This window comes from Salvelinus sp. IW2-2015, linkage group LG18 (assembly GCF_002910315.2).
Source record: "Salvelinus sp. IW2-2015 linkage group LG18, ASM291031v2, whole genome shotgun sequence".
In the NCBI taxonomy this organism is placed as follows: Eukaryota; Metazoa; Chordata; class Actinopteri; order Salmoniformes; family Salmonidae; genus Salvelinus; species Salvelinus sp. IW2-2015.
This window is the reverse complement of record NC_036858.1, coordinates 13,995,859-14,067,947: the sequence shown is the minus strand read 5'-3', so window position 1 is coordinate 14,067,947 and position 72,089 is coordinate 13,995,859. Positions and strand designations below refer to the sequence as shown.

General features: G+C 45.2%; 3 protein-coding genes and 1 pseudogene across 5 annotated transcripts; 3 read left to right on the top strand and 1 right to left on the bottom strand.

Annotated features, from left to right (window-relative positions):
• Positions 1–17,813: 17,813 nt before the first annotated feature.
• Positions 17,814–46,992, top strand: LOC111977869 (calpain-15-like). Its single transcript, XM_024007627.2, is given in 13 exon segments — positions 17,814–17,884; positions 17,887–17,978; positions 17,981–19,480; positions 31,266–31,474; positions 34,080–34,263; positions 34,634–34,857; positions 37,182–37,307; positions 37,510–37,662; positions 39,226–39,387; positions 39,524–39,756; positions 40,665–40,828; positions 41,756–41,934; positions 42,948–46,992. Coding segments are annotated over 13 exon segments (3,471 nt in total). The 5' UTR covers positions 17,814–17,817; the 3' UTR covers positions 43,126–46,992.
• Positions 46,993–47,128: 136 nt separating this feature from the next.
• LOC111977350 (putative protein MSS51 homolog, mitochondrial) lies at positions 47,129–63,039 on the top strand. Of its 3 annotated transcripts, XM_024006732.2 has the most exons (7): positions 47,129–47,851; positions 55,009–55,176; positions 55,422–55,571; positions 58,612–58,736; positions 59,083–59,646; positions 62,256–62,349; positions 62,530–63,039. In XM_024006732.2, the coding sequence occupies exons 2-7, from the start codon at positions 55,019–55,021 to the stop codon at positions 62,750–62,752; spliced, it is 1,314 nt and encodes a 437-aa protein (XP_023862500.1). In that variant the 5' UTR covers positions 47,129–47,851; positions 55,009–55,018; the 3' UTR covers positions 62,753–63,039. The 3 variants fall into 3 exon arrangements, with proteins under 3 accessions (XP_023862500.1, XP_023862502.1, XP_023862501.1); XM_024006734.2 differs by lacking the exon at positions 47,129–47,851 and having other exon boundaries at positions 55,081–55,176; positions 55,427–55,571; XM_024006733.2 differs by lacking the exon at positions 47,129–47,851 and having other exon boundaries at positions 55,081–55,176; positions 55,400–55,571.
• A 1,903-nt stretch (positions 63,040–64,942) lies between these two features.
• On the top strand, positions 64,943–69,256 carry LOC111978671 (putative protein MSS51 homolog, mitochondrial). The gene is made up of 6 exons (XM_024008870.2): positions 64,943–65,079; positions 66,122–66,274; positions 66,453–66,577; positions 66,904–67,467; positions 67,691–67,784; positions 68,532–69,256. Exons 1-6 carry the CDS (start codon positions 65,063–65,065, stop codon positions 68,734–68,736), a joined length of 1,158 nt encoding a protein of 385 aa, XP_023864638.1. The 5' UTR covers positions 64,943–65,062; the 3' UTR covers positions 68,737–69,256.
• A 663-nt stretch (positions 69,257–69,919) lies between these two features.
• On the bottom strand, positions 69,920–70,490 carry LOC139029146 (myeloid-associated differentiation marker homolog; annotated as a pseudogene).
• Between the last annotated feature and the right edge of the window lie 1,599 nt (positions 70,491–72,089).

Genomic DNA, 72,089 nt, shown 5'->3' with positions numbered 1-72,089 from the left:
GCTTTAACCCCTGCTTTTATTTGTTCTAGCTGTCAAACTCTTGCTCCTAGGCATTGTAAATAACTTCTTATTTTGCCTTTTATGTCATTGTCCTGCCTCTTCCCTGATTTTACACTTCATACTTGAATATATAAAAATCCCCAACACCAGGATCCTTGCTGTCAGACCTTGCAGTCCCAGCAGTCCCAGCAGTCCCAGCAGTCCCAGCAGTCCCAGCAGTCCCAGCCCCAGTGACAGTCTTGTCCTTAGCGGCCGTGCTGTATGGATTGTAGGGCCGGGACGATACCAGTGTCCCAATACTCATTAGTATGGTGGCACGGAAATAAAACACGAAGCAGATTGAACTTCTTCAGGAAAACCAGGCCTCATGTTGGAAACGAGCATCATTATGTTGTCATCCAGAGTCACCTTTCATTTATTTCCCAAGCTATGCATGACCTATTTTACATACAACAGGTTTTTAAAGGACCAAAGAGTTAGGTCTGCTTTGTGTTTCCATTTTTGCCATGGGAAAAAAATATTGCGATTGTGGTATCGTCACAGCCCTAATGGATTGCCTGAATTATTAACCAGCAGCTAGCCCCCCCAGGGGACTGAGGCTGGGAACAGCACACCACTACATCCACCCAATGATRGGGCCAGGATGCCCTGTAGCCAGCCACAGAGGAACCTATGAGGAAAAGCTTTTAGCGGTGCAGCTAATTATCACCACCACGTATAGGCTATATGGATTAGCATCCTGCATGATTAGCCGACATGTTCATCATTGTCCAGAAATTCCAGACTGCGGTTMCTCTACTGCTTGGCCTAGCTGTTCRTTGTATTCTCAAGTGTCGTCGCAGTAGAAGCCAACGTCGTATTTGATGTGATGTTTTTTTTTGACGACCTTATTATCAAAAGAACTGTCAAGCAGTGCTAGTTAAAGGGAGACGTCCTTGACGTTTATGTGAGAGATGAGTCGCAACAAAGGAGATCCGCGTCGTCTGAAGAGCGACCCCATTAGCGTTGTGTCCTCAGACGAGGGCTCTCTCGGAACAAGCCACTGATTTATGAAACATCCAGCAAGTTTTTTTTAGTTTTTTTTCATCAAGCTTTATTCTTTCATGATAAGCACAAGACTCTGAAYAATGGCTGCCTTGTCTCTGCCCTTTTCCTTCTTCTCTTTGTGTCTGAATTTATTGAATTTTTTTGCAGCCAGTGGAGAGGAGGCTTACAGTGCATTCGGGAAAGTATTCAGACCCCTTCACTTCTTCCACATTTTGTTWCATTACAGCCMTATTCTAAAATGTATTAAATTACTTTTTTACCTCATCWATCTACACACAATACCCCATAATGACAAAGGAAAAACWGAATTTTTGAAATGTTTGCAAAAAAAKTGAAATATTACATTTACYTAAGTATTCTGACCCTTTACTTAGTACTTTGTTGAAGCACCTTTGGCAGGGATTACAACCTCAKATMTTCTTTGGTAAGACGCTACAAGCTTGGAATGKCTGTATTTGGGGAGTTTCTCCCATTCRTCGCTGTAGATCCGCTCAAGCTCTGTCAGGTTGGATGGGGAAAGTCGCTGCACAGCTATTTTCAGATCTCTCCAGATATGTTTGATCGGGTTAAAGTTCGGGCTCTCGCTGGGCTACTCCGGGACATTGAGACTTGTCCCAAATCCTTTTCTGTGTTGTCTTGGCTGTGTGCTTAGGATCGTTGTCCTGTTGGAAGGTGGATCTTCGCCCCAGTCTGAGGTCCTGAGCGCTCTGGAGCAGGTTTTCATCAAGGWTCTCTCTGTACTTTGCTCCGTTCATCTTTCCCTCGATCCTGACTAGTCTCCCAGTCGCTGCCGCTGAAAAACATCCCCACAGCATTGTACTGCCACCACCATGCTTCACCGTAGGGATGGTGCCAGGTTTCCTCTTGACGTGACGCTTGTTGTTGTTTTTGTCGCACTGCTTTGCTTTATCTTGGCCAGGTCGCAGTTGTAAATGAGAACTTGTTCTCGACTGGCCTACCTGGTTAAATAAATGTGAAATAAATTTAAAAGAATCATGCTAAAGGGCTCAATCTTGGTTTCATCAGACCAGAGAATCTTGTTTCTCATGGTCAGAGTCCTTTAGGTGCCTTTTGGCAAACTCCAAGTGGGCTGTCATGTGCATTTTTACTGAGAAGTGGCTTCCGTTTGGCCACTCTACCATAAAGGCCTGATTTGTGGATTGCTGCAGAGATGGTTGTCCACAGAGGAACTATGGAGCTCTGTCAGAGTGACAATCGGGTTCTTGATCACCTCCCTGACCAAGGCCCTTCTCCCCCGATTGCTCAGTTTGGCCAAACTTCTTCCATTTAAGAATGATGGAGGCCACTGTGTTCTTCGGGACCTTCAATGCTGCWGAAATGTTTTGGTACTTTTCCCCAGATCTGTTCCTCAACACAATCCTGTCGCGGAGCTCTACGGACAATTACTTTGACCTCATGGCTTTGTTTTTGCACTGACATGCACTGTCAACTGTGGSACCTTATATAGACAGGTGTGTGCCTTTCCCAAATCATGTCCAAACAATTGAATTGACCACAGGTGGACTCCAATCAAGTCATAGAAACTTCTCAAGGATGATCAATGGAAACAGGATGCACCTGAGTCGCACAGCAAAGGGTCTGAATACTTATGTAAATAAGGAATTTCTTTTTTAATTTTTTTTTTATAAATGTGCAGAAATTTCTAAACTGGTTTTCGCTTTGTCATCATGGGGTATTGTAAGGTAGATTGAGGGGGGATATGTCATCATTTTTAGAATAAGGCTGTAACGTAACAAAATGTGTAAAGTCAAGGGGTCTGAATACTTTACGAATGCACTGTGTATACTGCTGTGCATATTTACTTTGTAATTGCGCCGTGGTTTCCCCATCTTCACAGAATAATGGAGGTTTGGAGAATCCACAGCAAAAACTGATGCTTTATTTGTCTTCCAGAATATGGCTCGTAGGGATGGCTATTTAAGAGGCAGTACATTTAATTTATGTTGCAATCAAAGCATTCTCCCACACCACTTAGATAGATCCTGCTCACTTTCTTTGAGTAATAAAAAAAGGGTGGGGAAAGTATATATTTATTGTACCGAGTTAAAGGAAAATGACCGTCTCCTTTGAACATGTGAATATGCGGACGTTACAAAAAACGGTTACTCTGAATTCTAAGAAGTAAATGTCAAGTAAATAAATATAATAGTCTATCTGCTGAATCACTATTGTTGGAAAGGGGGACATTATATGCTAAATATGTGAGCAATACTGTGCAATRGTTTATCTATTTAGGCCTATGCCTTTTATTCTTACTTGGCAAGGATAGTGTGATTAGGCCAGTCCCTTGGTGTTGGCATTTGTCCCTTTTTAATGTTGTGACGAATAGAAACAAACAAACAGTTCCCCCGGTGGCCAAGGAGGGTAATATTTCTCCACAGGCTGAGGCACTGGGCTGTGGGCCAACCTTGGAAAGGCAGCGCTAATGACTGTCACACAAAGGCCAAATGTCTAACGGCGAGGCGGGGGAAGCCGTTGGCGGCTCGGCTCATTGGCTCTCACACCGACGCTCAGAATGTGGGGCACAGCCAGCCGGCTATGGTGGCATACTCCATCATCGCTGCCTGCAGCACTGACCAGACCGCTTCTAACCTGGCCTTCCGTCCCTTAACCGTTGACCTCTTATCCGGTCCTTCCATTGGAGACTCTATTCTTCTCCCCTCTTTGTTCGTCCCTTTATTCCTAGTGTTCACTACCTTTTCGTGGATATAATCTACCCCACTATTTAACATTCATTCCTCTGTTCACCCTACTCCTAACCACTAACCCTAACCTCACTCCATCTACCTTTCCYTCTCCTCATTACAGGAGGGTGGGTGTTTTGCCCGCTTTTCTAGTTCACTGACATGCTCTGTGATTGGTTCGGGAACCCGGTGTCAGTGATGCATCTAGCGTCCTCTCCTCAGGGCTACAGTGAATGAAGATGAGGAGGAGTATAATGGGCAGCTTGGCTGCAGGGTGGCCGGTGGAAACAAATGTGAARGCAGCAGGGGTTTTGTGCAGGAAAGGAGTCATCTTGCAGTTCTCTCTGCCACTGTGAGCTCTTGGCCCAGAGCCCAGGTCCGCCACACTAAGGAGCTGAAGTGGGCACTTTTAGAACAGCTCCACTAAACACAAGGCCAAGGACAGAAGGGGTGCGCGTGCGTGCGTCACATCAGTGCAAGAAGCGACAGTTTGTACCACAGGCTATGCCAGATCATGATCTCTCCATTAGTTCGATTTAATAATGCTTCACTGCAAAATAATGAGCCACTCCTACTATTATGAATCCCGTAACGGATGACCATTAAAAAAAATGTGATAAAATCAATAGGAATCCCTCAACGGCCGCTACGGACGAGTACCATTTAATGAGTTCATCATCACGTTGCTCCGGTGAGCACCAAATCAATTGATTTGACAGTGGCACTCCTTGGCTGACAGTTTAGCTTTTGGTGATGCAGAAGATCTGACAGTTATTAAAATGGCCAGAGAGGGAATTCTGTCTGACAAAACCTGTGTCCCTTTGTTGTTGTGTTCTGTCATCTCTGCAGCTTCTTCCCTCTCAGTGGGAAGCATACAGGGCTGTGAAGAGCAAGTGTGTGTGCTTGCTGTGTGTGTGTGTGGTCTTGTTGTGTGGTGTGTGTTGTTGTGTGTGTGTGTGTGTGTGTGTGTGTGTGTGTCGGTGGTGTGTGTGTGTTGTGTGTGTGTGGTGTGTGTGTGTGTGTGTGTGTGTGTGTGTGTGTGTGTGTGGTGTGTGGTGTGTGTTGTGTGTGTGTGTGTGTGTGTGAACATGCTCTCACTCCCTAGTATGGGGTTCCTCCACTTAGCCATGTAGAAGCCATACTCAAATGGTGTACCGCGGTCGCTAATATTGAGTTCACCCACTCTTTGCCCTCAGAACAGCCTCAATTCGTTCGGGCACGGACTACAAGGTGCGACAGCGTTCCACAGGGATGCTGGCCGTGTCGACTCCGATGCTTCCGTACAGTTGTCAAGTTAGCTGGATGTCCTTTGGTGGTGGACATTCTTGATACATGATAGCATGAAAAACCCAGCAGCGTTGCAGTTCTTGACACACTCAAACCGGTGCGCCTGGCAACCTGCTGCCATACCCCGTTCAAAGACACATTTTTTATCTTTGCCCATTCACCCTCTGAATGGCACACGGGCACAATCCATGTCCTCATTGTCTCAAGACTGAAAATATACTATTTAACCTGTCTCTTCCCCTTCCTACACTGATTTGAAGTGGAGTTAACAGGTGACATCAATAAGGGATCATAGTTTTCACCTGGATCACCTGGTCAGTCAGTCTGGAAGAGCAGGTGGTCCTAGTGTTTTGTACACTCAGTGTAATATATATCACAGTACCAGTCCAAAGTTTGGACACACCCTACTCATTCAAGGTTTTTCTTTATTTTTACAATTTCTACACTGTAGAATAATTGTGAAGCCCATCAACACTATGAAATAACACATATGGAATCATGTAGTAACCAAAGAATTGTTATATTTATATATTATATGTAATAATGACAATTACAACAAATCTGAATGAACAATGAACACTTTTATTTTAACTTAATATAATGCATCAATAAAATCTATTTAGTCTCAAATAAATAATGAAACATGTTCAATTGGGTTTAAATAATGCAAAAACAAATTGTTGGAGAAGAAAGTAAAAGTGCAATATGTGCCATGTAAAAAAGCTAACGTTTAAGTTCCTTGCTCAGAACATGAGAACATATGAAAGCTGGTGGTTCCTTTTAACATGAGTCTTCAATATTCCCAGGTAGGAAGTTTTAGGTTGTTAGTTATTGTAGGACTATTTCTCTCTATACCATTTGTATTTCATATACCTTTGACTATTGATGTTCTAATAGATTGCCAGCCTTTTCTCGGGATTGAAGTCATAAACAGCGCAATGCTTCAAGCATTGCGAAGAGCTGCTGGCAAGCGCAGTAAAGTGTTTGAATGAATGCTTACGAGCCTGCTGCTGCCTACCACCGCCAGTCAGACCTACCTCAACATTAAACTTTTCTAATATTAATACACACAAAAATACGAGCATTAGGTCATTAATATGGTCAAATCCGGAAACTATAATTTCGAAAACAAACCGTTTTTCTTTCAGTGAAATACGGCACGTTCCGTATTTTATCTAAACGGGTGGCATCCATAAGTCTAAATATTGCGTACATCATGCATGCCAACCTTCAATGTTATGTCATAATTACATAAATTTCTGGCAAATTAGTTCGCAACGAGCCAAGCGGCCCAAACTGTCTGCATATACCCGGACTCTGCGTGCAATGAACGCAAGAGAAGTGACACAATTTCCCTAGTTTTAATATTGCTTGTCGTACACGGAATTTCTTTTAACTAAATATGCAGGTTAAAATATATACTTCTGTGTATTATTTTTAAGAAAGGCATTGATGGTTCGTATGCGGTTAGGTCTGTTGTGGACGTTCGTATGTTACAACGATTGTGCTTTTTTTCGCAAATTGCCGCGTTTGTTGTTCTTGGTTATCAATGGTCCTCGCCCTCTGTTTTGGGCGCGCTGTAGTGTGGAAGTTGGTTTCTGTCTTTGTGGTTATGGGAGGGTTGTTTTAAATAGTTCGGTTCACACAGGTTCCGCCACGGGTAGGCCTTAGGCGCGTTCCAACTGCTTGCGTCATATACTGCTGGACTCTGTTTGCACAGACGTAAGAAGAAGTGACACAATTTCCCTAGTTAAAAGAAATTCATGTTAGCAGGCAATATTAACTAAATATGCAGGTTTAAAAATATATACTTGTGTATTGATTTTAAGAAAGGCGTTGATGTTTATGGTTAGGTACACATTGGTGCAACGACAGTGCTTTTTTCGCGAATGCGCTTGTTAAATCACCCGTTTGGCGAAATAGGCTGTGATTCAATGATAAATTAACAGGCACCGCATCGATTATATGCAACGCAGGACAAGCTAGATAAACTAGTAATATCATCAGCCATGTGTAGTTAACTAGTGATTATGTTAAGATTGATTGTTTTTTTATAAGATACGTTTAATGCTAGCTAGCACCTTTCCTTGGCTCCTTGCTGCACTCGCATAATAGGTAGTCAGCCTGCCACGCYGTCTCCTCGTGGAGTGCAATGTAATCGGCCATGATCGGTGTCCAAAAATGCCGATTACCGATTGTTATGAAACATGAAATCGGCCATTCCGATTAATCGGTCGACCTCTAGTTCCCACATATGCTGAATACTTGTTGGCTGCTTTTCCTTCACTCTGTGGTCCAATTCATCCCAAACCATCTCAATTGGGTTGAGGTCGGGTGATTGTGGAGGCCACGTAATTTGATGCAGCACTACATCACTCTCCTAGTCGAATAGCCCTTACACAGCCTGGAGGTGTGTTTTGGGTCATTGTCCTGTTGAAAAACAAATGATAGTCCCACTAAGCGCTAACCAGATGGGATGGCTTATCACTGCAGAATGCTGTAGTATCCATGCTAGTTAAGTTTGCCTTGCATTCTAAATAAATCACTGACCGTGTCACCAACAAAGCACCCCCACACCATCACACCTCGTCCTCCATGCTTCACGGCGGGAACTACACATGTGGAGGTCAATCTATTCACCATCTGACGCCTCACAAGTCCTCAACTGGCAGCTTCATTAAATAGTACCCGCAAAACACCAGTCTCAACGTCAACAGTGAAGAGGCGACTCCGGGATGCTGGCCTTCTAGGCAGAGTTCCTCTGTGCAGTGTCTGTGTTCTTTTGCCCATCTTTTATTTTTATTGGCCAGTCTGAGATATGGCTTTTTCTTTGCAACTCCGCCTAGAAGGCCAACATCCCGGAGTTGCTCCGGTGTTTTGCGGGTACTATTTAATGAAGCTGCCAGTTTAGGACTTGTGGGGCGTCTGTTTGTCAAACTAGACACACTAATGTACTTGTCCTCTTGCTCAGTTGTGCACCAGGGCCTCCCACTCCTCTTGCTATTCTGGTTAYAGGCAGTTTGCACTGTTCTGTGAAGGGAGTAGTACACAGCGTTGTACTAGATCTTCAGTTTCTTGGCAATTTCTCGCATGGAATAGCCTTCATTTCTCAGAACAAGAATAGACTGACGCGTTTCAGAAGAAAGTTCTTTATTTCTGGCCATTTTGAGCCTGTATTCGAACCCACAAATGCTGATGTTCCAGATACTCAACTAGTCTAAAGAAGGCCAGCTTTATTGCTTCTTTAATCAGAACAACAGTTTTCAGCTGTGCTAACATAATTGGAAAAGGATTTTCTAATGATCAGTTAGCCTTTTAAAATTATAACCTTGGATTAGCTAACACAACGTGCCATTGGAACACAGGAGTGATGGTTGCTGATAATGGGCCTCTGTACGCCTATGTAGATATTTCATAAAAAATCAGCTGTTTCCAGCTACTATAGTCATTTACAACATTAACAATGTCTACACTGTATTTCCTATCAATTTGATGTTATTTTAATGGACAAAAAATGTGATTTTCTTTCAAAAACAAGGACATTTCTAAGTGACCCCAAACTTTTGAATGGTGGTGTATGTATCTACAACTTTATTGGAGTCCACCTGTGGTAAATTAAATTGATTGGACATGATTTGGAAAGGCACACACCTGTTTATATAAAGTCCCACAGTTGACAGTGCATGTCAGAGCAAAAACCAAGCCATGAGGTCGAAGGAATTGTGCATAGAGCTCCAAGACACAGGATTGTGTCGAGTCACAGATCTGGGGAAGGGTACCAAAACAATTCTGCAGCATTGAAGGTCCCCAAGAACACAGTGGCCTCCATCATTCTTAAAAGGAAGAAGTTTGGGACCACCAAGACTCTTCCTAGAGCTGGCCGCCCGGACAAACTGAGCAATCGGGGGAGAAGGGCCTTGGTCAGGGAGGTGACAATGAATCAAATGGTCACTCTGACAGAGCTCCAGAGTTCCTTTTTTGAGATTGGAGAACCTTCCAGAAGGACAACCATCTCTGCAGAACTCCACCAACAGGTCTTTATGGTAGAGTGGCCAGATGGAAGCCACTCCTCACTAAAGGGCACATGGAGTTTGCCAAAGGGTACCTAAAGACTGTCAGACCATGAAAAACAAGATTGTCTGGTCTGATGAAACCAAGATTGATCTCTTTGGCCTGAATGCCAAGTGTGACGTCTGGAGGAAACCTGGCACCATCCCTATGGTGAAGCATGGTGATGGCATAATCGTGCTGTGGGGATGTTGTTCAGAGACAGGGACTATTCGACTAGTCAGTGTCGAGGCAAAGATGAACGGAGCAAAGTACAGAGAGATCCTTCATGAAAACCTGCTCCAGAGCGCTCAGGATCTCCGACTGGTGCGAAGGTTCACCTTCCAWWAGGACAATGACCCTAAGCACACAGCCAAGACAATGCAGGAGTGGCTTCAGGACAAGTCTCTGAATGTCCTTGAGTACCCCAGCCAGAGCCCGAACTTGAACCCGATCAAACGTCTCTGGAGAGACCTGAAAATAGCTGTGCAGCGACGCTCCCCATCCATCCTGACTGAGCTTGATAGGATCTACTGAGAAGAGTGGGAAAAACTACCAAATACAGGAGTGCCAAGCTTGTAGCGTCATACCCAAGAAGACTCCAGGCTGTAATCGCTGCCAAAGGTGCTTCAACAAAGTACTGAGTAAAGGGTCTGAATACTTAGGTAAATGTTATATTTCAGTTTTATTTATAAATTAGCAAACATTTCTAAAAACCTGTTTGTGCTTTGTCATGTGTGTAGATTTATGAGGCGGGAAAAAAACTATTTAACACATTTTAGAATAAGTCTGTAACCTAAAAAAAATTCGAAAAAGTCAAGCGGTCTGAATACTTTCTGACGGCACTGTACATATACACTACATGACCAAAAGTCATGTAAAATGCTCGTCAAACATCTCATTCCAAATTCCAGGGCATTAATATGAGTTGGTCCCCCCTTATCTGCTATTACAGGCTCCACTCTTCTGTGAAGGCTTTCCATTAGATGCTGGAACATTGCTGCAGGGACTTCCATTCAGCCACAAGAGCATTAGTGAGGTCGGCCACTGATGTTGGGCGATTAGGCCTGGCTCGTAGTCCGCGTTCCAATTCATCCCAAAGGTGTTTGCTGGGTTTGATGTCAGGGCTCTGTGCAGGCCAGTCAAGTTCTTCCACACCGATCTCAACAAAGAATTTCTGTATGGACCTCGCTTTGTTCATGGGGGCATTGTCATGCTGAAACAGGAATGGCCTTCCCCAAACTGTTGCCACAAATTTGGAAGCACAGAATCATCTAGAATGTCATTGTATCCCTTCACTGGAACTAAGGGGCTTGGAAAAACAGCCCTAAACCGTTATTCCTCCTCCACCAAACTTTACAGTTGGCACTATGCATTGGGGCAGACAGCGTTCATCCACCATTCCCAGATCTGTCCGTTGGACTGCCAGATGGTGAAGCGTGATTCATCACTCAAGAGAGCGCGTTTCCACTGATCCAGAGTCCAATGGTGGCAAGCTTTACACCACTCCAGTCAACGCTTGGCATTGCGCATGCTGATCTTAGGCTGACGTTGCTTCCAGAGGCAGTTTGGAACTTGATAGTGAGTATTGCATCCAAGGACAGACTATTTTTACATACTACGTGCTTCAGTACTTGGCTGTCCCATACTGTGAGCTTGTGTGGACTACCACTTTGCTCCTTAACATTTCCACTTTACAGTAACAGCACTTACAGTTGACCGGGGAAGCTTTAGCATGGCAGAAATTTGACCTACTAACTTGTTAGGCATCCTATGACGGTGCCACGTTGAAAGTCACTGAGCTCTTCAGCAAGACCAACTTACTGATACATGTTTGTCTATGGAGATTGCATGGCTGTGTGCTCTATTTTATACACCTGTCAGCAACGAGTGTGGCTGAAACAGGCCCCCATTCTCACCGACGGCACTGAAGTGGAGCGGGTTGAGAGTTTCAAGTTCCTTGGTGTCCACATTACGAACAAACTATCATGGTCCAAACACACCAAGACAGTCATGAAGAGGGCACAACAACATCTTTTTCCCCTCAAGAGYCTGAAAAGATTTGGCATAGGTCCCCAGATCCTCAAAAAGTTCTACAGCTGCACCATCGAGAGCATCCTGACCAGTTGCTTGGTGTCCACATTACGAACGAACTATCATGGTCCAAACACACCAAGACAGTCATGAAGAGGGCACAACAACATATTTTTCCCCTCAAGAGACTGAAAAGATTTGGCATGGGTCCCCAGATCCTCAAAAAGTTCTACAGCTGCACCATCGAGAGCATCCTGACCAGTTGCTTGGTATGGCAACTGTTCGGCATCTGACCATAAGGCGCTACAAAGGGTAGTGACATCCTGTATACGAGGTGGTGTCAGAGGAAGGCCCAAAAAATTGTCAAAGACTCCAGTCACCCAAGTCATAGACTGTTCTCTCTGCTACCGCATGGCAAGCGGTACTGGAGCGCCAAGTCTAGCACCAAAAGGCTCCTTCTACCCCAAAGCCAAAAGACTGCTGAACAATTAATCAAATGGACACCTAACCCCGCCCCCTTGTTTTTACACTGCTGCTACTCGCTGTTTAATATCTATGCATATTCACTTTACAAATTACCTCGACTAACGTGTAGTCTTTTTGGACCCGTGAAGACCTCTAATGTGAGGACAGATTAGCATGAATCCAGTTTCTGCTGTCATTGTTTTAGGTGAAAAGTGGCCTTCACCCAGAACTATTTTGGTTAGATGAGTTGGACTCCAATCTGAGTTACCCTAGAGCTTTTAGAGAAGGGCCTATTCCCCAAACCTCTTATCCTCTTTAGTGTTTTAGTAATGTCTACCCCTACATTTTTTAAKTATTTTTGGGGAAAGATGAATGTTTGCACAATGGCCTTCAGGTACTTTCTTCCTGTCAGTTAGTGTCCTTAGGGTTAAGATGACTTAATCAGGCTCTCTTTTACTCTGCTCCAAGGCCAGCGTTTTCCTAACTTCTCTCTGTGTTGGAGGGTTAACTTTCCATTAAATAAAGGTTACAAAAACGAAAAAAGAAATACTTCCCGGATAGTAACTAAGTCCATTCCCTGTTGGTGAGTAGAGTGCTGGCCGGGCCAGTGAGAGCTGATCACTAATGGCGTCTGACACAAAGCGATGTGACTTCCTCCCCATCACGCTGCCCCAGGCTACTAGCGGGGACACACACACAGCACAACAGCAGCATTTGCACTCCACCCTCTTGTCACTCCTCCTCTCCCATGTCCTCCCCAGCTTCAAATGACCCTTCTCTAACCTCTGGGACCCATGGCGAGAACAGGAGTAGAGCGAGAGAGAGCGCGGTCTCTAAAAGGACCTCTCGGGTTTTTAGCTGTGTTCCTGCCTGAAAGGGTTTAATGGAGTTGAACTAAGGGCAATAAGCTGGCCAGGATACATGGTGTTTCAGTGGAGCTGTAGTGCAGCAGAGGGATCTACCCGGGCCAGTCCAATGGCTGTCAATCTGAGAGAGAATGTTTTTCATATTCCCCTATTGCATAAAACACACAGTACAAGGAATATAGACTCGCAATGCTTTTCAAAGGAGTGCACAGAATCGTCTTAAAAGGGACGATACACACCTCTAAGGATATGTAGCCTACAGTCAGTTCTGCTTCATGTGCATTTTACAATGATCATCACAAAGAACCGAATCGGACATACGCTGTTATTTCTGTACCGCCATAGGCTCCGTTTCATTGGAAATGCGAAAGTATGTAGCCTCCAGTCAATTCTACTACACTTTTACACAGACAAAGGGCGAGATAGATGTATTTTCCTACTGTATAACACCACTGGACCGTGCATTGAAAATGTATAACGCTGTAGTGTTGTCACGATACCAACATTTTACAAACGATACGTACCAGGCCAAGTATCATGATACCGAGTAGTATCGCGATTTAACGGTGAACATTAAAAAAAAACTGTGGCTTAGCATCCCGTTCGCCCCTTCGCCCAGACACTTGTTCCTGTTTTCTAAACGTTCTCTAAAAACCTGTCACTGAAATTCACACTTCTACTCAATACAGCACATTGAATTTAACTTCACACTGCATAGAATGGCTGATTTGCTCATATTTGTAAAAAGTTGTTTATCAAACTAATAATTAGCAGCCTGGGATTAGTTTAAAACGGGCCAGGACTTGGTTTGTGAAATTATATAAAATGCGTGTGAATCCCGATAGAGTGGGGGAAAAAGGCATCTCAGGTAATATGGGTGATTTTGTTTTTTAACCGTTAAGGGTAGAGACAAGCTGTTTCCTTTGCTGTAAAGCTCTCTAGCACTTAGAGGCTGCACGACAGTGAACTTGCAAAGTCTACACAAACTGGTCAGTGCCCTTGGTTACAACAGGCGATGAAATTATAGCATATATCAACATTGCTCGCTTTGCGCGCAGCTCCAGTGTAACACATGTACAAATATAACAACAGAAGACTCGTCTGGGTCTACAGCCTCGCTCGCCATTACTGCAAAATTATCTATTTTTTTTAACTGACGGAGGAAAAGATGCACGTGAGGAGCGGACGGAGAGAAGTCGGTGAGTGAGGGCTAGTAGGGGATGCGGAGAGAAGCAGGTGAGCGAGTGAGGGCTAGTGGGGGATGCCGAGAGAAGCAGGTGAGTGAGTGAGGGATAGTAGGGAATGCATAGAGAAGCAGGGGAGTGAGGGCTAGTAGGGGATGCATAGAGAAGCAGGTGAGTGAGGGCTAGTAGGGGATGCGGAGAGAAGCAGGTGAGTGAGGGCTAGTAGGGGATGCGGAGAGAAACAGGTAAGTGACGGCTAGTAGGAGATGCATAGAGAAGCAGGTGAGTGAGGCCTATTAGGGAATGCATAGAGAAGCAGGGGAGTGAGGGCTAGTAGGGGATGCAAAGAGAAGCAGGGGAGTGAGGGCTAGAGGGGTGAGTGAGGGCTAGTAGGGATGCATAGAGAAGCAGTTGAGTGAGGGCTAGTAGGGAGTGCATAAAGAGAGCAGGGGAGTGAGGGCTAGTAGGGGATGAATAGAGAAGCTAGTAGGCTATTAGAGAATGCATTAGAGAAGCAGTGAGTGAGGGCTAGTAGGGAATGCCATAGAGAAGCAGGGGAGGTGAGGGCTAGTAGGGAGTGCATAGAGAAGCAGGGGAGTGGAGGGCTAGTAGGGAGTGCATAGAGAAAGCAGGGATTGAGGGCTAGTAGGGGATGCATAGAGAAGCAGGTGAGTGAGGTTAGTAGGGGATGCATAGAGAAGCAGGGGAGTGAGGGCTAGTAGGGAGTGGCATAGAGAAGGCAGGGAGAGTGGAGGGCTAGTAGGGGATGAAAGAGAAGCAGTGAGAGTGAGGGCTAGTAGGGATGCATAGAGAAAGCAGGTGAGTGAGGGCTAGTAGGGAATGCATAGAGAAGCAGGGGAGTGAGAGCTAGTAGGGGATGCATAGAGAAGCAGGGGGAGTGAGGGCTAGTAGGGGATGCGATAGAGAAGCAGGGGAGTGAGGGCTAGTAGGTGAGATGCATAGCAGAAGCAGGTGAGTGAGGGCTTAGTAGGGGATAGGAAGAGAAGCAGGAAGGGAGGGCTAGTAGGGGATGCATAGAGAAGCAGGTGGGTGAAGTGAGGGCTAGTAGGGGATGCGGAGAGAAGCAGGTTGAGGTGAGGGCAGTAGGGGGATGAGAGAAGCAGGTAAGTGAGGGCTAGTAGGAGGTGCAATAGAGAAGCAGTGATTGGAAGCCTATTGGGGATGCATAGAGAAGACAGGGAGTGAGGGCTAGTAGGGGATGCATAGAGAAGCAGGGGGAGTGAGGGCTATAGGGGATGCATGAGAAAGCGATGAGTGAGGCTAGTAGGGGATGCGAAGAGAAAGCAGGGGATGAGGGCTAGTAGGGGATGCATAGAGGAAGCGAGTGAGTGAGAGAGGGCTAGTAGGGATGCATAGAGAAGCAGGGGATTGAGGGCTAGTAGGGATCTATAGAGAAAGCAGGTGAGTGAGGGCTAGTAGGGGATGCATAGAGAAGGCAGGGGAGTGAGGGCTAGTAGGGGATGCATATGAAGAAGCAGATGAGTGAGGGCTAGTAAGGGGAGTGCGAAGAGAAGCAGGGGAGTGAGGGCTAGTAGGGGATGCATAAGGAAGCGGTGAGTGAGTGAGGGCTAGTACGGGGATGCATAGTGAAGCAGGTAAGATGAGGGCTAGTAGGGGATGCATAGTGGCGGCAGGTAAGTGAGGGCTAGTAGGGATGGCTAGAGAAGCAGGGGAGTGAGGGCTAGTAGGGAGATGCGGAGAGAAGGAGGTATTGAGGGCTAGTAGGGGATGCATAGAGAAGCAGGTGAGTGAGGGCTTAGTAGGGATGCATAGAGAAGCAGGGGATTGAGGGCTAGTAGGAGGCATAGGGAAGCGAGTGGACTGAGAGGGCTAGTAGGGGATGCATAGGGAAGCGAGTGAGTGAAGAGAGGGCTAGTAGGGGATGCATAGAGAAGCAGGGGATTGAGGGCTAGTAGGGGATCTATAGAGAAGCAGGTGAGTGAGGGCTAGTAGGGGATGCATAGAGAAGCAGGTGAGTGAGGGCTAGTAGGAGATGCATAGGGAAGCGAGTGAGTGAGTGAGGGCTAGTAGGGGTTGCGGGGCGAAGCATGTGAGTGAGTGAGGGCTAGTAGGGGACACGGAGAGAAGCAGGTAGTGAGGGCTATTAGAGAATGCATAGAGAAGCAGGCGAGTGAGGGCTAGTAGGGGATGCATAGAGAAGCAAGGGATTGAGGGCTAGTAGGGGGTGCATTGTGAAGCAGGGGAGTGAGGGCTAGTAGGGGATGCATAGAGAAGCAGGGAAGCGAGGGCTAGTAGGGGATGCATAGAGAAGCAGGTGAGTGAGTGAGGGCTAGTAGGGGATGTGGAGAGAAGCAGGTGAGTGAGTGAGGGCTAGTAGGGGATGTGGAGAGAAGCAGGTGAGTGAGTGAGGGCTAGGAGGGATGCATAGAGAAGCAGGTGAGTGAGGGCTAGTAGGGGTTGCATAGAGAAGCAGGTGAATAAGGGCTAGTACGGGATGCGGAGAGAAGCAGGTTTGTTGAGTGCTGGTAGTGGATGCGGCTGGCTGATTACAGCTGCCACACCTGATATGTGCATGAAAGTCAAGTAGATGTTATTGGACCTGCGCATACAAGAGACTTTTGCTTTTGCTTAAATTCAACAAAATGTTTAAACAAAACTGACTTTATAAACATTTTATAACAGGAGCCAGCAGTTTCTTTAGATTGGTAGGGCTGAAAAATATGGTAGTATCATATAAAACGGTACGAAGGTACAGTATTCTAAAATGTTGGTATCATAAGTATTGTGACGTTTCGGTACTGTGATATTCCCATGGTACCAGTATACCGTGCAACACTAAATGCTGTATTATTAATAGTAATAGATGTTCTTGGGCCAGCGAGCGCCGGAGTCGGTCAGATCAGTGGTTCTCAAACCTCTCCTCGGGGACTCCCAGACATTTCACAATTGAGTTGTTGCTTTGAACTAGCTCACCTGATTCAACTAGCCAAAGCCTTAATGATTAGTTGACACATTTAAATATCAGGTTTACCTGCTCTGGAATAGATCAAATGCATGGAACGGCTGGGAGTCCCCGAGGAGAGGTTCGAGAACCACTGGGTCAGCTGATGATATGCTAGCCAATGGGGCAGCCGGGGCAGTCTAGCGTGGTGATAGTGGCATTAGCTCTTAGCACTTCGTCCATTTCTCTCCCTGTTGCAGTGTTCACACATGAGCGCTTTGAGTGACAGTGGCATTTATGGGCCCCGCTCGAACGGCACCCCATGTCGAGTGTCCCCAGGGGCCCCCCAGTCCCTCCATCAGCCTGGGCACAGTCTAGAGGTGGCCAACAGTGCTAGTCCCCTAGGGGACGGGCTGTATGAACACATCTACGTGATTCTAGTTAGGACATGCTATCCTAGTTTGAACACATACTAGTTATTCTAGTTAGGTTTGYGTGGTATCCAGATTTTCAGACATCATACCCTTTCTGTACCATACCGGGGTATACTGTATTACCAGAAGTGCACACAAGGGGTGCTTTTTTTTTATGCACAAAACAATTTAGGCAACAGGGATKTTGATCCAAGAGGATCAACCTGGATCAGAAGTTCGTCTTCACATCAGAAGGCCCAAAYCCCCGATCGTAAACGCTAACACAGAAGCCAGTGCACATTTTAAAATCATTTTTTGCTTTGATTCTAACTCTCGCTCTATTTGGCCCTCCGCTCCTGTCCTCTCCATTAACATTGACCAGAGAGAGGATGATAGGAGGTGCTAGATCAGAAGGTCCCGGRGTTTTTRCATTCCAATAAGTGTCAGTCAGGTGGATGGTTCTGAGTATGTTTGTGAGAGGATTCACTCAGTATTCTCCCGTAGTAGTACCAGCAGCAGCTTCGTCTGTCTGACTGGCTGGCTGTTTGCCTGGCTGTCTGGCTGGCTCCTCTCATCACAGAGGCATTGTGCATGGATTTACTGCCCTCAATTCCCCGAAGAGGGAGATTTTGCATTCCAAACTTGCCACTGGCTAATCTCTCTCTCCCCCCCCCCCCCCCCCCCCCCCCCCCCCCTCTCTTCCATCTTCTCTCCTCACTCCCCCCCCCCCCCCCCCCCCCCCACTTATCCCAAACTTCCCTTTTAACTTCTGCTCCCCATCTCCCACTCGTCCTCTTCTTTCTCTTTCTGTCTTTCTTTCATACAGCCATCTCAGTCCCCGGCTCCATGGCGGCTGCAGTGCAAGGCAGCGAGTGGTCGTGCGGCCGCTGCACCTTCCTGAACGCGGGGGTGGCGCGCGCTGCTCCATCTGCGAGGCGCCGCGCCAGAAACCCGACCTCAACCAGATCCTGAGGCTGAGCAGCACCGAGGAGCAGCAACGCTGGGGCCTGCCCCCGCCTGCACCCTCAACAACCCCCAGGGCTCCGGCGCCTGCACCATCTGTGGCTTTGGACCCTCGCCAAGCACCCCCACACCGACCACAACCATGGCCACCATCGCCAATGGCCTCGTGCCGCCGGAGACTCCCACGCCTGTCATGACTCCCACGGTTCTCCTGGAGCCCCGCGGGCAGCAGCCGGCCAAGGAGGAGGCGCTGAGGAGGTCGGAGAGCAACGGGGAGGTGGGGGGCCTGAGCGGTCTGGGTGGACCCGAGGGGCAGCAGCACCACCACTCAGGCTGGGCGTGCCCACGATGCACGCTTCATAATACTCCTGTTGCATTGTCGTGTTCGGCCTGCGGGGGACCAAGGAAACTGTCGCTGCCCAAGATCCCACCCGAGGCGCTGGTGGTGCCCGAGGTTCGCACGCCCGTGCTAGGSTTTCCCGTCCACGTAGCAGGGGCCTCCGCCCCTCCACTCCTCATTGACTTGACAGACGACTCGCCCCCCGCAGCTGCTCCCTGCGAACCCCAGGAGCCCCCCGACACCAACTTGCCCCCTACGCCACTCTCCTCCCCTTTCACTCCCTTCTCTTCTCTCCAGAACAACCCAGTGCCCCGCAGCAGGAGAGAGGTGCCCCCGCCAGGGCGGCCACCCAACCCTAACCCCAACGCCCCCAGCCCCACTTCGCCCTCCGCGGCCTACGTGCCCCCTCCGCCCTGCCCTCCCCTCCGCCCTGCCAAGCCTAAGCAAGCCCAGCCTCAGGAGCCTTCCTTCCCCAGCAAGCGCCTCAGCATCCTGGAGGAGGAGGACGGCCCCCACCCCCATCACACCTCCCACGCCCCCGTTACATCGGCCCCCACTTGGAAGTGCCCAGGATGCTCCTTGCCCAACCTGAGCGGCTCGTCCAAGTGTGAGGCATGTCGCTCGTCGCGGGCCGGTGCCGACCTCATCGACCTGGTGGGCTGCGAGACGGTGCGCTTTACTCCGGCRAGCCCCTCCAGTCCGGACTTCAGCACCTGGGCCTGCTCCAAATGTACCCTCCGCAACCCCACGGGGGTGGCCAAGTGCTCGGCCTGCGGTTCCTCCAAGCTGCATGGCTTCCAGGAGCCTAGTTCTCGCTGCTGCCCGCAATGCGGTCTCCCCGGCCCCTGCTCCTGCTCCTCAGCCTCCTCCTCATCGTCTTCTGGACACAAGGCCCGAAAACAAGCCCGGGTCTACCCCTCGCCCTCGGCCACCAACACCTCCTCCTCTTCCTCATCGTCCTCSTCSTCCTCTTCCTCGTGCACGCTACTGCAGGAGAAGCAGTGGGGCTGTCCGGCGTGCACGCTGCTCAACGACGTCAAGTCTAAGAACTGCGCGGCATGCCACACGGCCCAGCAGTACCTGACRCTGCGCAAGGTGGCCAAGCCACTGAAGAGGAGGGAGAGCATGCACGTGGAGGCACGGCGGCGCAACGACGAGGGCGAAGCCAAGGAACTCTGGGAGAACATCACCACCTTCTGTCGAGAGGTAAGTCACCCTGGGAACCCGGGGGGGTTGGGGAAATGGATTGTGTTTATGCTTTTCAAAAGCTAATAGTGTCTTTTGTAAAGAGCATGTGTCAAGAGAACTGACATCATACTCGAGCAACTTACATCAGTTTCCAAGAGTTTGCCACTGACATGTCAGCATCACTTTCAGGAGAGATGAATAGTCAACGAGTTTCCCAAAGAGCATATTTCATTGTGCCATGAATAATAAATGCAGTAGGGACGTTTTACATGCGTCACACTGCAACTGTGAACTGCCAAGCGGCACAATACAGCTTTCTAATACTCTGGCTTCTTTACCATGGTTCCAGTGATTAGCAGGCAACTCCGATCTGCCTAATTTTTAAAGACGCTGCCAGGAGACCCTAATAGGCTTTTGTTGTTGTAGTTTCTGTTTGCGCTTCTCTGCTCATTAGTGGATTTTTAATGGGGCACGGGGTGAACGTTTGTCCCTTGATTACACCGGCAGTCCCGAACATCTCTGTTTATCCCAAATAGTAATTCTGAAACCGGGACAATTCTCCCAAGTCGGATGACGTTTTTTCCCCATATCTCATAATGGTTTGTAATTAGTAGTTGTTTGTCCTAAAAATGCTCCGACGTGAAAGGGTTTTGTTTGTCCATGAGTAAGTTACTCGCAAGCCCAGAGTCTGTGTGTATCATATTTATCGTTGCAATATGTGTGGCGCAACAACACAACTTTGAGAGATAGATTGTTATAAAGCCCATAAGGATCTCTCGATCATGTCRGGGCAGGTGTTTTAAGTGAGCTATACACATTTAGGATCAGCTTCCCCTCCCACAATCCTAACCTTAACCATTAGTGGGGGAAATGCTAAACTGACTGAAGATCAGCGTCTAGGGGCAACTTCACGCTACTACACCATGTCGCCCCCGGGAACACTTTCTGATCTGCATAAAGACTTTGTCTCTCTGGCTTTTCTTTCTCTCACACAGACACTACCAGTCTGTTTTCAGTCTTCAGTTCACACAAGGAGACGTGAATCATAATACATTTTTTATTTCGGAGGGGATCAATWGAAACGGTGAAATGTGTGTTTTTACAATGGCGTCAGTCAATGCATACAAATCAACCTCAGTCAGTACAATTACATTTATATTGACATTTTTCAAAGTAAACTTAGAAATAACAATTTGAATAAACTTTTGCAAGATTACAAGAGGGTGGAAAGTTCTGAAATGGCCAAGAAAAGCTTAGGTTCTCTAACCATAATGACGCTGACCCCCTTCAAGAAACAATGAATTTTCATTAACCAGCATAAATGTCAGTCTGGAAGAATTAATCAAGGGTTTTTCTTAATGGAGAAACCCTAATTACCCTTTGTAATTACAAACTAATCTCCAGATTACAACACCTAATGTAGAGTGACGTCCCTTTGCCCCCACCACTCGTGCTCATCTTTAAATACTAAAAGACCCGACGGGTCGTTTTGGTTCAGTACTCTAGCGTAAAGCGTTTTGATTGGTCTGATTTTGATTCGCCTTTGGAGTGGTTGGTCTCGTAGCCAGCTTGATGTAACCAGTGGAAACCGCCTGTTTGGGTGAACAGTGTGTTCCTGAAAACCTGAAGTAGCCAGCGTAATGGAAAACAATTACCTGCTAGGGGGGGTGCGGGGGCATGCCCCCCAGCAAAATGTTTGGCCCGAAAAAATGTATTAGTCAATTAAGTAGCCAGCCACATAAGGGTTAGTAGTCCGCTATTTGTTTGGCAGTGTATAAAACACACTGGGTGAGGGGACATAGGACTAACCCCAGGGAGAGGTAGYGAAGGACGATGCCTCACTTTTTGACTTTTTCAAGTTTGCTTTATCTCGACACCATGGACTCTGGATTTAAAAAAGCCACAGAATTTCATCATGTTTGCCTACGCTATTTGTCATAAGCAAGAAAGTGGGGGGTAAATTTAAACTGATACAGGAACGTTGTCACTCACACGTATACATTTCATTCCATGTGGAGGGTATCGTGTCATTTTTATAATGGTACAACGTTGGCTCTACCATGCATTATTTATGTCAAATGCTGCTCTGCYAGTTGCGGGTTCACCTTTGGGAGCGTGGGTGGGAAGCCGGCTTATACAGGAAGGATGTTGGAGAGCCTCTCCTCTCCTCCTCTTGAACACCTAGACTAAATGTATCCCTTCATCTCTACTCTTTCATCCTTCACTCCCAATATCCCATCCCACCGTCCTCCTCCTCTCTTCCCATTCCCCCCTTCTTTATTCCCCCTCTCTTCTATTCCCTTCTGTCCCCAGTGCTACCGTACTCCCCTTCTCTCTTCCCCCTCTCCTCACTTCTATCCCCCAGGGCACCATACCCCCCCCCCCCCCCCCCCCCCCCCCCCCTCTCCCCCCCCCCCCCCCCCCCCCCCCCCTCCCCTCCCCCCCCTCTTTTTCCCCCCCCCCTCTCCTTCCCCCCTCTCCCCCCGCCCCCCCTCCCCCCCTCCCCCCCCCCCCCCCCCCCCCCTTCCTCCCCCCGGGGCCCCCCCCCCCCCCCCCCCCCCTTTTTCCTTTGCGGCTGTGGTGCTACCCATGTGAACGCTAAGGTGAACACGGGACATTTTATTTTTAGAAACGGGGAAGTAGAGTAGCAGCAATTATCCGCTTCCCTAAAGCAAATGTAATCAGCGGGAGCATCGAGCGGCACAGCTTAGTTTAGGGAGGGTGGAGTCGGCTAAGCACACRCCCCCCCCCCCCCCCGTGCAGTGAATCTATCACCCCCAGGGTACCTCATGACTGCCTCAGCCTCACACGAGGCTGTTGTCACAAAGTGCTATACAGAAAGCCAGTCTAAAACCCCAAAGAGCAAGCGATGCAGATGCAGAAGCACAGCGGCTAGGAAAAACTCCCGAGAAAGGCAAGGAGCTAGGAAGAAACCTAGAGGGGGAACCAGGCTCCGAGGGGTGGCCAGTCCTCTTTTGGCTGTGCCGGGTGGAGATTAGAAGAGTACATGGCCGTTAAAGCCAGATAGTTCTTCAAGACCTTAAACGTTCATAGATGACCAGCAGGYTCAAATAATAACCACAGTGGTTATAGAAGGTGTAGGCTCGTGCTGCCATGTCGCTGGAGAATTTTGTGTTGCAAAACGGTTTGAATGGTCCAGTGGGATTTTGATTGGGTGTTACATTTCAAGAACCCTATCCCCACATGCTTGTAGAAGGTAGACACTTCCACTGTTTTCCGTCCGGGTAGGACATATTTTGAGAGTTGTTGTGTATGTAGCCCAAAGGCTGGCAGATGGCGATATTGAGTCATTTAATTTTTCCGTCCAAAGGGAATGCATGCAGCCGGCCATACATTCGTATTCCCCCATGGACCGGTTTGTACATAAAACGTTCTTCATTTAGGCTGCAAAGGTGTCATTTTCCTCCTTAAAGACATGCTCCGGAACTTTGGTGACTACTAATTATTATTTAAACCTCCCGGTTTGGGCTGGATATGTGAATGTGTAGTTCATACGTTTATAATCTATGAGCAGAATTACCGTCTTACCTCAATTAGCCACGAAATCCCTAGTTTTAAAGCGACCGTTTATCTGGAAGCTGGGCGGCGCCATTTTCTGCACATTTTCCCCCACGTGATCCAGCCCCCGAGCAATTTGAGTTCAACCAATGAGCTTCAGCCACTRGAGTGACAGCTAGCAAAGAGGCACGTCAGAGAGCGAGAGAGGTGCACAAATGTGACGTAGTACGCAATTTTTGGAGAGACCACTTTTGGATCGTGAGCGCTGCTTTCAGAACTACTGGCTAAAAYGTATACAAATGGACCGCAGAATGTCTTTAACTCTATGTAATGGTGAGAAGGCGGAAGAAAACAGGGGAGAATATGTATACATTCTTTATGAAACACCATTTTCCACCACCATGCTAGAGTAGCTAATGCTAGTACCGGATGTTGCGTATCTCGTTGAGCCAATCAGGTTGCAGCAGTCTTTTTTTATTTTGAAACTATCAGACCAGGGTTAAAAGAACAGACTGCTGCAACCTGACTGGCTAAACATGATACGCAACATCCATTTCCCCCCTCTTGCTGCAGCTTTAGCTCATCCTGAAATAACAGAGAAATGCTGAGAACTAGCGTACTGCAATTGTTCTAAAATGTTTTTTTGTCATCCATCTTGTTTTATTGACTTTGGCTCCTATTGACCTTTGGAGCTCCGCCCAAGCAAGGCATTTGATTTGTTTGACATGTTGTGAGGCGTCACAGATTTACACTGGGTTCCGACCCCTCTTTAGCGGATTTATGCCATGGAACTTCCCGGTTTGCGACGAGAGCGCGAGAGAGACAAGGTAGCACGGTGAAACAGGTCAGTGTTTCATAGCCGCAGGCAGAACTGGATCAGCAGCACGACCAGGTGGACTGGGGACAGGGACCACCAGGAGTCGTCAGACCACTCCAAAGAGTGCTTAGATGACCACAACATTGTAGAGGCATATCTCCTAGCCACAGTGGTGTAAAAATAATTTATAAGTAGTTGTTTTGGGTATTTGTACTTTACTTTACTATTTATATTTTTGACTACTTTTACTTTTACTTCACTACATTCCTAAAGAAAATAATGTACTTTTTACTCCATACATTTTCCCTGACACCCAAAAGTACTTGTTACATTTTGAATGCATAGCAGGACAGGAAAATGGTCCAATTTACACACTTGTTTGTAAATGATGTCTGAGTGTTGGACTGTGCCCCTGGCTATCTGTAGATAAATTTWAAAAAAACTAGAATATGGTGCCATCTGGTTTGCTTAATATAAGGAATTTGAAATAATTTATACTTTTACTTTTGCTTTTGAAGTATATTTTAGCAATTACATCTACTTTTGATACTTGAGTATATTTAAAACCAAATACCTTTCGACTTTTACTCAAGTAGGATTTTACTGGGTTACTTTCACTTTTACTTGACTCATTTTCTATGAAGGTATCTTAACTTTTACTCAAGTATGACAATTGCGTACATTTTCCACCACTGCCTAGCCATTATTTCATTAACGAGTTGTCACAGACAAGTAGATCAAGAACGGAAGCTATATGAGAGTGGAGCAAAGATGGTATTTAGACAATATAAGGACAAAGACATCCATCCAGATAGACATTGTCCCATAATCTATTACTTGAGGTTTTAAGCAATACAAATGTCCCAGCCCACTGGGCACACCACGTCTTTTCAACGTGGAGAATTGGGTAGTATTTGTTAAGATACGTTGATCAATGAGATTCCCGCCTATTTTCACCCACTCAAAAAYACAGCCAAAAGTTTGTTGAATTCCCAAATGTGTTATCACGGCGCTTTCAAACATGTTAAAAGCATAATACAGTTCAAAAGGGAATACAATGTCAGACATTTTGTTTCTTTATACAATAACTTCATGCGCTATTACTGTGCTTCGTCTAATAGCACAACCAAATGACCTGGATTGCAGTTGAGATTACTTTTAAAGTACATGGTGCGAGTGATCAATGCCGTTTGAGATTCTGCGCAGGTTATTATAGCAATTGTGAAGGTTTCCACAGACCTGCGACCCTGAACAAGCACGCTTCCTATGATTAAATAGGACATTTTATTGTTACAGTAACCTCAAAATGTGACCATGGATGTGTTGCTCATTTTAAGGTTGAATAAATACTGTTACGTTAGTTTGTAAGGTAGCTTGCACAAGCTATTTGACTGTTTTACAAAAGTAATATTGAYTTGAGTTTGGTTGACAACGAAACCAAATATCAACATTTTAAAGGAGATGTATCTTCCGCMTGGATAGCTCCATCTGTGCCACTGATTTAGTCTGGCTTTAATTCCAGTTTGTATGGAAATTAGTAATTGGTGTGTTGGATTCACGTCTCCATTTCAACCAAAAAAGTCGAAGTTAAAGAATGGGACCGAATCGCATCAAACTTTAAATGCACTTTTAAATACAGTTTGATTTGATTCAATCCTATTCTTTAACTTAGATTTTTAGCTTGACCTGGAGATGTGAATTCAACATATTTGTTATTAACTTGTAGATTCCATTTGAAATCAACCAAAGCTTGAAACCCTAGACATATATGCATTGTCTATTTWTTTTMTTGAATCCTGGGTCGAATTTAAACAATAGCCGTTGTTGACTTCCCAAACACTACATATGCCTAAACAGTATAATTMCTGATATATGAGTGATAAACTATGGTTCCATTACGTTTTCTCTGTTGAAACTACACTTTGGAATGACCTTCAACAGCAGCAGTGAATCTAATAGTGGAGATTTCTCTACGATCATTCTCACCATAGCACATATAGTCAGGGACAAATATCAAAGCTAAGGAGGGCTGGGCTTGGTTAAAACCCTGGATGGGAGACCGAAAGGATAGCTGTAGCGAGATCAACTATCCAGTATAAGGTGCTGCCCAGCCTATAGTTTTTTTCCCCTAATAGTGGATATTACGTTGAAGATCTGACGTTGTTTCCCAGGTACAAATTCCAACATATTTTCTATATGTTGAAAATGTATTACCATGATGACATTATCATGTGGTTTGAAATTTTACCCTCAACCCCCCCGTGTAGATTCCACGTCACAATATGTTGACAAATTACGTTGAAGCCACGTTCATTTAACTAGTTTTTGCCCAGTGGGAAGTGTGCTGGTCCACTGTAGCATTTCAGACAGGTTATACAACGTGCTAGCATGCTAGCATTTGTTCTTTCTGACCTGTGAAGCCCTGTCTGGTGGAAACATTGTAATTAACTCTCTTTTCGGAGCATGCCGAGTACACTAAACATATTGCTTATGTTCCCTCTGTTGACGACAATTATGTTCCCTCTGTTGACGTCATATGTTCCATTCTACTTTTCATTGAATAGCCAAGGCTGAACGACAGCACGATTCAAACAGTAGGCATACAGGTGGATTTTAACCGAAAGCTTCCAGCGCCAGGCGCCAGGCGCCACTTTCTTCTGGGACAAATTTCAACCGCCACATGTTTCAATGGGCCCTATTGGCAATAAACCAGTGTACAATAAACCAGTGTAAAAGTTATCGCCGCTGTTTCTATGTAATGGCAGTTCAATAAGTGGCAATAGATGGCTATTGAGCCAACATGACAGTGGCACACTGTCATGTTGGCTCAATAGCCATCTATTGCCACGATCAGTAGGTTGACTGTAGCGTCGCACTTGGTTGCAGTGAGTGCCAGTCACTCCCTCTCCGCATTCAAAATGTCCCCGTATTGATTCAGGTTTCTATAGAGACTCAGACAGCTGGAGTGCTGTGTGTTTTGTTAGCCGGACTAGCCTAGCCATGAACTGTGACTGCGAATGCAGTAGAGTGCTCTCAGGCATTGGCATTGGCCCAGCCTTGAGAATTACCCAACACGGTTCCATCGGAGACAGTCAGGCAGTCAGACCAGCACTGTGTTGCAATGTCGCCGTCACAACAGGCCTCAAACAGCTGGCCCTGGCGAGAATAGCTGAAGGGACACTAACGCTGCGTGGGACTGTTTGTGTCTTGTCTGTCTCGCCGTGGCAGTCTGTCCTGTTTCTACACGTGTCACGATGAGTCATCTGCTTCGTCCTCCGTTTGCCTTTGATTTCCACATGTGCTGAAAGTGGATACGCGCCACATACACTGTGCATGTTTATCCCATTTCTTATACGCTGCCGTCTCCGAGGTCCTGTGTTGTCGGCGAGTGGCTTTTGGAACTCAAGTTAAAAGAGGCCTCTCTGTTTGCAGGTCAGTCGACGCTGAAAGCCCTCCCAACTGCTGTGAAGCAAAGGAAAATGTTATCGGTTGCTGGCTAAACCCCGACAACAAACAGGGGGCGGTGTAAACCTCTGAACTGCAGAGCCACTGAGCCAGTGAGCCACCGATGGACCCCGGGGGGGCTAAATCTTCTGGGGCATGATGGGAAACGGGGGCAGGGGCCAATGTGCCGCTGTCTGCCACGGTGTCGAGGGCAACAGGAGTGGCTTTTTGGTTAGGGTGACGAATCAATTTGTCTCCATTGACTGTGCACTGCCGGGGTGCTTTCAGTACTTTCCACTGGTTCAGGATGCAGGATCCCATCACTACCAACAGTGCACAGAGGAAATAGCACAGGCTAGTCTTTGTATGAGTTCCCTCAAGGTTTGTTGAGCAGGGTTTTGACAGAGTGATAGTGTCAGGTCATTATTGTAAGTTGGTTAGCCTCAATTCAAACTGTTTTGTTGAACAGTGATCACTTACATTTGGAATTGAAGTAGAAATTCTGAACAGATTATTTCAATTGCACATTTCAAAGAAGCACGATTTAGCTTGAAAGTGCTTCACGGGGTGCACAAGTCGGTGTGTTTTAGAAGCATCGCTGTGTGATTCAGCGTGCCGTCTTCTTGATCTCGGAATATGCGTTTTGATGTGTCTTGGCACCTTCCATGCTGCGTGTGCATCTTAATGTTTTAACAGCAGGGAGAGGGCTCCTTTAGCCACATGAATACTCGCTGCCAATGTTTTTCCTGGTACACGACTCAGCGTTCTGTGGCTCCTACGGCGGCCTGCAGGCCTCCGAATTAATCATTATCCTTTTAACACAGACGTCAGACAGAAAACATGTAGGCTAGGGACTATAGTGGTTTATAGTCCTAACCTTAGATCTCTGATAGTTGCATGTTTAGGCTACTCTGGCATGTTTAGGATATTTGACATGTGTTGTTAGTTTACGCATACTATATTTACACTAGGGAAGAGTGGGGTATGTTGAGCCATTTTTTACATTCGGCATCACTACGTTAAGGGAAATATAGTGTTCTTTCTAAGACAGATGCCGACATATATTGCAGGATGACGCGTATCCCAGGAAATAATCAGTATTCATGTAAACATTACAGTTTTCAAAAGGTCGCTTGTCCAAAAAAGTGGTCTCTTGGGTTAAGTTGAGCGTAGGGACAGTGTACGTTGAGCCGCTTTGGGGTAAGTCTGTGAGGGTGTCCCGTGAGGGTGCTGGTAGGTGAAAGTTTATTTAATGGAATGGGGGTGTGGTATATTGTACATCTTAAATGTATGCCTTCATTCAGATAACGATCTCTCTGTTCAATATCACTTACACATCCATTTCTCGACCAGTTGTCCGGGATAGGGGAGGATGTGCCAATTTTGTAGGCAATTTCTCTGCATTTGAGGCTTCTAAGCCCATGAAACTGGTCTGCGAGATTCTTTATGAGTTTAGCAAGCTCAGACTCCATGTCAACAGATAAGACCTTGTGTGCCTCTGCTACTCTTTCAGAGTCTCTCACGCGGGTACATGTTCGTTTAAAAAATTTTTGTCAGTGTACCTCTACAGTGTCATTCAGTCAATTTTTTTTCTTCATCCCTTGATGTTGCTCGAAGGGACTCTCGAGAGCTCTCTCGAGCACCTGAAGAGGGGCCAGACCCCTGCTTGTTTTAGGTTTGTAACACGGGGCATGATGATGTCTGCTCTGTAACAATACAAATGCACATCTCGWGTTCATTCTGTTGAAGTCGGAAGTTTACATACACCTCAGCCAAATACATTTCAACTCCGTTTTTCACATTTCCTGACATTTAATSCTCATAAAAAATTCCCTGTCTTAGGTCAGTTAGGATCACCACTTTATTTTAAGAATGTGAAATGTCAGAATAATAGCAGAGATAATTATTTCTTTCAGCTTTTATTTCTTTCATCACATTCCCAGTGGGTCAGAAGTTTACATACACTCAATTAGTATTTGGTAGCATTGCCTTTAAATTGTTTAACTTGGGTCAAATGTTTCGGGTAGCCTTCCACAAGCTCCCACAATAAGTTGGGTGAATTTTGGCCCATTCCTCCTGACAGAGTGTGTAACTGAGTCAGGTTTGTAGGCCTCCTTGCTCGCACATGCTTTTTCATTCTGCCCACAAATTTTCTATAGGATTGAGGTCAGGGCTTGTGATGGCACCCAAACTTGACTTTGTTGCCCTTAGGCCATTTGCCACCTTTGGAGTATGCTTGGGTCATTGTCCATTGAAGACCATTTGCGACAAGTTTTAACTTCCTGACTCATGTCTTGATGTTTTTTCAATATATCCACATCATTTTCCTTCTTCGTGATGCCATGGTGGTGTTCTTAGGCTTGCAAGCCTCCCCCTTTTCCTCCAAACATAACGATGGTCATTATGGCCAAACAGTTCTATTTTTGTTTCATCAGACCAGAGGACATTTCTCCAAAAAGTACGATCTTTGTTCCCATGTGCAGTTGCAAACCGTAAGTCTGGCTTTTTTATGGCGGTTTTGGAGCAGTGGCTTCTTCCTTGCTGAGCGGCCTTTCAGGTTATGTCGATATAGGACTCGTTTTACTGTGGATATAGATACTTTTGTAGCTGTTTCCTCCAGCATCTTCACAAGGTCCTTTGCTGTTGTTCTGGGATTGATTTGCACTTATCGCACCAAAGTACGTTCATCTCTAGGAGACAGAACGCGTCTCCTTCCTGAGCGGTATGATGGCTGCGGGATCCCATGGTGTTTATACTTGCGTACTATTGTTTGTACAGATGAACATGGTACCTTCAGGCATTTGGAAATTGCTCCCAAGGATGAACCAGACTTGTGGAGGTCTAAAAATGTTTTCTGAGGTCTTGGCTGATTTTCTTTTGATTTTCCCATGATGTCAAGCAGAGGCACTGAGTTTGTAGGTAGCCCTTGAAATACATCCACAGGTACTCCTCCAATTGACTCAAATTATGTAAATTAGCCTGATCAGAAGCTTCTAAAGCCATGAAACCATTTTCTGTTTTTTTCAAAGCTGTTTAAAGGCACAGTCAACTTAGTGTATGTAAACTTCTTGACCCACGGATTGTTAAACAGTGAATTATAAGTGAAATAATCTGTCTGTAAACAATTGTTGGAAAAATTACTTGTGTCATGCACACAGTAAATGTCTTAACTGACTTTCCAAAACTATAGTTTGTTTACAAGAKATTTGTGGAGTGGTTGAAAAACGAGTTTTAATGACTCCAACCTWAGTGTATGTAAACTTCCGACTTCAACTGTATCTATAACACATTACACACAAAAAAACATAAAACGGACTAAATGTTATAGTCATTTGTATGGGGTATGGTGGCCATTGGCTCAACTTACCCCATTGCCTTTGGCTTACCCCAAGGCAAACTTTTGGACCGTATTAGCCCAAAGGATGCACTTTCYTCCTAGGTTTAGAACCTCATGTTGTAGCTTATAGAGACCCCAACTAATATTTAAAACAATGTTAAAACGAGCTACTTTGGTTTAGATACAAGCATCATGAAACCTATAACAATAAATTAATTTGACTTTGTGTAAATCCGTTTTTTGGAGCTAACTTGCTTACCACTTTTTCTATGTGGTTTCTTCCTTCACAGACTCCATGAAATTATGACCTCTTCCTAAATATGTGGTCACATGACACATTTTGTGTCTGGTTTCCTAGAAACTAAGGAGTGGCTCATTTAACCCTTTRGCTCAACTTACCCCACTCTCCCCTATATTGTGGGATTTCCAGACTGCAGCCAACATACAGTACATGTTTTCTCTGTGTGGTGACTTAGTCTTGTTTTGACTAGTCTCGATGCCAGTATGATAATGCACTTGTTCAGCCTTTCTAATCTCCAAGCAAATGACTCACGCTTGTACCCAGGCCACTGACRTACATCATCAGACTCTACTGATCTGTGTGTGGTTTCTCAGCTGGACTGTTGTGATACCTCCGTCTCTTCTGGAGGTTAAGGGTCATGTTTTATATCTCTCTGTCATTTTAGAACGTGGTGAACTTTGTGGACGACAGCTTCCCTCCCAGCCCCCAATCCGTGGGCTTCCCCGAGGGCGACAGCGTCCAGCAGCGAATCAAAAAGTGGCTCCGCCCTCACGAGATCAACTGCAACAACTTTAAGGACCGGGGCGTCAAATGGTCTGTCTTCCGCACCCCTCGGCCCTCGGACATCCTGCAAGGCCTGCTGGGAAACTGRTGGTGAGTTGRGTTCACTGTGTGCGGCGTCGTAGTGTGTGTGGGTGTGCGGGTACCTTCCTCAAACAGTGTGTGGGCATGATTGTGTGTCGACGTGTATACACGTGGCCTGCGTGTTCGGTGTGCCTGCTGTGCTTGTTAGAAACAGTGTTTGCCTCTGCCCTCCCTGGTCTGTTTACTAAGGTGTTTCTGAATGAATAAACCAACTCCACTCTGCATGTGAGAGGTGATCTCTCATCGCTCGTCTTAAAGGTCAGTGGGAGAGAATAAACAAACACACTGGTGGTCCGTGTAGTTTATCACTGAAAAAATGAATATAGATGTACTCCCTGGGCCTAAAGCAGAGAGAAATAGAGAAAGGGAGGGAGAGAGTGTGGGGGGGTGCTAAAGAGAGAGGGAGGAGGAGGAAGAGGGAGGGCGCGAGTGGAAAAGGGGGGGAGAGCGAGCGAGGGAGAGAGAGATAAATAAATAGATAGAAAGAGCTTGGGAAAGAGAGAGAGGAAGAGAGAGGAGGGGTGAGGCAGCCAGATGTACTGATACAGCACCTGACTGTAGGATTATTCAGAGGAATGTAGGTCTGGACACATAGGGTTTATCTCCACGCCCTTGTTTTGGGTGTCCTTGGGGCCTGTGTAGTCACTCCTACAAACACACACACACTCTTATTCACTCATCATCTCTCTCTCACACACACACACACACACACACTCATTCTCATACGCTTTTTACTCTCAAATACACACACACACACACATACACAGCCGCTTATCAAAAATAACCCTCCCCAGGCACCCCTCCACTCTCTCTCTCTCTCTCTCACACTACAGGAAGTAACCCAATTCCCATTCTGAATCACACCCCTAGTCACATTTACAGTCCATGTTAAACATCCCCAGCCAGGCAACCACATGTCAAATCGCATACCGTCACATCAACCCACGCTTGAGCGGCCGGAGAGGCTCGAAACGCGACCCGTCATAGTCCAGCGTTCTCGTCGCTACGCCCAAAGTAATTGGATTTTGATTCGCTTCTTCTTCTTCTTTTTTTTATCTGATTTGCATTGATTGGATTTGCATGGGTTTGAATGGCCAGATCGGCCACGCTTGTCTAGCACTGTAACCCGGAGCAGACGGGGAGATGGAGTTGCCATTGAAAAATGTCTCGTTGAGATGATACGGAAAAAATATCATGCAGAAGGCCCCTCTTGAGACCGATTCTCTCGCTTCGAGGTCACATGTACGCGTGCTCACACAGACACACACACACACACACACACACACACAGGGAGTGCTTGCTGGGTAAAGCCTCAAACGAAGGGGCTCAGCTCTAGGAAGGGTAGATTAGCAGGGAAGATCTCCCGCGTTCCATAACCTCGCTCTAGTCTGCTTCCTCTCAATGTTCTCCTCCTACGTCTGGCTTCTTCCGCCTTGCTCTTTTAGGGGTTTAGGTTGGTGGCAAGTCGACCCGTCGATTGAGAACGGTGCAGATGCAGAGCTACAAAATGGCGTATCATACGCTGCAGTTGGGAGGAAACATGGGGAAGTTATGCTGCTTTGAAATGTGCTTAAACGTGTTATCCCACTTTGGAGACACGTAGGAGGGAAATACCTTGAATGTTCTTTGCACTTCTATAGAGACCTCTTCTTTGTTTACGCCTTACTCAGAATRGCTCACACCGCCTTAAGCCTCACCCTTCTCTTTTAAGAATTTGCGTGTAACCGGCCGGGTGAGCACGGCATTGTGCTCCAGAAGGTAGTCTCCTTTATCCCTCCATTATCTTAGCCAATCATGGGTCCTATCTTTCTCCCACCATTGCTCAGTGATTTTTTTTGTTGCCTTAGCTAAACTCGGGTCGTCATTAAAAAAAAAAAAAAAAAAATGTTTTTATTCATATTTACGGATCCCGTTCAAGTTGGTCATTAAGGTATCAAATCAATTCAAAATCAAATCCAATTTTATTGGTCACATACATGTGTTCAGCAGATGTTATTGCGGGGGTTTTGGCGAAATGRTTGCATGTGAAAGTTCACATGTTCAGGGAGGCATTTCGGCCCTACTGTGAAGTAGGAAATAACAAAGAACCCACACAATCCTGAATCTGGTCATAAATGTGAAGAATAAGTTATWTTGTCTGACTTATACTAACTTARATACGTATAACCTTCTTGTCTGCRTGCCTTCGTCTCGGAAACACASTGACTAGGATCTGGTTTCAATGATGGACTCTTGGCATAGAGGAACTATGTGATTACTTTATCCTCTTGAATAACATCCCGAATCGTAGCTCGCAAGATGGTAGAAAACAGAAGTTYTTTTTAATGAGTGCATTTCYCAAGTGGCTAGTTTGTATCGACTGCCTGAACTAAAACCACTGCAAAGGTTGTGCCTGTAAACCTTGGTTTTGAATCGCGGAGTTCTGGCATGTCTGCATTGTGATTTGTTGGGATAGTCCCCAGGATAGTTTTTTTTCTCTCCCCTTATCGACGTAGGCAGTGCCAAAAGAGTCCATAGTTGAAACCAGACCCTAGTCACTGTTGCCCAGGGTCGGGTTTTTGACGCTATGCCTGCCCGACTTGCTGACTGACTATCTCGTTGCTGCCCCCTGTAGGTTCCTGAGTGCGTTGGCGGTGCTGGCGGAGCGTCCGGAGCTGGTGGAGAGGGTGATGATCACCAGGGSGATCTGCCAGGAGGGGGCCTACCAGGTCAGGCTTTGTAAGGATGGTACCTGGATCACCGTGCTGGTGGACGACATGCTTCCCTGCGATGAGCACGGATACCTGCTCTTCTCCCAGGTAAGGGCTGGGACACCACACGCACTCACGCGTGGTCCTTCACTGCTTCTGTGAACTCTGAACGTTGTCTTCCCTGTATGTTCATTGCGTTGCACGGTTCATTCACTGCTCATTCATTTTACCTCCTCGCTCTCTCTCTCTCTCTCTCCATTCTTCCTTCTCTCTACCCTTCTCTCTCCCTCTCTCTTGTTCTCTCTCTCTCTGTGTCTCGCTCCCTTTCTCCATCATACACTTCCCTKTATCCCCTTCACTACCTTTCTCCGTCCTTCCTACTTCACCACCGCTATCCCCCTCTGCCTTTCACGATCCCTCTTTTCTTCTCTCTCCTTCCTCCCTTCCTCCATCCTCCTTCCTCTCTCTCCCTCGCCAGGCTCAGCGTAAGCAGCTCTGGGTGGCCCTGATAGAGAAGGCCCTGGCCAAGCTCCATGGCTCCTACTTCGCCCTGCAGGCGGGGCGCGCCATCGAGGGCTTGGCCACGCTGACGGGGGCGCCGTGTGACTCCCTGATGCTGCAGGTCAGCTCCACCAACCCCCGCGAGGAGCCCATCGACACGGACCTCATCTGGGCCAAGATGCTGAGCTCCAAAGAGGCCGGGTAAGGGGGATAGAGGGGGGGGGTTTGCTCAAGCTGTGTATATGTATCATGATGTGCACAGATGGCACGAGGTATGAAGTAGTTACTCGAGAGTCTAGGTCAAGAACAAGTCCATTCATTTGAGAAGTCATGAAGAGGCCTATTGAATGGACCCTGATTATGTCTACTCCTTGACTAACAAGCATGTTCAATGGAGAATGCTTTTTAGTCCATTGAGTAGGCTTATATCTGGATCTGTTTTGGCAACCGCCCCCAAGAGTTTTTAGGTGACACGTGATCAATGTTCCCTCTAARTTTTCCTAGACACTGAGCAAACTTCAGGTCTGCTGAYCGCAAAAATTCRGTGCAACTTCCAGCGCACGTTTACTGTGAACACTTGAGACTTTTGAAAAACAATATGCAGGGCTTGACAAGAACCTGATTATCCACATGTCCTTCAGACACGTTGTTGTGTTGTTTGGTGCAAGAAACCACTTTACAAAATATAATGCAGTATTATTCCCTTACCATTATTACAGAGAATCAGACAAATMATGCTTCCCGCTGCCTATTGGCTACTTAGCTTATTCATGCATGTCTCAAAATACAACACTGTCCCTTTAAGACAGAAAAAAGCCCATTACCTGACTTGCTTTTCAAAGATGTCTAGAAATGTACACGTTGTGTGCTCTTGTAGGAAGCAATCACTCCCCTATTGCTGACTACAAATGATCAATGACTCCCTAACTAGCAAAGGATATGAACAAAATGTGTACACGCGGTTACATGCAGCTGTCGCTTTAATCTCAAAACAAGCGTATCTACTTACGACCACAGCTGTAAACACGGTCCAGTTCAAAGTAAATGGCACAGATCCATATAAGGCAATGGACTATTTGCATATAAGCCTACTGCAGCTCTGATTTGTTCATTCCACAGCGGTCTGTGTAGAGTACGTGCTGAGTAGTGCGTGTCAATGCAGTGGAATCCTACTCCGATGCGTTCTGCCTCCCAACAAAATCRCTTGCCMACTTCGTTTTGTTTCGGTATGTTGCGTTGTAAGTGGCTAATATTGCGTTGATTCGATCACAYTTGCCACAGTAAAGGGAAACGTTGACAGTGTTAACTGGGGAAACTCGAGAACTGTGGTCACCAATCTTGTCTGAGTCAAGATCACTTTGAGTCAAAATGCAAGCCGAGATCTATCGCTCAGATYAAWWWWWTTAGCARGACTTAAAAAATGTACGCCTATGCAACATMAACCAATTAAAAACAGTACTGTAGCAATGAGGTTTGTGCAGTAAGGTATAGGCCCAATACATGATCACTGTATATTGCCTTTGCTCGAATTGTTTCGCCCATTTACATAAAAAATGTTGGTACGCMCCATGATCGCACCGGTAATAGATCTGTTGTTGTATTACTTGTGAAGTACAGCTGAGTGAGCATACATTTAAATCATTGGCTTTTTATTTTACTGGGCTGATGGTACCTGCATCTCATGGTCAGTCTCAGCAGAGGGAGAGAGCAGCAGACTGAGGGTCCGCCTCTCAACATCCCTCCGCTCTCCCTTTCCTCCACTGACACTGACTGAAAAAGGGACACCGTCTTCCAGCTGATGGCGAAAGTCGAGWCGCACCGCATTATTTCTGCCTCCTGCACAAATTCATGTTGTTAATCCTATGAACAGAGAAAGTTCAATATTCCTCAATATTAAAAAAGACCCAAGCCGCTAATAATAACAACAATGCAAGCCGATAGATACAGTACACATTCCTACTAATTCATTACTGCTGCAGTGCTTGTTGCAGCGCCGAGTGGAAATAGGTAGAACGAGCATTTTATMGCTTATAAAAGTGTTGAATACAAAGTGTTGAAAACAACATCTCTTTGCTGTATTCGTTGAGTCTCTCTCAAGTCATGGTTTTAAACGTTTTGATATCTCACAGTATCAGCTTTGCTTTTARGCCTGCTACGTTACTGCAAACACGGTCATCAGAGCCATCCYATTGGCCAGCGGTAGGCCTGTAGTGCACTTGATTTGCTCTCTGGGCCCGCCGGGAAGGCAGAGTTTGTACCTTCAGARACATGAAATGGTTCAAAATGGCAACAGGTCGCCTACCCTACCGCCAACAGACAAAAAAGAACACACAAAAAAAGAACACAAGGCTTTATCMTACAGAAATGTTTGGCGATCAACTAGGAATGCCTTMGAGAACGYCCMGTTGGTGACKAGTGCTCTAGAAAGTTGTGTGAAGTTCAATCTCGTGCTTCTCTCTGTGGGCTGATATTGCTGCACGGCAGTCTGAAGGCTTCTCTGTCTYTGTTCTGTGTGTGGTGGGTAGGTTTCTAATGGGGGCGTCATGCGGAGGAGGGAACATGAAGGTGGATGATGTGACGTACGAGTCGTTGGGCCTCCGCCCTCGCCACGCCTACTCTATCCTGGACGTACGGGACGTACAGGGCTACAGGTGAGAGCCGATTGGGTTACTAGTGGGGTTTGGCTAATTGGTTACAAATGATAAGGGGGTGGGGRTTTAAGTTATTGGTGAGAAGGGCCATGTCTCTTTTTCAGATTCCTGTCATTGTGTCCTTTATTCCCGAACCCTGATAAGTGTCCTTCAGTTTTTCAGTCCCAATTGCGTTGTTTTTCTCTCTCTCTCTGCCGCTCAGACTACTGCGGTTGAGGAACCCGTGGGGTCGCTTCTCGTGGAACGGCAGCTGGTCAGACGAGTGGCCTGATTGGCCGCAACACCTCCGCCATGAGCTCATGGCCCACGGCAGCAGCGAGGGTGTCTTCTGGATAGAATATGGAGACTTCATCAAGTAGGTCCCGTCTCAATGCGTCTCAATGTGTCTGTCTGTTAGTGTTGCCCGGTATACCGAAACGTCTGTACTTTTTCGAGCCTAGAACATGAATAACGGTTCGGGACTAGAATTTMTATTACTTTAGGTACTTCTGTTATAGCACTGGGCCTGCTCGACTTTGTCTGCACTGGGAGTCTGGGCAGCATCATGTTTGCTCCCTGCTCGTGCTGCACAGAAGTAAACACACTTGAATATTGCAAACAATGTCCATACAGGCCAGAACACTGTATTTCGACTGTCCGGACTGCTGAAAAAAATCATATTGTTTGAATAGTGAAATCATTTCAAATGCCCATCCCTAGTAAAGGGTGCTTGACAAACAGATACATGATGTTAAGTCATCACAGCGTTTTAACAAGTGTAGCCTAGTAGAAGAACTACGAACACCACAGTAGTCCTTCACTCTGGCTTCAGAGCTTTTTTTTTATGTCTTCCATCTCCTTCCTCTTATCCCCCTCTCTTCTTTTGGGAAGACAAAAGAGGGGAGCAGACAGATGACAAAGCAGAAGGGTGGGGGGAGGGTGGGGGGGTGATAAAACGGTGAAAAACAGACTGAGAGGAAAAGAGGTGAGTCAGTCACTGGGTCTCTGGGGGCGGTCGCTTTGAAGCAGAGCCATTTTTATTAGCAAGCCAAACTGGGGGGGTGGGGGGGTGGAGAGGTAGGTAAAAGTGTTGGCTTTGATCTGTATAAATACATTTGAAACGCGTGTGCGTGTGAACGACTGGAATGTCAGGTCAGAGGGTGGTCTTCAGACTTGGGTTTTGGTCAAAGTTGTCAGGAAAACATCAACTTGTAAGAGAGGGAGAGGAAAAGGATGTCAAGATAGCTCATGCCTTAAGAAGTCAAATGAAGGAGCTGTCTTCCACAAGACTTTGTGCTGATCAAAGATGGGGCTTATTGGAGTACTGCCGTGAGGGTGTGCGCGTGTGCATGCATCTATGTGCTCTTTTGATACAGTATAGCCTTCACGTAAAGTTACCGTGTAGGAAGGGAGTCCTGTCATGGCATGCAGCAGCCGTGTGCGTGACTGTTTGTGCGTGCGCGTTTGTGGGCTGATGTRAACAGATGCTGCAGAGGCGCATCACACCTTGGATTTCTAATTGGGCCTAACACAACTCCTTGTGGTGCACCACACTGCTATTTTTTGGAAATCACACACTGCTATTAACCCTGTCAAGGGACTATGGTTTTATTGTTGGCCCAGAACAGCAAAATTGACAATCTTTACAGATTTAATTTAATGGTGTCAGCACGTGATGTATCGACATTCGTAGAACAGATATTGTATGTTTATTTTCTGGGCAGCTTTTCTTTGCCTTTTGTGTCTGCGCAGTTGAAGCAGTGGTGAAACTGGCTGGGTAGTGAAGCGGCTAGTGGTTATCAGTGACATCACAATTGGCTCTGAGCGTCGAGTGTTATTGTACATCAGGCTGTAAGATCACATCCCGGTCAGGATGGAACCGACTGTTACACCGTCAGCGACTCTAACTCTGTCTGTGTATTTTTTTGTCTTTCCACAGGTACTTTGACTCGGTGGACATCTGTAAGATCCATTCAGACTGGCAGGAGGTGCGGTTGCAGGGCTATTTCCCCAGTAGAGCCTGTGGTCCGGTTACGGTTACCGCTCTGACCATGCTGGAGAGGACCGCGCTGGAGTTCGCCCTCTTCCAGGAGGGCAGCAGGTACTTTCTGTCTTTCTTTCTCTCTCGCGCGCGCTCAACAGCCACCTGTTGGAATGAAAAAGAATCATTTAGACCGTGTAAATAAACAATCCAACTTTTTAAACTGCTGAATCTTMATTCCCCTTCCTCCTCCTAGGCGGTCGGACACGGCAGACGGCCACCTTTTGGACCTGTGTATCATGGTGTTCAGAGCATCGTTTGGCAGTGGCAACAAGCTGACCTTGGGCAGGCTGATGGCCCACAGCAAGCGGGCCGTCAAGAAGTTTGTGGGCTGCGACGTGATGTTGGAGCCGGGCGAGTACGCCGTGGTGTGCTGCGCCTTTAACCACTGGCAGATGAACGTCGGCGGAGTGGGGCCGCCCACACCAGGTACACACACACACACAGTATATATACAGTATATCCCTCTACAGATTGGAATGAATGGATGGTAGATGAGTACCGCCCAAACACAACTGACATATTTCATGGTATGCATGTGTCAGCTCATAGTGTGAACGTGTCAGCTGTGTTTGAATGTGTGTGTGAGCAGCCGGTAAAGCATTTAATAAGCAGAATGTGCTTATGGGCTGAATCATCTATAATAGACTCACATGGTAGCGGTCTCCATGGGTCCAAAAAGTTGGACCRGTTCCGAAATGGACCTGGGGCTTTCCCACCCGGACCCGGTATGCATAAATAGCGTTTTTAAATATAGAGACRCGCTCCGAACAGACCCGAGGACAACTGTTCCGTCGAGACCTGGTGGGATCCGGGCTCGGTCCGATCCGAGTGAGGGAAGCAGGAGAAAAGTCTGTTTTTTAAGCTACTTTATTAACCGAGGCTGATAAAGCGTTAGAGGAAGGAGAGGGAGAGGTGCCGCTCTAGCAGGGAGAGACGGCATCCAACCAAGCCGACTTTGCCGCTTTGATGACTTTCTGGAATATCCCTCTGTAGGGATTTGGAACTTTCTGGAATATCCCTCTGTAGGGATTTGGAACTTTCTGGAATATCCCTCTGTAGGGATTTGGAACTTTCTGGAATATCCCTCTGTAGGGATTTGGAACTTTATGGAATATCCCCCTGCCAGCTTGTGGATTGAACCTTGTCTTTCAAATGAGGGAACAAACAACAAAATGGAAGCGAAGAGTAAATTCAGCAACTTGGAGGGCAGTGGAAGTTGACCCTAGCCACTTCTTTATTGTTAAAACCAATGTTTTGGCCCTTAGCCTTCATCGGGGTTTTATTACGGTCGACCAATCACAGTGGGAATAAAATGGAGTCTTGTCTTCTCTCAGTGGCYAGCCCCACCAGTGCACGGCGTCCCAACCAGGACTTCCCAGGGCACATCCTGGCCATCTACAGCTCCCGTCAGGTGATGGTGGAGCAGGTGGAGGCTACCGCTACCACGCTGGCCGACGCCATCATCCTACTGACCGAGAACAAGGGGGAGAGACACGAGGTGAGGGGCATGGACACACACACACTCACAATGAGAGACACACACTCAGAGACACACACATTGCAGTCCTCCTGATCGGCAACAAGGGAGAGGGGTGAGCCGCACACACACACACTCTCACACACACACTCCCAAAGAACCAACCGTTTTTCATCCTTAACCAAGAACAAAAGACTGTGTGTTGGAGTTTATGTACGTCCCACACACACAGTGGACAGTGGAGACTGGCACACACACACACACACACACACACACACACACACACACACACTCACAGACACACACCAAAGAAGGCTAGAGTAAGTAAGAGAATGTGGGTGAATGTGAATTGGATGCACAAATGAAGTATCCGCTCCACATTCACACACTTGCGCCTGTCTGAAAGGGTCTGTCACGTTTCCAGGTATTTCAGGGGGACGGCGGGGCTATGAAATGTAAGCGATGCTCTGTTGAATGATTCKGTTTTCCAACTCTGAACCTACTAGCCAGCGAAGGTGACCCAACACCTTTGGAAACGTTCGTGGCAGCATGAATGCTCCGCTGCTGGAGTGAAAACCTGGGTTACACTTCCTGCTATATGTGGAGCGTTTCTCAAAAGTAGCACACACGGGGGGGATATTCCTAGAGACTGGTTCGTTAAACTATTGTGTAACCCTGTCATATTAGGTATATATTATGATGTAGTAACAGGCTGTCTGTGTGTCTTACTTACTTATTGACTTTATTGTCCCCATGGGGGAATTTTGTTGCAGTGTCATGTACACGTTTAAAGTGGCGTTTAAATACAAAACAACATTGACAAAACAACTTTCATAACAGTTACATACCAATAAAACATTAAAAAATAAAATAAAAAGACTAGCCTGCTGGCCTTACTGGTCTGTCTGTCTGTCTGTGTGTCTGTCTGCCTCTTATCTGTGTATGTAGGGTCGCGAGGGCATGACGTGCTACTACCTGACCCACGGCTGGGCGGGGCTGATCGTGGTGGTGGAGAACCGCCACCCCAAGTACTACCTCCACGTGTCATGTGACTGTACGGACAGCTTCAACGTGGTGTCCACCCGCGGCAGCCTTAAGACCATCGACAGTGTACCGCCTCTGCACAGGTACTGTACACCACACAGTACATTGTTTTCATGGCCTGTTTAGAAAGTACACTCACACACCGTAACTGGCTACCAGGTGCATGGAGGAGAAAGTGTACTAAATACAAATACAAGAAACTAGAGCACATTTAATTTGTATATAGGCCTATATACCACTGTTGAAGACTGTCTTTTTTTAGGTGTTTACTTGCAGTCTTATACTTCGTTGTTATATACAATTCTATTAAAAACTGCAAACATTCCTCTCCACCCTATGGCATAATGTGTAGAATTGCACAACATTAACTATAAAACATGTTTTTTAAATGATATGGATGTGGGTACCCAGGACTGTGGCCTTTCATGACGAGTTCATTTATTGTGGCCCCCACCCTGATCAACGTTGCCCTTTCCCTGATCTACACCGAGTGTATAAAACATTAGGAACACCTTCCTAATGTTGAGTTGCATCCCCTTTTGCCCTCAGAACAGTCTCAATTCGTCGAGGGCACGGACTACAAGGTATCGAAAGCGTTCCACAGGGATACCGGTTCATGTTGACGCCAATGCTTCCCACAGCTGTGTCAAGTTGGCTGGATGTCCTTTGGGTGGTGGACTATTGATACACACGGGAAACTGTTGGGCGTTTTTTGTTTTAAACAGCAGCGGTGCAGTTCTTTACACAAACCGGTGCGCCTACCACCATACCCCGTTCAAAGGCACTTCAATCTTTTGTCTTGCCCATTCACCCTCTGAATGACGCACACACACAATCCATGTCTCAAGACTGGAAAATCCCTCTTTAACCTGTCTCCTCCCCTTCATCTACACTGATGGAAGGGAATTTAACAAGTGACATCAGTAAGGGACCATAGCTTTCACCTGGATTCACCTGGTCAGTCGTGGAAAGAGCAGGTGTCCTTAATGTTTRGTGCACTCGGTGTGTGTACCACATCGTTCTGCTGGGGACAGTGTTGCATGAATGCGTGACCATGTTTCCTGACTGTGTTTTCTGACTTTTTCTCCCCCTGCAGGCAGGTGCTGGTGGTGCTATCCCAGCTCGAGGGCAACGCAGGCTTTTCCATCACCCACCGGCTGGCCCACCGTAAGGCCGCCCAGGCCTCCCTAGGGGACTGGACCCCCACCAAGGCCACGCACAGCCCCCAGCTCACCCCCGACATCGACGGCCTGCACCGGCCACGGCCCCTATGACCACGGCCCCCCTTCACGCACACACACACACACACAAGCTGATGATTCTCACGTTGACACACGCGTACGTGAACACATTRGTGCGGAAAGCGGGGGGCTGTGTGACGCTGGAGTAAACACATATGGATAGAGGGAGGGGGTGGATTGTGGAGACATCCGTGGGAAGGATGACTGGACGGAGTACTGGCGGTTTTCTTCCTCTTCCTCTTCTTCCTCCTCAATCCATGAATGATGGGGACTCGATCCTGCCAAACCACCTGGATCCAGTTGGGAAGGAGGAGAGGAGAGTGGGTGGATGTGCCATTTTGGATGAGATGGGAGATGAGGGAGCCCTCCRAGGTGACGTCAGTGTTTCTAGAGGGGTCCTGAGCCTGAGACCCTCCAACCTCCAACCAACCAGGAAGGATTCTAGACCTAGCCTCGTCAACTACAACACTGTACTGTTTGTCTGTCTGTGGACCAGGGATATTACCCAGACAGACACCCTGACCAGAACAGACCAGRGCCCGTTCTTTCTCTAACCCCCAACAGATGTCAACGAACGCCCAGGAACACTGACTGTTGACCCCACATCCCAAAGGCTAAAGGTCATTCAGAGGCCAGGGTGGAGTGCTGTAACTGCTGAGCCACCTGGTGGCTGTTTCCCCACAGAGCCAATCAACCACGCTGACCTGACCCCACTGTTCTTGGTCTATGGACCCACCCCACCATACTCGAGGTAGAAGTTGCCTTGAGCTGGTCTAGGATRAGCTTCCCCTCCTCAAAGCCTCACTCCCAATAGGCGCTGCTGTGAGAGGTTTAGTTTGGGAGGGGGAGGGTTAGGTGCTCTCTCCCCCAAGCCCCCTGTCCTGCCTCCTGTACCCTGCACCTTTGGAGCTGTCAACTATCAACAGGATTGGGAGGGGGGGGGGGTACAATACTCTACACCATGGTACTATGTGAGCCAAACCCGACTAGCGATTTTACCACAGTCATTTACATTTTTTAAGAAGTTTTATTGTCTTTCTTTGGTCTGTATTTTGTACGGTGCTTGAATCGTTTCAGAAGTCGTCTAGGTTACCGTCTCCACCCGTCTCTCCACCCGTCTCCTCTGTCTTTCTGTCGGTCAACTGTCCAAGCCCTCCCCTGTTTCTCTGCTGTTGAAATGCTGTGTTATTATTTCTCCAACGCAAGTCAAAGCCTATCCACCTCAAATATACGCTGGACTTTGACTCTGTTTCGAAGATAATGTCAAATCAATGTGTGTCATAGACAGCTGTACCGTACGGGACAAATAGCATAGCTGGAATCTTCAAGTTGCCGCACCTCGCTGTTTTGACTCGACTTGCTGTCGTTCGTTATCCATGCGGTCCACATCGGTGTCGTCATCAGCCATTTTTTTTTTTTTTTTTTTTGAAACACAGTTGTCTCTTCCAGCATATCTGGTCAATATTATCTGGGTGTCGAGAAAGAGGAAATGTAACCTCTTGCCCTCTATTTTCTCTCTCTGTCTTCCTCTTACTTTCTCCCCTCAGTTCAGCGATCAATGCCGAAGGAGGCAAGAGATCTTCTTTTTTRCCCCTGCTCTGTCTCCCTGAGGTTGATTGACTGCACATTAAGTCAAGCCTGTCTGCTCACATTTGGTATATCAAGTCTCGCTCCAGCATCAGCATCAACTCTTCAGCTATACAAAGCTGGTTGAAGTCCCGTTGGGGGAAAATACAACAGTGGAGGTCAATGGATCGTTGGCGTATTCAAAGTCTCCATTGTAGGTCTACCTGAATTGTTGGTCTGTCGTCTCCTTGAAGTGGAGACTTCTAAGTAAGGGAATACTTGAGGAAGCCATGATTGTTTGGATAGTGAGTTTAGTTTACAGTTCATTTGATGTTGTAGACCTGTGTCGTATTCATTATTCACCAGATGGAAGAAAATGGACTGAAACGGGGAGGGACTACCTGGACTTGTCCAATAAGAAACGGTCATTTCCATTCAAGACGTTTTTCATTGCTTGCCCGAATGAACAGGATTTTGAAACGGCCCAAAAGCACATTAGGGAACAAATTCTGCTTTTTAATAARGAATGAGAGATTTTATTGGACACAGAAACACACACACACACACAAACGCACACACACAATTGCTCTCTCACACACACACACACATACACTGAAGAGGCACCTGAGAAATGTAGATGTGAGGGCAGAATGTAGCGTTTTCTTCCTTCTCCGGCAATCTTGGAGCACTGTCATATTTCCCAGGATGCACAGGGAGCAGTGAGGGATGTGAGTGATGTCACAACTGTTGGTCATGTTTTACGCCAGATCCATCAGACTTCTAGCCTGGTTGACAATGCGGTGAGTGTTCAGTCTGATTTAACCAGACTTCACCAAGACAACACAAATCCCTCATTTTAAGCTGAAACAATTCACTCGCTCCATCRCCCGTCAGAGGAGAAAATCCTTAAACGCGATACCGTCTTAGTTCGCCGAGGTTTGGGAGATTTCTTGGGAGTTAAGTGGAAGAACTTAAGATGTAACTTAAGTCTAAGTTAAGGCAGAACTAGAAATCTTTCTTTTATGTAATAAAATGAATTGGGAAAACTTGGGAGAAWWWTWWWMTTTGGGGGTGCACTCGAAGGATGATTTGTTTAGGCTATTTGGATGTATTGATTTGCATAAATACATTCACCTTCCTTTGCATGTGTTCGAATGTACTGTAGTGTCCCCCCAAAATAATGGAAGAAAGACCTTGAGCTGACGATGATGTCACACATATGACCGTTTTGACACCACTCATGACAAATATATAGCCTGGCAACGTCATGATACGTGCTGTCTCGTGCAATACAACAACTTCTAACTTGTTGGATAGCCAACTAGTAGCATATTTCATGYCGGTGTCATCAAGTACTGTATGTATTATGACCATAATGTAGTTCAAGTTGTCCACTGTTATAGTCAATGTTTAACATGTACCGGAACACTTTCAGGAGAATGACTATTTGCTCTCTATGATTGCAGCCAAGTAGCTGTCTATTCTGTGTGTTAATTCATTTATTATTCKKKKAAAAAAWAATGATTTGATCAAAGCACAAGAGAACCTGCTCTTCTTATCGCAAATGTAAAATMTGTGCGAGAAGGTTGGGATACATACAGTATGTATGCATGTGTGAACTGTGGATGTGATGAGTACTGCCTGAGTGAACCATCCATTTGATTGATAGGTGACAGAAAAAATCAATGTTTATATGTTTTAGCCCAGTGGGGCTGTCGTTTCTTGGAAACTGAAACCTGCACTGAAAAATACCTGAAATCAAAGGCACCTCAAATGTCAGCATCATGAGGCTCTGTGACTTCACTTTACATGTCGTGTGCTTACATTTAGTTTTTTTGTTGTTGTTGTTGATATATCTGTTTTTATTCATGTTGTCATTTCGCTCTCTCTCTCTCTCTCTTCATGTCGTTCCTGTGGATAATTCTATTCGTCTCGTGTTGAGTTGTGGCGGTGACTCTTCCTGGCAGTAGGGGTTGGCCCGTGGTGTTCACAAGAGGCTGTGGCCATTCACAGTCCATAGCCAACAGCCTCTTAACTATCTGGTTCTGTCTTTGTAAACTGTACAGACTCCAGTGCTATAATCCACCCCAACCGACACAGTGAACCAACTGTTTTACCTTGTACAAAAATCTAATCAAATCCAACATAATGCTGTAACAGAAAATTGATCTCTTATTTGGGCAGGAATGTGATATATAGAGTATTTTATTGATTTTGGGGGAGGGGGGAAATATATGGGTATATGTATAAAAACCTATGTATGTTTAATTTTCAATCTCAGGTTCCAATGGACCAAATAAAGTTTTTTTTTTAAATAAAACATTACAACGGTTAGMTTCTTAATATGCCCTCCACTTATGTATCTGCTTTCTCTTCTAACTCATCTACTGTTCAATCAGAGAGTACAGGTAGTCAACATGTCTCATTGCGTTGTCATCTGGCTACGGTAGGTTTATAGCATATGGACAGTTCTTGACAACCTTATGTCAATGGTATTCTCTGTTTTTATTGGCTGCAGCTGGAAGAAATGTGAACTCTGCTCTTCAGTGTCAGTTTCCCTACTCGTCTTCACTGGTGCTCTGTCCTTACTTCCTCTGTCCAGCAGAGAGCAACTCCGCATGTGGGGCTGATGCAGGGTAGAGGAACGTGCCCTGATAATCAAGAAGCGTATGTCAGACTCCCTGTGAAATCACCCAGAACCCCTTCCCAAACCAACTAACCCCTTCACAACCCCCCTACCGTCGACCCCTTTCAACCMGTATTTCACTTGACCTCCTTTTGTTTTTAAAGCATCTTTGAGATTCTACTTGAAATGGAAAAGCGCTATATAAAATAAATAAATTATTATTATTAACCGCCGCTGTTTATCACTTAACCTCCACCCCTCTCTCCTCCATCCCCTCAAACCTTTTGCCCCCCCCTCCCCGAATCTCCCCCTCAACCTCGGATGCCAGGAATCGTACAGAGCTCAGGCATCAGCACTTTGCCTTGCCCCCCAGCTCAGGCCAGCTCGTAGGGGGATAGCTTTTCACTGCATTGCACAACCACCACCCAACCTGGGGAGTTGTCAATCACCCTCACCATCCCTCACCAGGCAGTCTGGAGTGAGGGAYAGACTAGAAAGAGAGACCCAGTGAAGAACCAGGAATCTGGGAAAGTCTAGACCACATTCCTCTGAACTGGGCCAGACAAGGTATTGTGAAGTTATTTTGGTTTACCTGTGTGAGTCAATAGAAAAAACAYGTTGACATGTTTACCGGTGTTGCTGTAATTTGTCTGTGTGGTGGTTCAGTGTGGTGATTTAGAATGATTTAGAATATACAGCCTGTCTGTAGTGAATGTTGACAGTATGGTGCACTGAGTGATTGGACCTCTTGGTCAGAAACATCTGTCGAGAAATTAAACTTTTCCTCGTGGGAAATCTATTAATTCTATGCTTTGCCCTACTTGTGCCCTTTAGATATGAAACATACTAATATACTGCAGTTCTTTCAATTTGGCCCCTTGAAGATAACTTTTTTTTTCTGTCTGGAAAATGTATTWAAAAAAATATTATAAAATGTATTTTTATGCCTTGCACATACAGTATGCAATATTTCTGACGAAGAGAAATGTCCACTTTCACACTTTTCTTGGAAACTTTCTGTACAGTTCCAGTATGGAACTTCTGTACCTCTATACAATTTTAAAGTTACACAAACCTACACAGTATAGTCAGTGTGTGGGTATATGTATACGCCAGAAAATGTTAGGAATTTGTCTGCAAAGGTCATTTTATCTTTAGTGAATTTCTGTAGTGCTTTTGGAGCCAGCCTTTTCAAGGATAGAGTTTCAAGACATCCAGTGTCTCTGAGTTTTACCCTCTCCCTGTTCACCAAGCTTCGACAAGRCTCATATCACACACTCTTTGAAGAGAGAAATGTATGTTAACAATATACACTACCGTTCAAAAGTTTGGGGTCACTTAGAAATGCCCTTGTTTTTGAAAGAAAAGCCATTTTTTTGTCCATTGAAAATAACATCAAATTGATCAGAAATACCTTGTATACATTGTTAATGTTGTAAATGACTATTGTAGCTGGAAACAGCATATTTTTTATGGAATATCTACATAGGCGTACAGAGGCGTCTCGACCCATTTCAGTTTGCCTATCAGCCTAGCAGAGGAGTTGATGATGCCATTCTTACTCTCCTTAACATGGTCTATAGACATCTAGAGGGTGCCAAATCCCATGTTAGGGTTCTGTTTGATGAATTTTCTTCTGCCTTCAACACAATCCAGCCTTACATTCTGTCACAGAGACTCATTCTGGACTTCTCCTTAGATGGGGGGCTGGTTTTGTGGCTGTTGGACTTCCTGAGCCAACGCTCACAGCGAGTCAAAATAGGTCCCCACGTGTCGGCCATACGCAATACCAACACAGGCTCTCCTCCCGGATGTGGTTTGTCCCCACTCCTGTACATCTTGTACACTAATAGTTGTACTTGTTCCCATCCTGACAAACACCTCGTTAAGTTCGCTGATGACACTGCCTTGATCAGCCTGTTGCATGACGATGAGGAACATCATGGCCCGGTCCTAGATGACTTTGTAGAGTGGTGTGAGGAATCACACTTAGTCCTCAATACCAACAAGACCAAAGAGATGTGCATAGACTTCAGGAAGTGTACAACACCCATCTATCAGAGGTCAGAACATAGAGATTGTAGAGGAATACAAATACCTGGGTGTCCTCTTGGACAATAAACTTCAGTGGAGTAAATGTACAGACCTGATCTACAAAAAGAGCCAACAGAGACTGTACTTTCTCAAAAAACGTGGATCTTTTAATGTAGACTGTACTATACTGACTCTGTTTTACAAATCTTCCATTGAGAGTGTTTTAACTTTTTGTATTGTTTGTTGGTTTGGCAATGCCACTGTCAGCCAGAGAAATATGCTGAGAAGGATTATCACCACAGCAAGCAAGGTACTTGGAGTCAAACAGACAGGCCTGGATGAGATCTTTAAGGTCAGGGCCCTCCGCAAGGCTCACAAAATCATTTTAGACCCAAGCCACCCCCTGTYCCCGGACTTTGAACTACTCCCCTCTGGGCGCAGGTATAGGGCACCCCTCAGCAGGAAAAACAGAACTAGACAGTCATTTGTGCCAGGTGTGATATCCCTCCTAAAAAGCTTGGGCTGATGTTCCTATCGAATCAGTAAGGCCAGCAGGCTAGTCATTTAAAAAATAAATGTTTTATTGYTATGTAACTGTCATGAAAATTGTATTGTCAATTTTGTTTTGTATTTATACGCCACTTTAAWCGTGTACATGACACTGCAACAAAATTTCCCCATGGGGACAATAAAGTCAGTAAGTATGTAAGTAAGAGGCCCATTATCAGCAACCATCACTCCTGTGTTCCAATGGCACGTTGTGTTAGCTAATCCAAGGTTATCATTTTAAAAGGCTTATTGATCATTAGAAAACCCTTTTGCGATGATGTTAGCACAGCTGAAAACTGTTGTGTTGATTAAAGAAGCAATAAAACTGGCCTTCTTTAGACTAGTTGAGTATCTGGAGCATCAGCATTTGTGGGTTCGATTACAGGCTCAAAATTACCCGAAACAAAGCACTTTCTTCTGAAACGCGTCAGTCTATTCTTGTTCTGAGAAATGAAGGCTATTCCATGTGAGAAATTGCCAAGAAACTGAAGATCTCGTACAGCGGTGTGTACTACTCTTCACAGAACAGCACAAACTGGCTTTAACCAGAATAGAAAGAGGAGTGGGAGGCCACGGTGCACAATGAGCAGAGGACAAGTACATTAGAGTGTCTAGTTTGAGAAACAGACGCCTCACAAGTCCTCAACTGGCAGCTTCATTAAATAGTACCCGCAACACACCAGTCTCAACGTCAACAGTGAAGAGGCAACTCCAGGTTGCTGGCAATTCTAGGCAGAGTTCCTCTGTGCAGTGTCTGTGTTCTTTTGCCTATCTCAATCTTTTATTTTTATTGGCCAGTCTGAGATATGGATTTTTCTTTGCAACTCTGCCTAGAAGGCCAGCATCCCGGAGTCGCCTGTTCACTGTTGACGTTYAGACTGGTATTTTTMGTATCCCTATATTTCCCTGTGTACATCCCTGTATATAGATTGTTATACAACCTGTTAATTTACAGTCATGTAAACRCTGGCAGGTGGGGGCTACAGACTGTCAATACACCCTGTGTGTTMATACTGACAATACACACGCTGTGGGATGATACACACACTTATGCAAGTGGCCATGAGGGGATTGATTCACTGTGGCAGTTGGGATTTGGCGTCGAGGGCAACAGGCTGGTCGCCTCATTTCTGACGTATCTCCTGACCTTCCCTAATGGAGCTCTATTCTCCAGGTTTTCCGTTACCAGAGTATTACCATCCTGTTAGGGGGACTCTGACATCAGTGCATCAGGCCACAATAGGATAAGGGAGACCCAGTTACCCATTTTCAGCTTACATTCATGTGTCGGTGACTTTAGTGTATTGCTGGCAACCGTAGTGGAAGATGTGGAAGGTGTCTATATTATTGAACCTTTATTTAACTAGGCAAGTCAGTTAAGAACAAATTCTTATTTACAATGACGGCCTAACCCGGCTAAACCCGGACGACGCTGGGCCAATTGTGCGCCGCCCTATGGGACTCCCAATCATGGCCGGATGTGATACACCCTGGATTCGAACCAGGGACTGTAGTGATGCCTCTTGCACTGAGATGCAGTGCCTTAGACTGCTGCACCACTCTGGTACCACAGTATGAGTCATAATACCCATAAAACATAGCGGTCAAACAAGGAAATGGTTCCAACCGTTTTTCCACCATTCATTTTCCCCCATAGGGGATTTTAGAAACACTTAAAATAAGGGATGTGTTTCATGTAGGCTTACCCTAGTGTGACTTTTCGATAACTGTGTAAATATCTGTAGGACAAGGTGACACCAATATATTTGCCTGTATTTAGCCCCCAAAAATGAAATGCTAATTAGCTGCTAATGTGGCTATCATAAAGAACTACAAACGCCATGATGATCTGGACGAGACTGCCGAGGAAAAAGTAAGAATCTCTGAATTAACTATGTTAGCTAAATTTAGTAATGAATAAATTGGCAAAATGTCTTTTAAATTGACAATTCAGAGAGTTCAGTAATATGTTTCACCTCAAAGAAAAGTGGCATGTTTAAATATGAGATGAGGGCAAGCAGTTCAACACAGGTAGGTCACATTCACCATTTTGGGCTGTATATTATGGTCTATTATGACATCACATCCACATAAGTGTGTGAGATTCTAGAAGTCTCATTATATGTGAACCAATTATGATGTCACAACTGATCAATAAATTCCAAATGTTCTGTTTGAACATTCTGGTGTCTGATTACTGAACATAGTTCAGTTCAGTATTCAAGACYATCTAGCAGATTCCTCCTGAGATATAGTTAAGACAGTAGATCACCATKAAATATAGAAAGTGCTACAAGACAAACTTAGTTGCAGAACGAGGTTAGAAGAATGCCACTGTCAATCTCCTTGATGAGGAGGAGATTCTTGCAGTCGCTACAGGAAGATAATGCTTTAACAGGGAACCTTGGAGCTGCCAGTAGCAATTCCGTTCAGCCTGCACTGCCACCTCAACCCAAGGCCACTGAGAAGCTTCCAGCACTCAAACAAAACAGTTTTAACACCTCCAGAATCCCAGTACTGGAGTTGACTGAAGAAAGAAAGGGTGCTCTGCAGCGACTTGCCAGTTTGAAGGCCGTGGAAAAGAAACCACATCCTCCCTCCAGAATCCCAGTACTGCAGAAGAAGAGGTCCATCTGCAATGGGAAGAGTCAAGGACTGCATGTAGCTCCAACATCTCAGCAGTCAGGGAAGGCTACTGTTCCTCCCATCCGGATCCCACTGCAACCCATCCGGACCAAGAGGGATCAAACCTGCGTGGTGAAAGACATCTACCTCCATAGTGCCAAGCCATTGAAGGCAGTCCATGGAGCCAAAATGGTCACCAAGATGCCACTGCCTCCCATTAGAGCCAGAGTCACTGTGCCAAACAATGATGCCAAGAAGGAGCCATTCCAGCCAGTCAGACCAGAGGGCAGCCCTCGTCCTGCTGCTTCAAAGTACAGAAGGCAGGTTGTGAAGAAACACGTTCAGTTCAAGACTCAGACCCTAACTGTACAGGATCTACCGCCATGCCCCGATGAGATGGTATGGGACGTCTTCAACTCAGAGGCTGAGCAGGTGATGGCATGTATGAAGGCCAAGCTGATCAGTGTCACCCAAGAATTGAAACTGATTAAGAGTGGGGCCAAGATGGATGCTCAGGCTTTGGAGGAGAAAAACGCAAAGGAACAGTTCAGAAAAAAGGTGGAGAAGTTCATCCAGGAGATCTGCCTGATGAAGGTGGATTCTGACCTATGGGAYATGATAAGAGACAACGAAGAAGAGGAAGAAAGGAGTAGAGAGGTGAGGAGAAATGGAGAAGAAAGCAGTGTGGCAAATATGCCAAAGCAGACAGCCATGAGATACACTGTGAGTAAGCCAAAGGAAATCAAGAAGGGTTTGAACATGGAAGAGACAAAGGAGGACAGACAGGTAAAGTAGCTTGACATTCCAAAGCCATGCTAACTGTTGATCTAGTGTAGTGTTGGTGATCACGTGCATTTGTATCAGAGGAGGCTGATGGGAGGGGCTATAGGAGGATAGGCWCGTTGTAATGCCTGGAATTAAATTAATTGATCGGAATCAAACGTTGTTTCCATATGATAGATGTGTGTGATACCGTTCCCTTCATTCCATTATAGCCATTACATTGAGCCCATCCTCCTATAGCTCCTCCCACCAGCCTCCTCTGGTTTGTACATGTTGTATATCTTGTGTCTGTTGCCCAGCTGCCCATTATTTGGCCCATCTGATAACATCCATTCATTCAGGTGGTGRTGAAACGTCGATTTGGGATGAGTGCAGCCAACTCCAAGCTGAAGCAGTGTGAGCACTGCGGCCGGTGCTTTGATCCTAGTCGCCTGGAGAAACACAGCGAGATCTGTGCCAAGCTCTCCTCCAAGAGCTCTAGACGGGGGGTCTATGACTCCACCAAGCACCGGCTCAAAGGCACTGTACTGACTGGCTACGTGACGCGATCCGTGGTGTGATGCACCAAGGGACCTGAGTCTGTCGCTCTTTTTTTGTATTTTGTATTGAACAGACAGACATACAGTGACTGCTAAACCACCTGCTGCCCAAATGAAGACTTCTACCTTGAAATCTGTGAGGGTTCCAATAAGAGGCAGTACTACWAGGAGGCAGTATTGTCTCCAGAACCGTCTAAATCAACACTATTCAGCAGTTCCTCAAAGCTACAGAAACACCTGTATAAAACACCTCAATTAAATAAAATCCAAATACTCATCTAATGTCTGGCTTTCATTTCGAGGAATGTTTCTTAACTGAATTAAACTCCACATTTTCAYTGTTTTACTCATCATAGGATGTAATAACACCAGTAGAATCATGCAAATKAAATCAGATTTTATTGGTCACATATTTAGCAGATGTTGTTGTGGGCGTAGCGAAACGTTTAAGTAAAAAAAAAAAAATGTGCGAAATAATACATGTGCACTTTCTAACTAAGTCATACTTAATTCCTTAAATCATTCTGAATTGAGTGAGATTAGTGGACATAACATAAGGTTATGACTTCCTCGTGGATGTGTTATACATTTTGATCTGTAACTGAATATATATATATKTWRTTRTTTTTTMWAAGTGGGATATCCTAGTGGTCTGTCCTTCTGACCTCCCCACTATCCCACCCCACCCTCCCCAAGTACTTGTCTGTCTGAGATCGCATTACTCTCCCACCCCACCCTCCCCAATTACTTGTCTGTCTGAGATCGCATTACTATCCCTGCTCCTTGTCAGTGTCAATCTGGGCTCTTGGGGCATAACAGTGTTCCATTATTTACCCCAAGAGTTTCTGGGTTCTACCTGTCAATCAAGTTTAAAGTGACTTCGTGAACCTCTGTGGCTTAGGCCACATGCTAGGAATATTTACTGCTCTAGACAATTGGCTGGCAAATAGAATAGTCCTTGTAAGTCGCCGTGGTGTGCCAGTTCTAAAACATACCATAGACAAGCTGTCTATAGGACATATTTTGGTTGACCAGGTGTCTTGACGAAGCCGCAGAGTTGCAGTTGCTTGATCATCGTCTGTCTGTCTGTCTGTCTGTCTGTCTGTCTGTCTGTCTGTCTGTCTGTCTGTCTGTCTGTCTGTCTGTCTGTCTGTCTGTCTGTCTGTGTCTGTGTCCCCTTGTAACAACATTCAGACACATCAAAATGTCTGGACAAATCCCAGCTCTCCCAGAATCCTTTGCTCCAGGAATAGACGGCGTGTTCTCAGACCGCATTGGCTTCTACTCTCTGGACTCCAACGTCCCTGGCCTGTCCAAGGTCATTCTCAACAAACTCAACATGAAGGATTATGGGGAATACAGGTAAATATAGGCTGACATGTAATCTGACAAACTCAATTACCAAGCAAGCACCAAACCAATAGCCCCATTTCACCAACCCCAAACGTGTGCGCGCTGTCACTACATTTTAAAAGCTACTTTGACCCTTAGGGCCACCATACCAAGCCTGTAATATTTTCTAGTTACACGATTTTACATCAATATACAACATACTATTTGATTATTATTCTTTGTGTGGAAGCAGTTGTGTGTCTGTCTCACCCCAGGGCAGCTATTGAAGGAAAGACTAAGGGAGGGGCGTTCCGTAACTACAAGGAGATGTTCCAGAAAATGGAGGAGACGTTTAAATTCTGTGCCAGCTGCAACAAGCTTCCAGAGCACCTGTCAGAGGGCCAGACACTCAAGCGTTGTGTGAAGTGAGTCAAAACATTGAGGASTTGCAGGTCAATGAATGAAATGTGACCACAAAGTAGGGTTAGTGCCAACATTCACCATAACATAAACCCATTTCATGATAGTTATTAAAGTTGATAAATGTTTACTTGTATAGTTTCATTGCTTATGAAGGACTTGTCAACAGTGAGTGTACYAAACATTAGGAACACCTGCTCTTGTGGATGTCGAATAAGGCAGCCCTCCGCACCACTCTGATGCYGAAGACYCATTCAGTTGTACAACTGACTAGGTATCCCCCTTTCCTTTTCCCTTTCTATCCATGACAGACTGGCCAGGTGAATCCAGGTGAAAGCTATGATCCCTAATTGATGTCACCTGTTAAATACACTTCAATCAGTGTGGATGAAGGGAAGGAGACAGGTTAAAGAAGGATTTCTAAGCCTTGAGACAATTGAGACATTCAGAGGGAGAATGGGAAAGACAAAAGATTTARAGGAAGTTCCTTTGAACGTGGTATGGTAGTAGGTGCCAGGCGCACCGGTTTGAGTGTGTCAAGAACTGCAACGCTACTGGGTTTTTCACGCTCAACAGTTTCCCGTGTGTATAAAGAATGGTCCACCACCTAAAGGACATCCAGCCAACTTCACACAACTGTGGGAAGCATTGGAGTCAAAATGGGCCAGCATCCCTGTGGAATGCTTTCGACACCTTGTAGTRCGTGCCCCAACGAATTGAGGCTGTTCTAAGGGCCAAATCAAATGTTATTTGTCACATGCTCCAAATACAACAGGTGAAATGGTTACTTACAAGCCCTTAACCAACAATGCAGTTTTAAGAAAAATACCTACAAAAATAAGAAATTAAAGTAACAAATAATTAAAGAGCAGCAGTAAAATAACAATAGCGAGGCTATATACAGGGTATATATATACGGTACAGAGTTAATGTGTGGGGGCACCGGTTAATCGAGGTAATTGAGGTAATATGTACATGTAGGTAGAGTTATTAAAGTGACTATGCATAGATAATAAACAGAGAGTAGCAGCAGCGTAAAAGGGGGGAGCAGCAATGCAATAGTCTGGGTAGCCATTTGATTAGATGTTCAGGAGTCTTATGGCTTGGGGGTAGAAGCTGTTTAGAAGCCTCTTGGACCTAGACTTGGAGCTCCGGTACCGCTTGCCGTGCGGTAGCAGAGAGAACKGTCTATGACTTGGGTGGCTGGATTCTTTGACAATTTTTAGGGCCTTCCTCTGACAKCGCTTGGTATAGAGTCTCCTGAGGGGGAATAGGTTTTGTCGGGCCCTCTTCACTGCTGTCTTGGGCATGTTAGTTTGTTGGTGATGTGGACACCTAGGAACTTGAAACTCTCAACTACAGCCCCGTCGATGAGAACGCGGGGGCGTGCWCGGTCCTCCTTTTCCTGTAGTCCACAATCATCTCCTTTGTCTTGATCACGTTGAGGGAGAGGTTGTTGTCCTGGCACCACACAAAAAGAGGTGCAACTTAATATTAAGAAGGTGTTCCAAATGTTTTGTACACTCAATGTATATAGAAGGTTTCTAACTATTTGCTTATCAAAAAAGCGAAACTTTGAAAACTTTGACATTTGCCTGCCAACCCCTCGATGCACTCTCTACAACATGACATCATTCTATGGTCAGCAATGTCACAACYCAGAAGGGAAAGGTATTTTGATCTATTCCCCAATAGCTGTCATGTGATAAGCAGGTTGACCAGTGCCGTCCACACCACYCATTCATGTGCAGCTCATTTCTTCAACAACATGATGATAGGACAGTTAGGTGCAGACAGAACGGCAGACTCTCTGGGTCCTAGCCAAGGGAACATTTAGCCAGGGGTTCTGACTCTCTCYGCAACTCTATGACTTTGTCCAGTTGGAGAAGAAACCTGCAGTTTCTAATGACATGTCAACGCTGTCATATTTTAATATAAGAGTATTATTGACTGTAGTGGTGAGCAATTTCTAGCTACAAAAACAAACTTCTCCGTGACAGACTTTCGTCATTCAGTTCCGTTCCAGCCAGAAAGCTTCATAGCTGTGACTTGTTCAAAGTTAATACACAAACAGTATAGACACATCAAACSTGGGTTCAAATAACATTTGGTTTCTTTCAAACACTTTGAGCATTTGATTGCGCAAGGTGTGCATTTTTGAAGCTCAGGAGGAAAGTACAAGCGATTCCTGGGGACACAAGACAGAGCTGTTGACATTGTTGCAATGTTGACTATGGGTGGCAGGGTCTTTGGKATATAGGATTATCACCTATAAACCCTTGGGAAAACTTCTTCACTGGTGGGTTGTGGCTTATGACTGGAAAAAACGCTTTCGTCAGAATTTGGTATTTCACAAATTAATGTCAATAGCTTTAGGTATAGTTCAGACTAAAGGAAAGTTTTGTAACCTCTGCACTAGACAATAGTTTGAAAACACTTCACTACTGTTAATTCAGAGACTCGCTGCCCAGAAAGTGGATAAGCTACTTTGTCCAGTCTGGATCACSTCATCAGCACTGAGGAAATGTGAAAGGGGCTCTGGACAAGGGCGACTGATAATTGAATACATGTAAATCTAAATGTAACCAGGTCTGGGGCTTAAAGTGGTGGATGCTGGGTTATGGTATTATGATTTCAGAGAGTAGCCAGGCAGCCACCCCGCCGACAGCATTATCTCTACCACCTAAACCATGCGGCCAGGCACAAGACCCGTGGTCGTATAATCAGCAGTAAATTTCCACCTAGATTCTGTCCTTTACCGCAGCTATTTAATACCGGCTGCTCTTGAAAACAGGACAGACTCCAACAGTCTTAAATGTGTCAAAATGCCTCTGTTGATAGCTAAGGTCAGAGTTTGAACCTGGCCGTGGCATGACTCTACACACCAATGTGATATGGCTACTATTGATATACCAAGACAAATTGGCCACTAATCTCACAAGAAGCAAGCCTGCGATGTGATTCCAAAGACGCACTCTATGTGCATGTTCAACATAAWTGTCATCCTCCTCTTTGCCCTACTTTCCTCTTTTCTCACACACGCAGGTGTCTGAATGTATACTACTGCACAAAGGAGTGTCAGAAGAAGGACTGGCCCCAGCATAAGATGTTCTGTAAGATGCTGCGTCTAGTGGCAGTTGATCGGCTGGTGGAGTGGCTTATGTTCACAGGTGAGGTGTAGAAAGGTGTGGGAGAGAGGTGATCTTGTAACACATTGCTTGACCATTTCTTTTGTATTTATAATCCCACACACTCAGCTTTTTCGAAGTGCAACAAATGCATATATCAGTTCATTGCAATACAATATTGAAATACAAAAAAATCCTAGTTCACAGTGTCTGCAACTTTTAAATGGTGTACAACAAGGTTCCATATTAGGACCATTATTTTTTATATTTTTTCATAATTGTTTTGTATGATCTTCCAGAGTATAACTAGGTTTTCTGTACTACTAAATAAGACAAACAGTCATCAAGGATCCATATTTCATACTACTTCTCTTTGRCACCCAATCAGGAGATCTCCCATTCACCACAGAGAAGTGGTCCCTGCCAGCAGCAGAGGTGAAGGGCTGGGACAACTGGCTTGCCATGCAAGGCGACCTAACCCCCCGTTTAGACGCCATCTTGTCTAGCACAAATATGGGAGCGCTTTGGAAAAATGTCTCTAGGCCACAACCAGAAGATGCTGACCTGAGAGAGTCTGTATGGCGAGTTGAGAGCGAGTTCCTGTCTCGGGCCCTTTCTGTTGGCATGGCGATAATACTCTTTGGCCTAGATCCTTACTTCAAACCACTCACCATCCATCTAGCAGGGGCTGGCCTAAATGAGACGATGGGAGCCCGATTGACAGACTTTGATGAACTGGACAAAATGTTTCCTGGACACAAGGGTCTGGAGGTGYTCATGGTGGGGCCAGAGGTGGTGGACGGGCCAATCATGCGGCCCCCTCTGACGAATTTTGGCCCCAAGACGAAGACCTTCATCAGTGCCTACAAGGGCCTCTACCACCAGTTCTATGAGGAGCTTGTGGAGACAGAGAAAGCAGCTAAGCCAGATCTGGTGGTTGGATTCCATCCAGGTAAACATTTCCTTGTTTTAAATTCAGTCCAAATTAAAAGAGGGTTAGGGTTGAAAGAATGGTAGTTGGCATAATGAGTTGAATGCCCTCTTCAGAGTTCTGAGGAGTCTGTTTTTGTTTGAAACGTGTTATTGCCAGATTTGCCACTTCAAGCTATTTTAAGGGTCTAATCTCGTCATCCAGAACCAAATCTCGCGTGTGTCCTGGCCATCTGGTAACAGTCTGTCCTGAGATATTAACCAGAGTCAAATAAAAGTGGTCAGCTGTCTTTGAGAGGGAAATAGTCTGCTTCAGAACCAGGATGATGGGGGAGGAGGAGAGTTACTCACRAAATTAGAAAGATGTGTTTAGGCCAGACTTTTACTGGGCGTCTTGGTGATTCATGGCGACAGCTGGGCCGGACCTGGCACCTGATTGCTGGACTCTGGAGTTTACTTAACAGGCAGCCCCCAACTTGGGGTGGCAGGTAGCCTAGTGGTTAGAGCGTTGGGCCAGTAACCAAAAGGTTGCTGGATCGAATCCCCGAGCTGACAAGGTAAAWCTCTGTCGTTCTGCCCCTGAACAAGGCAGTTAACCCACTGTTCCCCGGTAGGCCATCATTGTAAATAAGAATTTGTTCTTAACTGTCAAAAAGGTTAAATATATATATATATTTTTTAAACCGTTAACACCCCTGGCAGTGTCCTTTTCCCATCCAAACCCAGGCAACCCTATCCCATAGTCAAGCCCCGTCTCTGTAGATACTAATGAAAGCTGAGAACTACTTAGAGGGTGGAGGTAATAAAGTGTTTTCATTCTAATGCCACATGTAAAGGTGGTCCAAGCAAAGCTGTTTACAGTGCATTGACAACAGTGACGCATCCAACTTCAAAACATGCACTTATTTTATCTGTTACTCTTTTAACAGTAACTTGACTTACTGATACAGACTAGTATCTCCTCTGGTTGAAACTGGCTAATCTCTACAATGTTTCAAACAATCCAGAATGGTTACATGACAAAAATGTTTGACTCTCCAACTGGAAACTCATCAAAGACAGCTGATGGAGGAGTAATTGGTGACATCTTCACAGCAYAGATAGAGCCTGAAGCAGAGACGCCATATAAAACCCAAATAAAACACATGCAAGTCCAACTTTTTGAAAGCCATATTACACTGCCTTTTCTCCTCCTTACAATGTTAAACTACCCTCATAGCAGAAGTATAACGAATCCAGATAATAGTCATAATTATGGTATATTTAGAATCTTTGTCCCACATTCAAAATGGCGCCCGGCCCTGTAGCCGGTGGTAATTGCGACCATTAACAGTCATGATGTGGTGTCTCTCTGTCACCTTATCTCCTAGAGGGATAAACGCTGCTTAGCCCGTGTTAAATGTTTTAGCGCCATTTAAATTGTAACCTTGGGTGTACATTTCATAACATGCATTATTCACCCACAAATCCTCTCCTTCTTAGGTGTGTGTTCTCTCACGAGGCACGGCGGGGCATAAGATCGTGTTTCATTTGATACCCTAGATGAGTCAACYTTAGAGGCTTTACACTGTCCCTGTAATAAGCTCCCTCGGGACGCCTTTTCTGAACATGCACTCGATTGTTGCTGACGTTCCTGTATGCAATACCGTAGCTTCTTTAATGTGCCCTCTCTATATCCATATTTTGAATGAGGTATGGACGCTTTCTGTGTGCAAAACAGTGTATGCACAACACGATTAGATTGTATTCTCTTTTTTTCAGATTCAAGTTGAGACTCATTCAATGTATTGTCCTTACTTCAAATCAAATGTTATTTGTCACATACACATGGTTAGCAGATGTTAATGCGAGTGTAGCGAAATGCTTGTGCTTCTAGTTCCGACAATGCAMTAATAACCAACGAGTAATCTAACCTAACAAMTCCACAACTACTACCTTATACACACAAGTGTAAAGGGATAAAGAATATGTACATAAAGATATATGAATGAGTGATGGTACAGAACGGCATAGGCAAGATGCAGTAGATGGTATAGAGTNATAGGCAAGATGCAGTAGATGGTATAGAGTACAGTATATACATATGAGATGAGTAATGTAGGGTATATGAACATAAAGTGGCATAGTTAAAAGTGGCTAGTGATACATGTATTACATAAAGATGGCAAGATGCAGTAGATGATATAGAGTACAGTATATACATATACATATGAGATGAGTAATGTAGGGTATGTAAACATTATATTAAGTGGCATTGTTTAAAGTGGCTAGTGATACATTTTTCCATACATTTCCATCAATTCCCATTATTAAAGTGGCTGGAGTTGAGTCAGTATGTTGGCAGCAGCCACTAAATGCTAGTGGTGGCTGTTTAACAGTCTGATGGCCTTGAGAAAGAAGCTGTTTTTCAGTCTCTCGGTCCCTGCTTTGATGCACCTGTACTGACCTCGCCTTCTGGATGATAGCGGGGTGAACAGGCAGTGGCTCGGGTGGTTGTTGTCCTTGATGATCTTTATGGCCTTCCTGTGACATCGGGTGGTGTAGGTGTCCTGGAGGGCAGGTAGTTTGCCCCCGGTGATGCGTTGTACTTAAGGAGATTCATTCGTGTGTGTCTTTCTCTTTGTGTCCAAGGGTTTCATGCCACACAGGGTCTGGGAGAAGGCTGGCTGCCCAGCCTCCTCCTCCTCAGAGACTTCAACATCCCCTCATTCTTCACCATGTTCAAGTAAGTCACCTCACCTCTATGCTTTAAGACAGTGGTGTTCAGAAGTGGCGTTCAGGGGGGGGTAAGTTATAACTGGGTTGTAACTGGTCAGGTCAACTGGCAAGGCTTTGCCCAAAGCTAGGATTGTTGTTGACTTAAATAGGGTTGAGATATCATATGTGTGTTTCTGTCTGTCCACAGTGAGATGGAACTGAACTATTCCCTGCAAATTCTGTCYGAGTTGGAAATGCATATCAAGGGCAGTGGCCCCAACCCCTTTTCATCCCAGAAGCCAGAGCAGGTCCAGGCCTGTCCCAACAAACCACCTTCATACTGCAACTCCCACTTCCTCTATTTTCAGGGCCTACTGGAGCAAGAAGAGCTTGAGCAACCGGACAATTCTAGAACTTATTGGAAGMTTTAAAAAGTATAAAATGAATAGCCTCTAGTCTAGGGTTTGCCACATTAGCATCCTATATTGTTCAAATGGATGCTTTTAGTGTTGCTTATATGCATAAGAATAATGCATTATGGTGTTGCTCTCCTTTGTATTTCTTGTGTATGATGAAGCTATATACATTTATGCTGCCTGTGAATCATTCACTTAGTTTGCTTAAGCCTACATGTTATGTGTGCACACAATTGCATGCAGGCCTACCAGCTGAATAGTGAAACTGAAAAGTAATTTGGTTAATAAATACAATAACAATATGTTATTTATTTTATTTTATTTCACCTTTATTTAACCAGGTAAGCTAGTTGAGAACAAGTTCTCATTTACAACTGCGACCTGGCCYAGATAAAGCAAAGCAGTGRGACAGAAACAACAACACAGAGTTACACATGGAATAAACAAGRGTACAGTCAATAACACAATAGAAAAAAAAGAAAGTCTATATACAGTGTGTGCAAATGGCGTGAGGAGGTATGGCAATAAATAGGCCATAGTAGCGAAGTAATTACAATTTAGCAGATTAACACTGGAGTGATAGATGAGCAGATGATGATGAGCAGACGATGGTGTGTAAGTAGTGATACTGGTGTGCAAAAGAGCAGCAAAGTAAGTAAAAACAATATGGGGATGAGGTAGGTAGATTGGGTGGGCTATTTACAGATGGACTACGTACAGCTGCAYCGATCGGTTAGCTGCTCAGATAGCTGATGTTTAAAGTTAGTGGGYGAAATGTAAGTCTCCTCTTACACAAATAAGTGGACGTTRCAGAAGTGTGAAAATTGTCCATCAATATGTTAAGTTGAATTATGAATCATTTGGTGTCGAAACCGAGTGCAATCCATTCCATCCCATTGACTCAATCCAAACCATATCAATAGATGCTTATGCGCCAGTCTTGAATAGATCTCCATCTAGTGGATTAAAATCGTAAATGCACTCCTGAATACAATCAAATGCCCTATCTGTGATAAAAGTGCAATTTTAGAAGCCTGATAGGCTGATATATAAGCATACACATTCAGGTATTTAGGCCTAGGTATACTGAACAACAATCCAAATAGAACATGCAACAATGTCATTGATTTTACTGAGTTACAGTTCATATGAGGAAATCAGTCAATTTAAGTGAATTCATTAGGCCCTAATCTATGGATTTCACATAACTGGGAATACAGATATMAATCTGTTGGTCACAGATACCTTAACAAAAATGGGCCTCAAAATGGGCCTTAGGATCTRGTCACTGTATTTTTGTGCATTCAAATTGCCATCGATAAAATCCAATTGGGTTTGTTGTCCGTAGCTTATGCCTGCCCATAACATGACACCACCGCCATCATGGGTCACTCTGTTCACAATGTTGACATCAGCAAACCACTCGTGCACACGACGCCATACACGTGGTCTGCGGTTGTGAGGCCGGTTGGACGTACCGCCAAATTCTTTAAAACGAGGTTGGAGGCGGCTTATGGTAGAGAAATGAACATTCAATTCTCTGGCAACAGTTCTGGTGGACATTCCTGCAGTCAGCATGCCAATTTCATTCTCCCTCAAAACTTGAGACATGTGGGACAAAACTGCACATTTTAGAGTGGCCTTTTATTGTCCCCAGCACGAGGTGCACCTGTCTAATGATAATGCAGTTTAATCAGCTTCTTGGTATGCCACACCTGTCAGGTGGATGGATTATCTTGGCAAATGAGAAATGCTCACTAACAGGAATGTAAACAAATTTGTGCACAACATTTGAGAGAAATACGCTTTTTGTGCGTATGGAACATTTCTGGGTACTTTTATTTCAGCTCATAAAACATGGGACACTTAACATGTTGCATTTTTATTTTTGTTCAGTGTATTTATTTAGGCCTATATATATATATATATATATACACACACACACAGTATATTGAATCTAAACTGGAGATTCTTCAAAGCTTATGAAAATCTATATTACAACAGCCTACTACTGAACAGTATACAGCCTTTAGCATAGCCCACTGTAGGCAGGTAGGAATACCCTCCAATATTTTCTATTTATTACAACTCGTAAAAAATATATATATATATATATATATATTGGCCTACCAGTGGAATGAGTTTAGAGAAAGTTTATATGAAAGAAGTGAGACCACCTGAAGAGACGGGAAGGCTCTAGAGATTTCAGACAGTTCTGGAAGGGGGAGCACAGGTGGTATAAGTGGCTGGCGCAGCCACCGCTGCGAATCAAGCAAGCTCCGCGAGAGGACTCATTCAGCAACGTGCGTTACTTCAAGAGTTCCAATGACAGATAACAAGAGGTAAGCAAGCGGCTTTATTGATTGAGAATTACCAGGTAGGCTAARGTGTGCATGGTCTCTCCCCTGCCTCGTGTTATGCCACAATGTAGACACTGAATGTCCCCYTGTGTTTTACAATGTCTATTGTGGGACTGGACACGCTATGGCAATCAAATATGCACTGAGGAGTTACTGAGGGAAGAGAATAGGAGCATAGGCCTACATTCAGATGTGGTCAAGGCCATGATGGTTTTATGTGTCTCATAACTCTATTGTCACAGTCAATATGATGTTCAATTTCTAGGTAGTATTTCCTCTACTAAAGGAATTTGTCATTCTATTCTGTGCAGGCTTTAAAAACATTATTATCTGGATCTGGGTCCAACAACGCAACGTATCGAACACAACCTAATTTTTTTATACTGATAATTCAAGCCTTTATTATAATAATATTGCAATGTGTGTTTCATGTGCCATGTTCTCGAACCCCCCCACCCTGCCCTCTCCCTCAACCCTCTCCATATATGGCAGGCCAAATACTCCATTCTAAAAATAATGGACATGTGCTTCACATTGGTCAGTAGTGGTCCTTATGATTGGGTAGCACACCAACGAAAAAATAGCTGCAAGACAGGTCATGATTTGGCCCGATTGGATGTGAGTTGGGGTCTGATCCCTGGCTAATACATTTGCCTTTCATGTATCAACATAAATGTTTGTGTGATGTGGGATTCCTTTTTAACCCCTCCATGACCAACCCCACCGGCCACCCACACACTCACCTTATTATAGAAATCCCCTCATTGAGCATAGGGTGTTGTGTTTCTATTGCATGCATTTCTGTGGTTCTCATTGTAAAAACATTTTTTACACACATTTTACAAACTATCTTGCCGTTGAAGTGTGTTAGACACGAAGGCCTACTTTTTATTGTCCCTGTCAAGTTTGAATTCAAAAAAGCTTTATTGGCAATGGCATTGCAGAATGTGGTACAACAGCATTATTGAAGAGGATGATGTTTTTAAATTAAAAAMAATTATTGTCTACATCGACCACTCTTTAGTGCCCCAGCACCAGGGGGTAAGGCCAAAGCCATGGCCTTCAAGTCTCAGAAAGAGATGTTTCAGAAGATGGAGGAATCGTTCACATTCTGCGCCAGTTGCAGAAAGCAGCCTGGTCAGGTTGCAGATGCACAAACGCTCAAACGCTGTGTGAGGTAATTATGAGAAACACGGAATAAAAAATGTACTTGAACATGAAACTTGCACTCCATTATGTATTGTACCGGTTACATGATCCAAAAGAGTTATCTGGTTGGAAGTAGGTGCACTGTCCTCACAGGTTCTTTCCTTCCCCTTCCATCCTCTCCCTCGTCCTCCTCCTGACTATCACAGGTGTCTGAATGTCTACTACTGCAGTAAAGAGTGCCAGAAGGCTGATTGGCCTCAGCACAAGAAGGTCTGCTCGGAGTTGCGTCTAGTAGCCATTGACCGACTGGTGGAATGGCTCGTGTTCAAAGGTAAGAGAAGGCAGATAAAAGAGGAACGAGCCATGACATTGGGCCAATTGCTGCATGATTGCTGTGGCTTAGATTWACAACGTGCACTGAGGGTCCTGACCTCGACACTAGGAAGAGCCATCGTCCTCTGTTATTTGTCATGATGAATTCAAAAGGTGTTCTACAGGGTTTGATTCTAGGACCATTTCCTTTTAGTTTTTTTATGACAGTTATTCTCTGAACAGTGTATTCAAATAAATAAAAAGAGACAACACCCGGAGGATAGCACCAACTTCTGGATAGCCCAGACTGATTTTTCATACTCCCCCTTCCTCTTATCCAATCAGGAGACCTCCCATTCTCTACAGGGAAGTGGACCCGGCCTCAAGGGGAGGTGAAGGGCTGGGATGACTGGCTTGCCATGCAAGGGGACCTCAACCCCCGTCTGGACGCCATCTTGTCGGGCACTAATATGACAGACCTTTGGACCAACGCCGGCAGGCCCAAGCCAGAGGACGATGACCTGAGAAAGTCGATTTGGCGGGTATCGAGCGAGTTCTTCTCCCGACCGATGACTATTGCCCTAGGGTTTAGACTGTTTGGCTTAAACCCGTATTCCAAACCCCTCACCATCCACTTTATAGGGGTTTCTGACAATGAGACCCTGGGAGCCCGACTGACAGACTATGATGAACTGGACCGAATGTTCCCTGGACACAAGGGTCTGGAGGTGGTGATGGTGGGGCCAGAGGTGGTGGACGGGCCAATCATGCGGCCCCCACTGACTAACTTTGGTCCCAAGACGAAGACCTATATCAGTGCCTACAAGGGCCTCTACCACCAGTTCTATGAGGAGCTTGTGGAGACAGAGAAAGCAGCTAAGCCAGATCTGGTGGTTGGATTTCACCCAGGTGAGAAGCTCTGCCGTTGTGCAATTTCCAGCTTTTCAAAGAAATAGAATTGACAAKGTTTGTGTTTCCTAAAACTCCAGTTATCTCATGATAAAACAAATGGGAAAGAAACAGATGAGGATGTTGCCTGGTTKTAAACTTGTTGGTTTTGAGGTTAAAGCTTTGCTGGTTGAGTTGTTCTTGTCTGAGCTAAGCTCTGTTTGACTTCCTCTGTCTCCTACAGGGTTTGATGCCAGTCAAGGCCTCGATCAGGGCTGGCTACCAACACTGCTGCTCCTCAGGGACTACGAGATCCCCTCCCTATTTACTGCACTAGAGTAAGCCCCACATAACCCTGATCCTAATACCCTCCATAGCATAACAGAATCCTCAGTATTTACCAAATCAAAACACATTTTATTCGTCACATGCTTTGTAAACAACAGGTGTAGACTAACCAGTGAAATACTTACTTACGGGCCCTTCCCAACAATGCAGAGAAAGAATACAGAGAAATAACATTAAAGTAAAACAAGTAATAATAAATACACAATGAGTAACTTGGCTATATACAAGGGGTACCAGTACCGAGTCGATGTGCAGAGCGACAAGGTAATTGACGTAGATAAGCACATATAACTAGGAATAAAGTGACAGATAATAAACAGTAGCAGCAGTGTATGTGATGAGTCAAAAAAGTTAGTGCAAAAAGAGTCAATGCAGATAGTCCGGTAGCTATTTGGTTAATTATTTAACTATCTGCAATGACTATTTTTGCACTAACTTTTATAACTCATCACATAAGCTGCACCAAGTCTGGAATCAACAGGACCCAGAACAGCTTCTACCCCCAAAGCCATAAGACTGCTAAGTTAGTTAAATAGCAACCGGACTAATTATTTAGCAGTCTTATGCCTTGGGGGTAGAAGCTGTTCTGGGTCCTGTTGATTCCAGACTTGGTACATCGGTACTGCTAGCTGTGCGGTAGCAGAGAGAACAATCTTATGACTTGGGTGGCTGGAGCTCACTGTTGTCTACTACAAAGAATTGAGTGTGTAATTGTTGATCCTGCCTGATCCCCACAGGAAGACAGKGATGACCTACTCCTTGCAGATCCTCTCAGAGTTGGAGATGGATTTAAAATGCAGTGGAGTCAACCCTTTTGCCTCCCAGAAACCAGAGCAGGTCCAGGCCACTCCTAACAAACCACCTGTATATTGCAACTCCCATTACTTTTGCTTCCAGGGCCTACTGGAAACGGTGGAGTTTGAAGAACAAGAGGACGATTGAGAATTGAATMAAAGTCGAACACTAACGGGACATTGTTATTCAAGACACAAAGAAGATGTTAGGTGTAGGGAGAAGACACGGAGATCATTTTTATCGACCCCAAGTGAGAAAAAGAGGTGCAATACCTCATTGAAAAACAATAACAGTAGTTCAGRCAAGAGCYGAGGTGCGTTAAAGTATTTGCATCGACTATCGAATTGCTCATCCATGGTAAGTGGAATTACATTGAACGTTTATCTCTCACAATTTGAATGTACTCATACAAAACCTTTTGTCTTGTTGGCAGGCGATAGATTGTTTGCATAGATTTTGGACAGTAGCATTTGCACTCATTTTCTATGCGAGCCATGTGTTTCTGAGCCAATGTACAAGGACGTGACAGTTATGTACATCTACGTACTATGTTATCTATGAAATGAGTTTGCATGCTGCTACACTTACTGTGGTTCAACAAAGTGCTTACAGGAGATATCAGAGGTTGCTTTTCTAATTGCAGGCACAGTGATCATTAAAAAAATAATAATAATCAAAAAGCAGAACCAACATGCAAAAATTAGTGAAGACAAGTTGCTGGTATACTGGAACATGTTTAATTGCAAAAGAGGACAGCAGCCCACAGGTTTTCGATTCGCTTAGTTCATTATTGATTTTAAATACTATCAGCTGTTAGACTGCTGAAATAATTACATAAAATCTACATTTGTGTGTGGTCCTACATCTATCATTTCTTTAATCCATAAACACCTCAATAACATCAAGTGTACCTTTGGGGATTTTACATTTGAAGACATAAAAAAGCCAAGGCCATATATTCTTGCATTATGTTGATTTATTTGAAGGTATTTATTAGTAGTGTTAAGTAATGTGCTCTTTCCATCTTTTTGAACATTTCTGTTCTGAAGTTTGTTGTTCTTGAAATATACTTTTTGTGAAGAAGTTGTATTGCCTTTTACCATTAAAGTGATGTTTTTTAAAACAAAACACGCTCATCACTATTGTGTTGGTTCTTGGTTTCACATCCTGATATGGAGGGCCATATTGTTCTTATATTGATCGCATTGGTGTCACTCATTTAAAATGAACACAAAAGGTGTCAAATCAAGATCAGTTATTAAAAATCAAAAACGTAAAAACTGTTAAGCAATTAAAATGTTTCCTCTGTTAGTGTTAACTTAGTAAGACTTCAGCCAAAACACCAGACTTCAGCCAAAACACTAAAAACCAAGTCCACAATGTAGAAGTTGAGATTGGCAATGGTCCCCACAGTAACCATGTTGTCATGGCGACAATAGTCACAGTTAGGCAGATTATAGTTAGGCTAGTGCCTGTAACCAAAGACGGGCCAGAGGATGGCAGAAGACAGGTACAACACCACCGCCACTATGTTGAACGCCAACTCCAACGGCTCCATTCCAATACAGGAGATGAAGCACTCAAGTAGCTTGATCAGATGGATGAGTAGGATGAGCACAGTGCCAGGGAGGAGCACAGTGCCAAACTACATAGACCACCACGCACCACACCATGGCAGGCAGGCGGGCGGAAGACCCACCGCACACCCAGGAAGTAGTTGGTGGCGTCGGCCAGGAGGATGCAAGCGAAGATGGCCTCTTTGAAGCGGAAGACCCCCCTGAGAAGGGACAGATGGCTCTCCAGACACTTACTTTTCCTGAGAGGATGATGCAGAAGATACTGCTGATGCAAGACAGGCAAGCAAATTTGATGGTGAAGAAGACTGTGGCGGCTGCGACCATGAGCGTGCACCAGTGGCGGTCGGTGCCGTTTTAACATTGGGGAGGACAACTTTTTTTTTAATGAGCATGGCCTTATTTCTATTGCAACATGTTGGATAACTGTGATTCATATTCGATTCACCCAGCTCAATGGTGTCATCGATAGATTTAGGCTACTACATGATACAAACATTTTCCCAATAACCATCTCAAGGTTGCTACAACCTAACCTATGAATGAAAGTTTACAACGTATGTGGACAGGTCGAGAGAAGATTTGTAGTAATCAAGGACATAGACAGTTACACATTCAATACCGCCTTGCACACTCTTGCCAGCATCTAGCTGATCTAGGGCGTAATCATTAGTCCAAACAGTTGCAAATGAGTTTCTAATGGACAAATTCAGGTATGTTTATCCCTGTTTTGTTCCATTTGGTTCCGTTTAAGAAACGTTTTTCAACAGAATCGGTGTAATAAACACCCCTGATAACCCGCACACAGTTCACTTTCATAGCAGCCACATAGCAGCCTCTGCGTCTCAGAGTAGGTGAATAGATGAAACCACGGAGGATGGAACCAGATATCGCACATTTGGACTCATCAGAACAAAGGATAGATTTCCACCGGTCTAATGTCCATTGCTCGTGTTTCTTGGTCCAAGCAAGTCTCTTCTTATTATTGGTGTCCTTTAGTAATGGTTTCTTTGCAGAAATTTGACCATGAAGGCCTGATTCACGCAGTCTCCTCTGAACAGTTGATGTTGAGATGTGTCTGTTTCTTGAACTCTGTGAAGCATTTATATGGGCTGCAGTCTGAGGTGCAGTTAACTCTAATTAACTTACCCTCTGCAGCAGATGTAACTTTGGGTCTTCCTTTCCTGTGGCGGTCCTTATGAGAGCCATTTTCATCATAGCACTTGATGGTTTTTGCGACTGCACTTGAAGAAACTGAAAGTTCTTGAAATGTTCTGCATGGACTGACCTTCATGTCTTAAAGTAATGATGGACTGTCATTTCTCTTTGCTTATTTGAGCTGTTCTTGCCATAATATAGAGCTATCTTCTGTACACCTKCCCTACCTTGTCACAACACAACTGGTTGGCTCAAATACATTAAGAAGGAAAGAAATTCCACAAATTAACTTTATAACAAGGCACATCTGTTAATTGAAATGCATTCCAGGTGAATACCTCATGAAGCTGGTTGAGAGAATGCCAAGAGTGTGCAAAGCTGTCATCAAGGTAATGGGTGACTATTTTAAAGAATCTCAAATATAAAATATATTTTGATTTGTATAACACTTTTTTGGTTACTACATGATTCCATACGTGTTATTTCATCGTTTTGATGTCTTCACTAATATCCTACAATGTAGAAAATAGTCAAATTAAAGAAAAACCCTGGAATGAGTAAGTGTGTCCAAACTTTTGACTGATGCTGTATCGAAAGTAAAATACAATTAAAATTGCTTATATTAAGCAAATCCGACGGCCCAATTTTCTTGTTTTTATTTATGTTTGTTGAGTCCGCCATATCAGAGGCTGTGGGATGACCAGGTATGTTCTCTTGATAAGTTTGTGAATTGGACCATTTTCCTGTCCTGCTAAGTTTTCCAAATAT